We start from the raw sequence: 57703 nt of genomic DNA, 5'->3' as shown, positions 1-57703 counted from the left end.
TAATTTATTCATTAAAGAAACATTTGCATCTAAATAAACATTTGTTTTTACTTCTTAAAAAAATAAAGAATATTTCCATCTATAATTCACTATGATAATTTCAAAATTTACAATTATACTGTAGATATTTTAATGCTTATACAATGTGCATATTCACTTTTTTTTACTTAATAATCTATTATATATATTATAGAAACGTTTTAGTAGATTTTCTACAGTTCGTTTCTAAAAATGTGAGCTCTTTTTTATTATAAAGTAGAAAAATAATGTTCATAATTTATTGAAAACATAAATTTTGTCAATTTATTGCTGAATATTGAAATAAATCCTCAATAGAATTTTAGTTGTCTGGTAGAAAATATATTATAGAAAGTAATTAATACATAAAAATTTAACCAAAAAAAATAGGTAGTTATAATATACATATAGGTTTATATTTTATTATGTATTTTGGTCTTTAACTATTATAAAGAATATACGACTTAAACCAGACGTTATACAGTGTTCATTCGAAATGATTAAAATTTATGCGGCGTATACCGTCGTATACCCTATGCTTTAGCTCTGACTATTTCTCTCTTTGACTTTAAGTTCTAGATATTCTATTATACTTACTTGACGTATATAGGTTTTACACAAAATATCATCGTTATTCGAAAGACTGACTCGCATTTTTTTATAGTTATTATTGGTTTAGACGTTTATAGTTCTAAAAATCTCTACAAAATCAATCTACCAACTAAGAATTGAAAATAAAAAAATTAAATAAATAGCCAATTATGTGTATATGTCTATATATATATATATACACACACACCGTATAATACGATTATAACGATCTTTAAAGAACCTAAATAATTAAATCGTTTTATCCGAATGACAAATAAAAAACTTTAAAAAAAAATTGATTTATTAAACAAATATTTTGTATATATTAATTAATAATTATACAAACCAGATTATATATTTATGAATGAAAAAAATATGTATTATGCATATATTATTTTGTTAACCTAAATATATAAATTTACAATTTTTATAAAAAAAATTAATTATAATACCTTATCTATAACTGGAACAACACGAATTTTAGCAAATTGTTAAATGCCATAGATACTTGTAGCATATCGGCATCACTATTTAACGAAACAAAAGTACATATTTGATCAGTTGAAAGAACATATAATGTTACTATTATATTTAAATACGTATATTACAGATTAGATTACGAAGTATCATACAGGATGAAATCTAATTTCTTGCTATAGACGAATAAAAAAATGTATTTTCATTTCAAAATAACATCCTTATATTCGAATTAATGTTGTAACCAATATCGTAATAATCGACCAAAATTACTGCTCATGAAATATAAAATCGATCAAATACATGGCTAGAAATCGTAATCATAATCCAGAATATCATACTAAGTAGAATTAGGAACTTATAGGAGCCAAAAAAGCAAAATATGCACGAAAAAATTATAAAATATGCATGAAAAAATGTGAAATATGTAAAAAAAATATTTATTTAATTATTAAAAGTTAATTAGTAAATTCTAAAAACCTATTTTAAAATAATTTTACTATTGAAAACTAAAATATGGTACATAACCGGTTGGCATTTGAGATTTTATTGAACTGAAAAAATAGTTAAGCAAATATATTTTTATTATATGTGATATATAAAATAAATATATGTTGTGTAATACTTGTTAAGTTGTTACATTGATAATAATAATAGTTCGTTAAATTCATAGTAGACAATAAAAAATAACAATAAATAACCACGAAAAATAATATTGAGTTTTATATGATACACATTTTTCTCGTTATTAGCATTGTGTTATATAACATTATTTAAAATAAATTGGTTAAGAAAGAGAAAAGTTTTAGAAAATATTAAATATAAAAAAAATCAATGAAAATTGACGAAATATGCACTTTTTCTATAAAATTAACGAAGTATGCAAAATTTGCATTTTTAAACTCTACATTGTATAACTTGGATTTCTAGGTTATTCTGATATAAATCGAGAGCATACAGAACAGTAAGCAACTCCTATAACTTCCGAACCCTAGTAATAAGTGAATTCTACTATATATATTGCCATAAACCAGATGGTTTTCATAATTTTAAAATCGAAATGTACAAAATATGAAATAAAATAATATTTTAACTTTAACCTATACATTGCTTTATTACCTATACATACATATCAGCCATATTGTATACAAATTATGAGCGCATAAATGCAGATGCAGCACAGGGAAAGTTCTATATTCTATATTACAATTATTTTTGGCAGTATGTTATATTCCAGTGCGTTTTCGGCTATAACACAAGAGTTTAGTGCAGTATTTAATTATTTCATATAAAATAGGATTTGATATATTTTCAGAAAATTATGAAAAAAATTAGATCCATACAATTTGGAAAATCTTAGAAAAAAACAACTACTTTAAACGAGACAGAAAATTATAGATGACATATGAGCAGCCGAAATTAAAACATTAGATTATATTATAGAGTGGCTTATGGAGACAATGATAAATTAATTAATTTTCTGTATCAGTAAATTTTGCCTTACAAGGAGTTATAAGAACATAGGTACTAAGGATTCTTACATAACTACAGGTGGAAACGTTAAATTACATGTAGCGATAGATAATTAATATAACTTCCCGAGACGAGTAGTAGAACATTTTTTATCAGTACCGATACGTTATATGATTCTAAATAAGGAGCTATTTGCAAACTAGTCATCAAACCCATTAGTAGTTAAAACATTTTGTTGTTAAATAGTTTTTGGTTTTGTCTTTCTTTTATTTTGTATAATCCTGACTACGCCACTGTTTCCTCCAATATAATTCAATCTGATTTCCGTAAATTTCTATTAAAGGATTTGTTACATTGAATACCAAAAGGTGTAATGTACTGCTGAAATATTTTAAAACAAGCGAATGTTTATATTTATTTCAAATCAATTAAAATAGTTATAATGTAGTAAAGTTAAAATGTATCGAGAACAGCAAAAATAGACAAGATAAGTATAACAGTTATTATTATTAAATTATAAAGATGCATGCACGTCATATAATAGATAAATATGCTTGATGAAAAATAACTTTTATCTATTGATGTTTAATTAACTTTGAGACAAATGTATTTTAAAAAGCGTTTAAGGTTAGTTTTCCAACAGTTATTGAATACTCAGTGAAATACTTTTTAACGTATTGTTTTTTATTCCTTCTGAAATGTACTATATAACATACAATGTGGACGACTTATGAATGTCCTAGAACGAGAGAAAAATTATTAAAGTACGGTATACATTGTATGATTGTGGTGTGCATTGACCAACAAAGTAATGATTATAATGAATAATAATAGGTTATACAAATCATAAATAAATTACTTTCACGGGAATTGCTGAACAATTCATAATCATAGCAGAGATGGATTATTACAAGGTTAGTTTATAATTTTGATATGTTATAACAATTGAAAAAGATATTGTTAAAAAACTAAAAATTTTATGTGAAAATATAATGTTAATTTCAAAATAATTAGATATAAGTTGTGTTTAAAATTTTGAACAAATATTATTATGCATTTTATTATAATTAGTTTCTTCATAAATTTAATTAATTAAATTTAATTATTTGTTAGATATAAAAAAATTATACGAAATGTAATAAAAAATATCAATTTTTTTTTTGTTTGTAACTAATTAATAGTAATTATATTGAAAACTTATAGTTAATTAATTTTTTAATCGTTTACAGTTTAACTATAACATATTATAAACGACTGAACAATGACTGAGAGAATGTTTAGAAACATTTTGCAGACAACTTTTTAATAGATCTAGGGTTAACGAAAAATTATTTTTCGATTATTACAGAGCGTAAATCATTAACTATTATTTGTTTATATCAAAAGGCAAGTTATAAATCATAACGCGCATCAACGGAACATATACAACAAGGCATACGCATAGTTAAAAAATTTTAATCGTATACAGAAAAAACGTACATGCTCATACATTGACAGGGAAACTTGTCAAGACAAAATCACAGGATCCAAAAGAATATTCTGTTTTAAAAAAGTAAACGTTCAGAATATAATATTGAGAATATGCAAAAAATAATATTTCCTTCGAAGATAAGTTCCACCAAAACGCATTCAGCAGCTGATATTCTATAACCAAAGGGTTGGATGTAAAATGTATACACTTTCGGATTACAAAAAAAAAAAAAACAATATTGTTGAAATAATATACTCGATGTGAGATCCTAGAGTACAGATAAATATGATATTGTGTACAAAAATCAGCGATCGTAAACCGAAGGGTCAGAAATCATTTGTTTGCATCATGCACTGACGTGCGATGATATTCGAACGTGAACGCAATCCCACTGCGTGAGTTTCCGAATAACCGAACGGATTCGAATCCGAAAGGTTTAGGTCGGAAATCGATCATTCGCTCGTCGTTACGAGGATACGGACAACACGCGTGTAACATAAGTCGTGCGCCTCTCGTGCAAGGGCTGCGAAATCCGACTTGGATTGTACTATCGATCCGTGCCGGGTTCAAAGCTACGGCGGCAAGACGATTCGCGATCGTGTACGCCGTATTCACGAGGCGACAACAATGATTATTTCGAAGACAGCGCTTCCACGTTTCCCATCGTGTTCGTACGTTCGTCTCGTGCACGACCCGCCGCTGCGGAAAAGGTTCGGGGCGCGCGCGCGCAATGACGACCGTGCCGGCAGGGCATCGCGATGGGTAAGCGCGCTGCAACAAACGTTGTCACCCGCCGGCGCTGTTCCCGGGGCACGATGGGCGCGCGGGCGCGGAGCGTTGGGAAGAACGCGGACGGGAGAAATGCGTCGTAACGCGGCCACGCAGGAGGATCGGAATAAAGAAACGCGGGAAAAGCCACGGACCACGAGACGACGTCACGGGGGAGAGGGTGGGGTGGTGATCGTCGAGTGGCACCGGGGGTAAGCCCGTTTATTAGGCCACAGTGTCACGGAACCAGTTCCGAATCGAACGTCCGGCATGCTCACGTATTTGACCTAGATATTCGTGTCAAGAGAGTTATCGTGCGCGCACGTGCGTGCGGTAGGAATCTTCGGGGTACCGGGCACACACGCGCTCGTCCGAACGATTAGTCGCCAACCGTACGAGCTGTTGTCAACCGCGGCAAAACCAAGACCGAATCCGGTGCTAATGCGGCACATACGATCTTCCAGCTATTTTCGTACGTTTTAAAACGCGTGAAAATTCCGTATTATATTTTTTTATTTTTTTTTAACTATTCGATAATTCTATTACGTATTTACGCTTTACCGAGGCCGTTGGTCGACTGATCGTTTGAGGGAAAACAAAAACAAAAAAAAAAAAATAACAAAAACGATACAGACATTTTCTTTCGTTTCCACTTCGTGGACATACGTTTCGAATCAAACCGTTTTGATACCGCTTCCGTGAAATATTTTTAACGAAAACAATACAAATTAATTTTCCGTCGACGCTTCATTTGCATGCTCATAACTTCGTTACATTCATGTGATCTGGCGACACTTGAACTCGATTCACTGAGACGCCATCGCTTTGCACTTGCATCAAAATGATACGACTGTGAGTATATAATACACCATCAAGTAATCAGTGGCATATTTTTATGCAGGCACGTGTCTACAGCCGAAAATTTGAAGAATTTATTCTGTTATTATAACAACAAAAATAAAAATAATATCAATAATTTATTAATAACTATAGTTAATAAAAATGGTTTGGATCTTAAGAAATTACATTTTAGTATTTAAATATAATGTGTTATGTATATTTATCTAATTAATATTTATTTTATAGTGGGTAATTCAAATATAATTAAATCATTGCGGTATATTATTTTAGTTATTCAGAGCGGCAATTTTCTGCAGGCCTACACGCAGTAAACATATAAATACGTGCCTGTATTTAATAGGTAGTTATTTTCGCATAACTGGGTAAAATACAACTAATAAAATATGTACGGCTTACGGATACGGTTTTATTTTTTAATTTTTGGGTGGCTTGAGTATTGAAAACCGATTTTATTTTTAATTGCTATCAATAAGAAACTATCCGTTCGAAAATTAAAATTAAAGTCCGTGTATTTTGATAACCATCTTAATGCTATTGTAAAATATAAATGCGTCATAATTTTATAAAATCATCATGCAATATATTGTAAGTACCTACTAACTTCATAAAGCTTAAAGATAAATCAATGGTTTTATTTTAAAGAACAGTTATGAACAATCTTATATAAATTATTATACACAAAATGGACTTCTGTAATTGTAATTTGAGTAAGCTAATGTTAATGTAGACAGCATACTCGTAGTTAAACAAGTTTGAGTTTGATAATGAAAATATGAAAGCTTGCTTAAAGTTGAACTCAAAGAAAACATTATGTTAATATTATAAATAACGATATTTCTGAATTTTATATTATTTACGCAAATTCCCTATTTTTCTATAACAATTCAAATTATAATATTTATAGGAAGTACATTACAAAGAATATGCAATTTATTTTACTCTACACTAGAGACTTAAATGTACTTTTATAAAGTATATAAAATCCATCCTACTTCATCAACGCAATCTAAACTTAAACTTTTTATTTTAAATTTCATCATTTTAATGCGAGTTTAAAATTTAAATGTAGATTTAATTTTGTTATTCTCAATAACATTACATTAATATTCTTAACTAGGAAAGGAAAATATTTTTATAATGACTTTATTGAATACATGGGATAGACGTATTTTACCAAAATATTTTTGGTAGGTATGTATTTTATTGCCAAATTATTGGATGTTAAATGTACATAGACCATATTTGGCTTAATCCTCTGAATTGTATCTATAATATTATTATATTATCAAATAACTTTTTATATTTTGTTATATAAAAATTTAATCACGAACAAGCAAATGATTATTATTTTATTTCTATGTGTTTTTAGCTATAATGTTAAATTATAATTTTTAAAATTAATGAATCTAAAATATCTAATTAATAATTAATTTACTAGTTAACTTTTAAAAATATTATTCATGATACACGAATTATGAAGTAAAATATTTATTTACTATAATCGCTCACCAAATATTCAAAACCATTTCTACCAATATAAAATGGGATTTAAAAATACACGTATTATTCTAATTTCTTTTCACATTATCTATTTCTTGGCTTTTTATCATTATTATTGTTATATTACGTAAATGGACTGAACAAAGTAGTATATTTTCAGAAACGATATAAAACTGAAAAGATTGTCTTACTTTAAATAATTTTGTTGTCATTGTATTTCTTGTCAAATTATTTAAAAGTATTTTTACCATTTTTTTAAAATCAATTAGGTGAAATGCTAGTATTATAATATACATACGTGGTTTTTATTTATGCACCTATTGTTAATTTCCTTTTCATTGAAATTGGACGCATTTTTGACATTCGTAGATATAACTGAAATAATACTCTATTTGGAAGGAGATCAAGAATAAGAAGCCACAATGCCCTTTCCTTTTCTATAATATATGAGTGTACGAGTATATACTAACAGTTTTACTAACCATTGATATATATATATATATATATATATGATATATAAATGCTTATGAATATAATAAAAAAATTTTTTTTCTAATTCTAACATTAAACTTAAACCGATTTAAAATAAGAATATAACCATTTTTTTTATATAAATAACGTGTTTTGTAGGTAAAATAATAAATAAATAATTGTTTTTGATGTTTTATTAAATGAAATATATGTTATATTCAAAAAATGTTTTTGATAGAAATGTATGCTATGTATAAATAAATACATAGTACCTATATAATGCATTTGTACATAGGTAAATAAATTGATATAAATAAAGTTTTGTACATGAGTGTATTTACCGCCTTATTTAGTTAGATAATTAAGTTATAGTAAATAGAAAAAATAATGAGGTCTTATTGTCGTAGTTGATTAATTGCTTCTGAATATTAATATACATTTATAACTATTGTTTGTATTTGATTGTATTTATAACTATTATAACTATTTATTTTTAAAAATTTAAAACGATTCTAAATGAATAATATTTTATGTAGAACAAATTTCCACTAATATTTATCATAAAAAAATGAATACTTAGAATAAATTGTTTATTTAGATCTAAATGATAAACAAAGTTGATTTAAATATTAAATTATTTTATGCACATGCGTCGACGTATATACGTTGTAAATACGTATAGCGAATTTTAATCACGATGTATAATTAGGTACCTACATATCACAGTAGTCCGTATGTATTAGTCATCATTCACTGTTCAAATTTCGTAACCTGAACGTTTTTTTTTTTTTAGTGAGGTCATTACCATTTGCAAAATATTATAAACAGACCACAAAGTACAGGAAACACCAACGAATAAACATGTACGTTTAATAATCGACAGATTTCTACTCGGTTATAAATTTAAAAATTGTTTTGTCGCTTATACGAGTAAATGGTGTTATAATATTACTATTAGCTAGACGTAAATAAATGTTATTTGCTAACATTAATCCATATTAACAAATTAACAATTTTTGGCATGAAAAAAATGTTTTAAGTAGATAATGAATAAAAAAATTATAGATTTAATATATACTTGGTTTCTAGATACATGTTTAAATAAAACTTAATTGGATTAGGATTCATAACATACATTGAAAGCATATAACTACAAGTAAAAATTATAAAAAAATTTAAGTAGCAAAGCCAATAGGTTTTTCTTAAATTGCTATTTAAATAATATTCGTTTTCACACATTTTTATCATACCAACTTTAATGACAACAAAATGTAACTTTTTGTAGAATATTGAAAAAAGTTAAAAAGATTTTTTTTTAATTTTAATCAAGACTTTATACAATCTATACTAAAAAAAAAGTACAATAAGCATAATGTATGTTTTTTTAATTAAGTGCAATAGCTTGAATATCTTAAGGGAAGAAACCGTCCAGTAAAAGTACTTCGACATGAATTTACAATTATTTAGGTATTTAAGTATTTATATTATATTTATTTTATAAGGTCACGTGGCCATTGTCGTTTGAGTCTTTTGGGGGGATTTCCTGGGATCGAGATAGATAGTAGCCTTTTAATATGAGGATTAGGGTGATTTTGAAGGCGATTCCTAAATTTTGAGTAATATAGCTTGGCTGTATCAGTGACTTTAGAAATTTGAAAATCTGTATGAAGTGTGTGGTTTGAAATATACGGAAGATCATTGGTTATGAGTCGGTGCATTTTTGATTGGAACACTTTTATTTCTTGTGTATTTGACATTTTTACTGTATCCCAGAGTTAGATACCGTAGAGCCTAATAGGCTAAGAAAAAGATTATAGATGTGAATTTTGGTTTTGAGGAATAAATTTGTGAATTTACCAAGAATAGGTCTGAGTAAAATCGTTGGTTTAATTTTAATTTTGTTGTGTGAAAATATTTAGCCCATGTTAGACGTTTGTCAAAGGTTAGACCTAGATATTTGGGTGTGTCGGAGAGCAAAAATGGTGCATACAGATTTGTTTTCATTAATTTTGTAGCGCCAGAGGGAGTACCAGTGTGATGGGTCATTCAGATGGCTTTAGAGAGTAAATGAAACTATGTCAGGATCAGTGGGTTGATCTGCAGAATGTAGATTAAAAAGAGTTGAAGATACGACTGCGCCTTGAGGAACGCAGGCCAAGTGTACTTTTATACATTATTTTACTTTACAGTAAGTTTCAAAACTAAATACCTGCACTTTTTAAACAATTATAAAAAACAAAAAAATTTAGTATATTTTTATGTTTATAGTAATTTCAAGATTATTAATGTACTTAGATGAGTATTATAAATAAACTGAATATACTTTAACCAATAACAAATAAAAAATATCCTTTAATAACATCTTCAAGCCATTGATATACATCCAATTGCTAATAATAATAAATGTACTTTTTCTATATTAAGAACTTGAATAAAAAAACTTTTTAAATGAAATATAATTTTTATTTTGAATATAATTTTCTTACTATTTGTTTTCCTTTCTATTTGTGTTGAATTGATGCCAAGCCGAAAAAAATTGTTGGATTCGGAACGAGCACGAATAAAACGGGTTTCAACATGTGTTTCCTGTGCACGACATATTGCAATAAAAGATTTCACTTGCTATTTTAGCCTAATAATATTGCATATAAATACAAATCTAGTCAAATTTTAAAATTAATAGTAACAAAGTAGAAATAAAAATAAAGAATTTGAAAAACTATAATTTAAAAATCATCAGTTGTAGTTTAAATTATATGCATAACAATTATATTTTAGTATATATGTTATTGTTAGTAACATTTATGATTCTCATATCTATTAACACTTTATTTTCAAACATCTATCTTTATTCAATCAATAGTTATTTAATGCAGTCATTAACTGATTCAAATATTGAAAATAACCATTAAAATAAAATATGATGATTATTTGATTAAATAAAAAAATATGAGTTGTTTACTTATAATTGTATATTAAAATGTGATTGTACTTTGGAACTTTGACGGTAAAATTAATTAGATAATGCAATTAAAGAAAACTAATAAAATAAATTTGTAATGTCATAAGATTTTATAGATTTATCATTTGTCCATATACTTAATAATTACTATCCTTAAAATCTTTATGTATTCTATATATTTTATATATTTAATATCTATATCTTTATATACATATTATATTGTATATTGTATTATAGTCATTATATAATTTAGACACAAAATGAAAATAACATTTATTATTTTGACATTCAAATTATGATCAATGACGAGTCATTTAATTATTACAAAAGGATATCCCATATCACAAATTATACCAGTATATATACTCTTGTCATAAATATAAGTACATTTTATGAATTTTACGATTGATTACTGTGAAAACATTTACATATCAAACGACTATTAGTTTTTTTTTTTAATATTATAATGATATAGCCATATAGATTTGATTATTTTATTTCTATGTAATTTTAACATAATCATATAACCTACCTCTATTAAAATTAACCATATTAGATTTTAAAACATTATTAAAAGCAGGTTAAGCGATATTTTATACCTTTGTTGATTAAATTTCTCAAATGGAATGAATAAAATTCACTACACTTTAAACTCGGGTTAAAATTAATGTCATGTCGAGACGATTTTTATTACTTTTAAAACTACATCTACTCGTATCAATAAAACTCAAAAATATTCCACTTATGATTGCCATACGAAAAACATCATAGGTAAATAATTTGAAAGTAAATTTTAAACGAAGATTTATTGTATATCTTTAATTAAGTTTGTTTTATAGCACTTGTTATTTTTAATATTAATTTAGTACATAGATTTTCATTTCATAATTAAATATTAAATACTACGTCAATGAAATTTGATTGGTCATGTATTTTTTTTTCTTTGTATTATATTATACAAATAGGATATAATAGCTGTTATATAATGGATCTATGATTATCAGTCAATATATAAACTATTTATTTATTTATATATTAAATTACGAGTACTAACCAATTAATAATTTTTATTTTATTATAATCAGTAATTTCATATTTTAACAATATAATATTTGTTTTTTTTTTAATGTATTATAAAATATTATACATTGCGTGCAGCATATTTATCAGTTATGAAAAAATAATAAAATGGTTAGATATTACACTACATTTAAGTGCTCATATGAATAGTTTTTCGAATAATATAACTGTTCAAAAAACTTTAAATGATAAATACTCTAATCTGTGTTGATGCGATATCGATTTCCTATATCAGAAATCTACAATTGTTTATTATCTAATGATTAAAAAATAATAGACAGTTCTAAAGGATGTTGAACTTTTTCCGGAAATATTTTTAAATTTGCACTTGTACTCTATAAATAAATTTCAACTATTAATTTTCATTATTCGTGTTTGAAAACTTTTTGGAGATTGTTTCAATATTTTAAAGCCACCATACTTCATGAGTCTCAGCTTATTTATTATATTTTCAAAATATAAATTGCTCATTATTTGTTGTTAATGTTTTTTGTATTAAGAGTCTAATATACTAAGTTTTTGGCCCAAGATTACAAGAAAATATATTGAGTCCCCAATATTTTTCTCATCATTAGCAGTACCTACAATAATTGCCTGTTTTGCAATCAAAAAATCATTATCTTTTTAGTTTTTCATGTTTTACATATATTCAATTTTTATACAACTTGTATTAGATATGCTAAATCATTAGAAAGTAATTCAACTGATTCGAATATACAGGTTTTTTTGACCCTCAAAAAAAAAAAATAAATATATATAAGTTAATTTTAACATTTAAACTATCACCTTTATACACTTTTAGCTAAGTACATATGTTTACTTGTGACATTATAAAATATTAAATTATCAAAGAAATAGTCAACTTACACTTAAATAAAACGAAAACCACTTTTCAGTTCTAAGAAAATATTTCTAAAGGGTTTAGAGACGTTTTTATTTTTTTAATCTTAATTAATAGTAATCACTGGCACACTTTCCAACAACTGACTTTCTTATATTTTTTTTGATAATCATTTAACGATTTTTAGACTTAGATACTATGGTGGTTTTTATATATTTCTAGTAAATATATGACAAATACAATGTAGCATTAACTTTTACTTAAGTAGGTGGAAAAACAAGTTTAGATTTTATTTAAAATACTACCTGCGTCTTTTATAAGAAAATTTAGGTTATTAATACGCTAGTTCTATAAAATGCATTTTAACTCATGCAAGTTATAATCTATAAGTATTAACATTTAAAATTGACCAGTGTTTTGTCATATTCTTCGTCTTTCTTTACAGATTTAACTATACTATTTAATGGTTTCAGTGTACCTATTAAATTTACAAAGTTAAGTACAAATCGACTTAATAATATCTAAATAAATTTATTTTCATCGAAGGACACGTTCGATATCTGTGAATATTTCGTTTATAGTTTCTTGATTTAGTTTTATAATTTTTTATCTGATATAATTTACATAAGATACTTAACAGTTCACAATCTTTTTGAATCGTCTACTTTCAAAATCTATTATTTACCATAATTTTTGTGCTAAAAATAATGATGCAATGTCATTTTTAATCACGTTACTGCACAAAGTATTTTATGTTTGTTCATAAATATAATTTTGTATTTTATTGTACATCAAAAATAATTATATCCAGTGATTTGTCAATGCACGAAAATGTTGGCATTTTTGAGTTACTTTTACTATCAATATTTTGTTTAACAATAGTTTTATAGTTGTGACTATCTATTGTACATTTTACTAGATATTAATAAATCATTTTACGTAAATTTATATTGGTATATTATAAATTGTATTTTCATAACCATCGGTTTAATCAAAAATATCTATTTAATGTAACAATGTAAAATAATACAAATATGATATTTAATGATTTACTGAGTTTTAGAATTATCTATGTGTGACTTATTGTAAAAGAGAAAATAAATATTAATGTTATAATAAATATTTTTAGCGAATAATTTTAGAGAAAGAATTGTGTACTATATTTTATACCTGTTTGTGTTTACGGACGATGATTTTATAATGACACACAGCATAATTTAATATAAAACTGTATTAATATATTCTTATAAGTACTATAGTGTGGCTATATTCTATTATGCATAGAAAATTAAGTATAAGTACATACTTAAGTAATAATTAATGTATGAAAATTGCACTGCAGTATTGAGAGCAGAAGACTAGAAAGTGTATTATTGTTTATCAAATATGTAGTAAACAAAAGTAAATTTATAAATTAGCTGGAAGGTATCAATAATTTTAGAATACATTTTCAAATTATCAGCAATCGGGCGTTTTCATTTAGTATGACGACGACACTCGAATCATCGATTTGAAATGTACTCGAGGAAATTGGAAACTAAAATTATTTCAGTTAACAATACCAACAGAAATTCAATGACTACACGTCTATTATTTCCGATGAATCGTTCCTTGTATAAAGGAGAAATCACGCTACCTACTTGTTAGAAGAAGTAATGGGTATAATAACTAATCCAATCCGCCGTCTCTACATAGCTTCGCAAAACGATACACCATCGATTGAACTTTCAAAACTTCGATGGCGAATACACGTCACACTTATTGACTTTTGAGGATCAATTAGCATATAAATATTAGTTTATTTTCGTACGTAAGTAAAATAAAATACCTCACGCTTATACATGAAAAATAACACGAATATGGCATAGTTCTAGAATACTAATTGTATAACACACTGCTGTATAGTTAATATTTTCAATTAAATATTTTGTTATTCATGAAATATTTAAAAAAAACATTTAGAATCCCTTCGCAGTGAATACTTGTAATAAATAAAATTGATTCTAAAAATGCGTTCCCTGAGGTAGAATAATATTATTTATTATTATTAATAGTTTTATACCCAAGGTTTACCCTAGGTATATTTTGTGGCATAAGAAATTTCATAATATTATTTGTTGAATGTAAGTATAATGAAATTCCCCATTACACGATTGACTTGAAAATTACATTGACCTTTAAAATGACTGTGTTTTTAAGGATCAATGTAATTTTTAAGTCAATCGTGAATTGCTAATTTATAATCAAATTAATTTAGATATGAAATAACATTTTTCATTTAATATACATTTTTGAAAATATAATTATTAGTACCTAATAGTAAGAAATAAGAAATAGAAATAAAAATATTTTCAAGTTACCCCTGTAGTAATTATTAATGAATATATAATGGAATAAGATAATATAAATTATTTATAATGATATTTATATTTGTATGAAAAGTGATAATTTAACGTTAATTTTCGTAACGTTAATAAATTAACGTTACGAAAAAAAATTTTCTAATTTCGGTTTCAGATATCGGTATTTATTTTTTCCGATTTTGATTTTAGTTTTGAACATCGGTATTCTTTTTTTTAATTTTAGTTTTGATTTTAGATTTTAGTATTTATTTTTTTCAATTTGGGGTTTATTTTTGATTCATTTTTAGTAAAAGTTATATTGATGTAAAATTTATGACAAAACATACAATATTTGATAAAAATTACAAATCAATTAAATTTATTTTTAATTCCGAAATAATATTATTAGACATTTATAGATTATAAGAAGCGGCCGCTCCATCAATATTTGGGGGTGGGTGGTTAGTAATTAGATGGATATTCTTTTACTTATACGAAGAATAACATTTTTATTTTGTAATTGTCATACATCAATAGACTACATAATATCTAAATATTATAACATATAATATTATAATAATATATAGGTACTGTATAATATGTAATAGTGTAGTACGTATTACGCAAAACATATGTTATTTATATATTTATATATTACCTATAATATATAATTATCAGGTGTTTAAAAAATAAAGTTTTATTTAGCTAATAATTTGTTTTAATTGATGTTAAAAAATGATGGGACTTGAGCAAATTAAGTATGCATGTAGCTGTAGCATTACTAGCATTACAATGAAGCTTTTCATTATTATAAAGCGTATTAAATGTATTTACATATACCAATTACATCAGTAATATTGATCAAAACTATTAAATAAGTAACAATCATCATGAAAAATAATATTTTACGAGTATACTATATTTTTATAGGATTTAAATATTAATTTAGTTTAAAAAAGAGTATAATTATCCAAATTAGTTATTCAATATGTTTTTTATAGTGACAATGAGAATGAAAGGAGCGGTTATGGTATGTAGGGGTATTTAAAAAACAGTTGGGTGGGTGGTTTATAAAAATATTCGCTCCCTACGTAAAAGTAGTTCAACACACCACTGGGTGATTGTACGATCACCTAATGTTGAGTGAAATCTAACCGTCTATATATTTTATGATTGAATATTTGTATCATAAGATAACATGTTGGCAATATTGTATTTGAGCCGGAAACAAATCGTGTGAAATTAGCGCGATGCGTTTTATATTTTAGCACAGATTTATGTACCCGATAAACGAACGACCATCATGTCCCCAAATCGCGCGATATACCTACCTATATTTTAGTTGTCCCAGTGGGAGTTACCCATTTCCATAAAAAGTGTACCTTTCCCTTTTCTGTTAAATTAAAATAAGTTGGTCTAGAACTGTACTTATATTATTGGATGATTGTATGTATTACAATTATTAAATAGACTAAATATAAATTATTATTAAATAGACTAAATAATTAAATTAATTAAAAATCTAGAAATTGTTTTATTATATTTGTTTTTATCACAAGAAATATTAAAAATATCACTTTTTTATTATTGTATAAATTCAAACTTATATGAAATTCGTCAAACGTAAATTTATATAACATTGTGTTAGTCGAACTGTAATAGACATTAATTTTGTATTATCGAGCCGTCATAAGCTTACATTACTTTTTTACACATTTATTTAGCTATGCCATCATAAACTTAGATTATTTATAAATTATTAATTATAAATCGTTTTGTTTTATACGCATTTATTTTATTTATTTATATCCTTACCTATTTTTAATAAAAACCAAATAAAATAACAGGTGACCAAGTCGGCCCAATATAATTGCGGACATTTGACAATTTGTTATTAATTAATTAATTTGCTCATTAATAATTGTAATACTTATATATACATCCAATAATATTCGGATAATAGACTAATTGTTTTCATTTGACAGAAAAGGGAAAGATACATTTTTGGTGGAAACCGGCCATACCCGTCCCAGTTCCGAGAATATTTACTCTAGTCATTTTTGTTGTACAACACAAGCATAGGCGCAACCTGGGGGGGGGGCTAGAGGGGATTAGCCCCCCGGACCAAGATTTAGCCCCCCATAAATATTCCATGTTACACATGGAATACTGCATACAGTACTCATAATAGTGTCACGTACAAAAAAAGACACATTATAGTAAAATCAACTTGGCTCCAAATCTAAAATATTTTATCATAGTATATAAGAGTTGGGGTAATCTACAGGTTATCTTAAGTTTTGGTAAGAGGGCTATAGCCCCCCATATTTTTTTACCCTAGTTGCGCCTATCAACACAAGGAGCTGAATTTTTGCAGTTAAAATACATGTTATACTGTTAATTAGTTAACGGTAATATAGTAGTAATAATATACGTTTAAAATCAACAGCTTGTATTATACTAATTTAATGAATTACATTAGTTTTTTTTTTTTTTTATAGATGTAGTATAAGTGTCCGGATACTAAATATTGTGATATTAAATCTAATTGCGGTACAATTACTGCTGTGTTCTATTGCGATTAGCGACGGTGTAAAATCGGATAACACGCAATCGGGTGCTGAATTTTTGAAAAATGTCATGGGTAACTTACGCAAACCACATATCGTTAATCGCAAGAACCTTAACGATCGGATTGACGTCGAGGAATACATACCCGACGATACACCGTACTCGGACCAATCCAACGAAATAAAGATACTGTCGAAACAACCATTAAATTACAACGGACCGAATGTAAGTGATCGTTTATAATCGAATCATAGGTTGTCACGTCAAATGTATTTGACTTGTACTTATGTAGTAATCATTGTTTACACCAGGTGAACGCGAACAAAAATCAGGCTGAAACATTGTTTTCCCAATTTTTGAACCCTGAATTTGCTGAATCACAGAACAAGATACTTAATCAACAAGCTCCACAACAGTTTATTTCAATACCGAATAACCCACAAACGCAGAATCTAGTAAACTCTATTTCGTCAAGTAAGTTGAATCCAAAATATAATCATAAAGCACGCTGTTTTATGTTGGAAATTAGAAAATGTATGTAGGTACCTACTGAAAATAGATTTTGAAAATTTGTTTGTCTGCGGTTAAGATTTTAAAATTGAAAAATAATTATTATTAATTATTTATTTTAATGTAAGTATGTAAGTAATTTTATTGAAAAATGCTTTTCTTGGCCACTAAAATTATTACAAAATAATCCAATTTTTTTAATCGCTTATATCGATTAAAATATTAAAATAAACGTTGTAACACGTTTAAAAAAAAAAAAAATATATAAATTAAATTTGTAAAATATTTTAAAAACATAAAATATACCTAACAGATTATTAAAATTTGTATGTACATAGTAATTACAATAAAAAAATTTTTACTCCGATGTTTCAGGTCACATACGATTTTAACTCGGTAAAATCTTTTGTTTACACTGGATACATTTTTTAGTTAATAGTTTCGACTATTTTTATGCCATTAAAATACTTTAATAATTTATTAGTTAAACTTTATTAGTTAACTATTAACTTTATTAGTTACTATTAGTTAACAGTTTTTAAAACTCGTAAGAAACATATAAATATAGCATAATCGAAAAATAAATTTCATCTATCTTTTATTTTTTTTAAACAAAGATGATTTTAGAAATACTACATACATAAATATTTATTTAATTTTTTTCGTATTTTATTATTGATAAGCAACTACCTATATAATTAAAAAATAGTTATTTTTAAAAACGTAGATCTCATCAAAAACAATCAAAATCTTACAAATTTTACAAATCGTCTGGATTAAGATTAAATTAATATTTTATATTTGTATTTTGTATTTATAATATGAATATGTCAATTAAATACTATAAATAATTAGACTCTCTTCTCCCAACACATGTATAGCTTACAGGAAGTAGATATTAACATTATATATGTATATATATATAAACATATATTTACATATTTATATACAATTAATTAAGTTCTATTCAATCGTAATTGTAATATTATTAATGTTTTTGTGCTAAATAAATAACTATTGTTGTTGCACAGGTGATCCTATGAAGCCACCAGATGGAACGATTGGTGGTTACAACTATTTCTTTTATCCATTGGACAACAATGCTATTAAACAGTTGCAGAACGCCAACAATCAGCAGGACATAAGTAATCAGCAAAATAGTCAAAATTCAGCGACGGACATGATGGAAATAAATAAACCAGAAAATCAAGTTACCAAGTCAAAAGTTGAACCATTGTTCGTGGCTATGGCCGGTTTCGTAGGTGTTGCCGTGGTCTTCCTCAGCGCTATGATGTTTATACCAAGACTTCCCATATCCTCACTGAGTTCGAAAGCTGTCCTAAAACGAGCTCCCGAAGAGTTGGCCTCACTAACTAAACTCGTCACCGAATCGATCGATGGAAAAGACTGTAGTGAGAGAATAGCCTGCGAAGTTGGAAGAGCCATGCGATCCATGCAAGTTGGAAGCAAACCAATTAGGTACATATTTTAATTGGCTCTTATTGTTTTTAAATTCAATTTTAGAAGCGTTTTATAAACACAAAAGAAAAAAAGTTAAATGTAACCAACAAAATACAAAACAATGTATACGGTATGTGTTGTAGGTTAGGTTACCTATTCCACTACCACATACAACCTATTCATTAATCAACATATCTATATTATCAAAATAAATGCATAGAAACATAAAATAATTATAGTTATAAAACGTACACGTATTTTTTCCGCAGCAGCTTAGATAGAACTATTAAATTCTATTAAAAAACATGAAAACTTTGTTACAAAATTGTATTTGTGTTGTATAAATTACTCTGATGAAAACCAAAAATGCTTATTATAACCATTATCAGGGCGCAGATTTCAATGTAAAATGCATTTTTTTTCTAAATCCTTAGGCTAGTCGCTGACATGAAATTTTCAGTTGCGCAACAGTTTAATCGCATTAGTGAATTTCACAGCGTTAAATGACGATGAGCTCACGTGCAACTGATCAGTTTGACCAACTAATTAGTTTGTGTTTTGTCACAAATCGTTTGATTGCGCGATTACATCCTATGTATCCTATGTATCATAATGTGACACGAGAGTACAGTTACATTTGTGAGTGCGGTATGATGAAACTGTTGCGCAACTATCGCACAACTGAAAATTGCATGTCAGCGAATAGCCTTATGCTTTGCTCAGTTTGGCAAAATACCATATGTTTCAATTAGTGTAAATTCATATAATTCAATTTTTATTTTGTAATTTTTCGCATTTTTTGTCATATTTACTTCTTTAATGCATTTTTGGTGTTTTCACTACTTTTAAATATTTTTATATTTTTTGAAAATTTAACATTTTTGGAAAGAATTAAAAAAATGTCTAGTATTCAATACTTTCCTTTAATCAAATTATATACAACTTCTCTTTATCGTTTTATGTTATCGTTACGTCATTAAACTATGGTATAATAGTCGATGACAATGACAATAATACAGACTACGTGTATACAGCGACATAGTGGGCTTAGCCACATTATTAATAATCCCGCCTAGTAGCTGGTAACTGGAAAACATTGACATTTTAACACATCAATCAATATAATATATTGTATACATAATATATAACAATATTATTTATGTGCAATGCACACATACTATCACAAGGTAAAAATATTGAATTTTGTTAAAAAAAAAAAAAAAAATGTTTTTTTTTAAATTTTGACTGTTTATACCTAATACTATTTATTATTTACTGGATAAAAATTTTCAGTTCAACGTGACCATAAAAATACAAATAACATAGAATCAAGAAATATCTGGAAAGTATTGATAAAATAAATTAAAAATATTTTATTGCATTTTTCACATTTTTTACGTCATTAATTACATTTTTTAAGTCATAATTGGATTTTTTCTAAGGCATTTTAAATTATTTTTTATGGCAATAAAATCCGCGCTCTAGTTATTATCGATATAAATTAATTTGCGAAATTATCCGGATTCACCCGTGTGTATATTTTTTGTTTTTCTATATTTACAATATTATTTTAGAATATTAGAGGTAATAACTTTGTTAAATGTAAAATAGTTTTTATGTTTCGTCTTTTATGGGTTTTTTTTTTTATAATACCTAAAATACTTAAATCAAGTATTTAAAACAGTAAAATTTCGAAAAATGTAATCCCCTCTCTTGTGAAAATAGATCATTAGATTTTACATAAATAATACCACTCACTAATAAATATTTTTATAAGTAAACTCATTTAACAGTATAATAGTACATGTCAAATTATTTATTACTACCATCTACCATTTTATGAAATCAAATAAAATTAAAGTAAATCTCTAATGGTTTTAAAAAACTTTGAATCACTTTTGAAAACAAGTTCCGGTTCCATAAAACATAATAAAATTAAACCAAATGGTGGTATAAACTATAGTTAGTTATAATAAGTGAATTATAGCTAGATCATTGTGTAGGTAAGCCATATAATGTACATATATATTGTGCTTTGCCGCTAACAAAACTAATGCTTAGATATACAGACGATATTTTTTATAAATATTACTTTGTAACCTATTATTTTAATTAATTTCCATAGACCGATCATTTTTTCATTCACATGTTTTGATATAATACCCAATCTTAATAAAAGATATTATTCATTTATATTTAAATAGAGATATAAATACATCAACTTGAAGTGAATTTAATTAGTATTTCAAGTACTTTTGTTAATAAATATTTAAGAACAAAAATAAATAGTTGGAAAGTATTCAAATACAAATAATTTTATAAATATACTTTTTGTTACTTTTATAATAAATACCTATTCTTTTATATTAAAACTTTAAATTCGACCATTGAGATCACAGACTCATTCAAACTGTATATTACATACTATATACAATATATATATATATATATATATTAAACATACACCAGATAGTTACTACTAAAGCTTATAGATAAAACCTGCTGTAGCGCTAACCAATAACTTACGAGCTAGACATTATTGTATTTCATATATATTAAAGAATATAATATTTCATATTTTGTGTGCCATAATGAAAAATTAATATAACATGATTGTATTATATAAATCAAGTTTATTCAATAAATAATAATGTTATAAAAAAATTATTAATAGTTAAAGATATTTAGGTATACCAAACATGTTCATTTGATTTATCTATATGACATGCACACAATAGTGTAAATAAAATTCGTTTCCGTAATAATTTATATGAAGTTTTCAATAATCTACGTCAGAATATACTAAAATAGGCCTCAACGAAAATAATAAGTCATAGTTCGATTTCGCATTTATTTTAGGAGGCTATGTAAAATATTAGATTACAATGATTTTACTTTTGAATACTGATTAAAATATATACTATTACATAATTTAATGAGACAAAATCGATAAAATATTTAAACAAAAATATTTTATTTTCAAATACAAATAGGTACGTCAAAATACATAAATCTTAAATCAAAAATTATTTAAAAAGTGTTCTAAATACTATAAAAATATTTGAATATTTTTATTCAAATATTTTACAAGACTCATAATATCAAAAACGGTTTACAACATTTTAAATCATATAACTCGATCAAATCAAAAACAAATGAAAAACGGACGTTAAAATGTCATATTCTTACTGCACAGTGAATAATTGATTTTCTATTTTGATTACAGAATGATGGAAATAATTTTACCTCCAACCGTCGCAAAAAAACTGGCTCAGATACGAAGAGCTGCGACAAGGAAAGAACAGTGCCATTTCATCTCGTGTAAAAATACTGACGATTCAATTAAACTGGTGGCGAAATTGAGGAGACCGAATAATAAAACCGTTACCAGCGTCAAAGAAATTTTCGACATGGATTAGATTGTATGCTTACTGATAATTATTTATTTATTTATAATTTATTTTACAAAATTACCTATGTAATTACACTCATCTCTATAGAATGCACATACAAATATAATATTTATACTCCCTGCGTGGTATAATATTATTAAATGTTATTATTAGACACCTATTAATGATATTTATTGAGATATCATCGTCGTAATACAAAAACTGACCAAGTGCATTTTCATAGTTTTCAGTAATATCAATTTTAGTTTTAAATACTTTTAAAAACTTATAAACACTTTGAAAATTACAATTTATATTCATTTCTACTAAACTTGTTATCGTTTAAATTGTGATAATATGTTTTAGTAATATATTCTGTAATTTTTTTCAATTTATTTTGTTTGAAGCTTCATTTAAAAAAATGCACATTGTCACTTTTTGTATAACGATAACGATATGCTTAGATTATCGATTAATGATTATACTACAGTAGTTTAGTGGATAGTTTAGTTATTATATTATATTATATTTATTAAGATGCTCAATACAACTTTAGCAGAACTGATAGATATTATAAACATGTACATGAATATGTGAAGAAATAAAAATATTTTATTTGACAATTTTGAATTAATTTGATAAATCATCACAATATTATATAACATTATTGACAATGTTTGATTTTTATTGAGATTGGTGTACTAACTTTTTACCAACATAAATTACAAATGCAATGTTGAATTTATATCTAATTTCTTCAATTTACAACTAGTTTTGTATTTGATTTTCAGAAAATTATTCTACGTTAAAATGTGTGGTTATCAAAAATATAAAAAACTACCAACAATTATTTTTTTTATGTAAATATTGTGATATTCCCTTAAAATTATTCAAAATAAACTCTTTAAAAACTCGTAAATTTATCGAAAATAGGTCAAGTTATCAACTCGTAGTAAAGTGTTGATTATACAAATACATTATACAAATATATGGCACATTTATGTATTATTTAACATTACATTATTAGTTTATTTTATCTTTTGTTTATATATGACCATAATAATACATGAAAATCGAAGTAACATTATTACAATCTTAACAAAATCAACTTTTCAATGACTTCCTAATAAATTATATTTTCTCTTTAAATAGTAAACAGGATTTATTCATTTTGAAATACAGATAATCAGTAAGTTTGACAAAATTATGATTTTTAACTTTATATATTGAAAAACTTGTTAATAATTTTTAAATGTTATAAGCATTGTACAATTATATAGGAAAATTAATATGAACAACATATTTTATATTACTCTATTTATTCTTAATTGACCTCATATAATATAATTGATATTTATATGTATTTGATCGTAGTTTTTTTATTTTAATTTTTTTTTTATAGTCTAAAATTTAATAAAGACAACATGACTATTCTCTAGTATTTTTCTAATAGTTCCCTGCTACAAATTTATCTAAATATTATCTAAACCACAAAATTATTTATATATTTTATAATGACATGTATTAATTATATTGTATTAAGCTAGTAGGTTTTTAAAATTATATAGAGCAAAATTATTCTATTTAAATATTCACAAAAATAATTATATTTTTGAATGGAAGTACTAAAAATTATTTATGAACATAAATAAGCATTCATAAGTAAAAAATGTCATTTGGTTACAAAAAGTTAAAGTGTATTTTTTTGATTACTCAAAAAATTATTCAAATTGCATTTATATTAATTAAAATGGGCAGGACCCGTTTTGCCCAGACTAGTATATAGATAAATTTAAAATTAAGTAGACAATGATTATTTTAAATTATATAATATTGTAATATACTTTTATTTTAAATTATATGGTATTGTAATATTTGAGTATTGTTTAGCGTTATCCGGAGAACACTACAAGGAGGTGATACTATTTATTCTCCAAAAAAATTGCTTTTGAGTTCACAAAAATGGTAAAATTTAAAATTTAGTCTACAATAATTATAAAAATATATTATTAAAAATCAAATTTACTTAAATTCTTCACAATATTTATAAAAGTATATTATTAAAAAATCAAATTTATACAATATTTATAAAAAATTGCCAACTTTATTTTAAATTTATTTTAACTAGTTTGAGCAAAACGAAAATCTTATAATAACAAAATTTGGGCTGCAACATTTGTTATAGGACTACACTCATTAAAATAAATATAAATTAATATTTTAGAGTTAAAAGCAAACAAATTTGATAATTTTAATTGTATGGTTTAGTTTTAGATTTAATGTGATATTAAGAAAACTATATAATACTATAAACTCATTTTTTTTTGTTTATTTTAGTTTCCATTTGATTTTTTTATAATTATAAAACACAAACAGCTTAAGAATTTAACATCCTAGTATGAATACAAACATAAAATTGAGTAAAAGTAGTAATTTTTTAACTTATTAGAAATTCAATCAGGTGCAAAATGTCAACATTTTAAGATAAAAAAAAAGTAGTTGGATAGTTTAAGTAATTACTCGTATAATGCATTAATAAAATAAAAACAAAAATATGTTAAAAAAAATAAATATAAATACTGGTAAAAATTCAAAGTTTCCAAATATTATAAAAATTAATTAAATTGGAAAAATTAACAACGGCTGTAGGTTGTTTGTCGGTATTTTTTATCCATTTCTCTGTTTTTCACATATGTATACGCAGCACTTCCTCCCAGAACAATAACATTGGAGAACCACCACGTAGTAGATTTCCACTGATTGTACCAAAATGAAGCTAATATTGTTTGAAAACATGATTTGGCTGTACCAGAAATATTGTGAGTTAAAGGAGATGTAACCTGCAATAAAAATAAAAATTTAACAATGGTGTTAATAAAACTGTTATGAATAACATACATTTAATATATTAATAATTATATAATTATAAAATTAAACATATTTTTTATTACAATATATTTAGGGTTATATTAACTAAATTTTGTAGTCAGTTTTACATGTTTTGTTTAAAAATGTACTTAACTAAAATTTCTAATCATGAATGTATATAAATTTTAATATCATTGAAAATATCAATGTAAAAGGTTTATTTGTATTATATAAAAATATTACAAACAATAGCTGTTCGTGACTTTACTAATAAGTTTTAATTCATATTTTAAATTGATACTCGTAACAAAATAGGTTATATATATTTTTTTATTTTTTAAACAAGTTAAAACATCTTAAAATAATAATTAAAAAATTAAATACAATTTATGGTCTTTTAAATACTACAATAATAATAATAAACCAATAAAATAATTTTTATTATATTACTTAATTATTAAAATATCTACATTTATCATAAAGGATCATCTTACTGTCAAAAAGCTATTAAAATCTAAAAAACAATAGCATTTTAATACAAATACCTTGATAAGATTTAAATGCATTTATTAGCTCTTATTTATAATTATGATGATTATATGTATATATATATACATATTAATAATTCAATAATATAGTATAGATGATAATTGTAAGAAAACTTTGCCTTAAATTTATTGGTTCATACATTACAAAGTATACTTGTATATTTCTTTTTTATAATTAAAATTATACGAAATAACAAAGTTTAAAAAAAAAAATTTAATTATTTAATAACATAAAACTTTGTTGATTTTAAGCTGAGTATATAAATTTTTACTTTTTTATCTAATTTTACTTATTAACTGAGGGTAAGATTATAAAGATATTTTATTTAAAATATTATATTTATTAGTGCCAAATAATTAATGTTTTTTTTAAAAAAAAACAAGTATTTTCTAGCTAATTAAATTTTTATACATTCAACCTACTTGCACTTGAAGAACTGTTACATAACCAATTGATAATCCACAGATACCACCAAGTATCATAAGTAATATAAATTTATATTCAAGCAGTTTATTATAATTGCTTAATTCTTTGGCCTCAAGTGTTAAAAGGGGTATAAATAAAATTGTAGCATATACATTATTGAAGTATGAAAGTAACCAAATTTGATTATTTACTTCAGGCAAAACTTTTTTTATTTGTATTGAATAATAAGCTAAAGAAAATGAACTGAAGACGCCAAATAATGTTCCAATCAAAGAAAATGAACCTGTAAAAAATAAAAAGTATAATATATATTAATATATAAATTAATAAACATTTTATTAAATGTTTAATTTTGTTTCATGTTAGTATTAAAATAAATATACTCATCTAGCTATCAATAAATATAAGTGATAATTGTAGTACAAATATGTCCACTCGAAAATAGTAAATGTTTTAACAGCTTAAATAAAACAAAGATTATAACTTACTCTTCGTGGGTAATAAATATAATCTACTATTTCTTGTATTACAAAAATAAAGTAAACTCACAAAATTGAATAATCCGAAAATATTAAATTTATCATTAGAGGAAGTATATTTTTTACATATAGTTTATATAAACTTATATATATATTTATTTATTTATATTGAAATAATATGTTAATAATTAACATTAATTTACCAAAATAAAATAGTTAGTTTAAAAAATATTTGATTTATGAGTTAGTACTCTAATATTAGTACTCAATCATTCATATTTTAACTTAACATTTAATAGCATATCAATAAGCTAAATAGTTTAATCAAATTTTAAAACTATCAGTTAAAATTATAATGAGGTATATTGTATGTTAGATCAGTTTAATAATAATTTTATAATACCTAATATATTTTCTTGATCTACACCCAAAAAAAATCCACAAACTACAGCCATGCAACAAAGAAGACAGCTAGTTGAAGTAGTTTGCCCTAAAAATTAAAAAAAAAAAAACATTTTTTATTTTTATTTTTTGTTATAAATTTTAGAATACTATAAAATCGACTGAATTACATCCTTTTTAAATACAAATATAAAAACATTATATTAATTATAACAAATTAACTCTTTATTTTAAATATACTCATACAGAACACACTAAAATTATGTATTCCACTGTTTCCAAACATTTATAACAACTATACTCTTGGAAAATAGTATGCATTTATGAAACCCAGGTGCTAAAACTAATCCAATTTCAGGGTACCTGCACACATTTTTTAATTCGGTGCCAGTGAAGCGTACAATCTACCAGCTCATTTCTGGTGTAGCGTGTGATCTACCAGCCTGTTTTTGGTTAACGCGATTTGTGAACCTCTTGGCATTACCCAAAATACACCATGAGAAGGTGAGCTCACACACATTTCAAAAATCACAATTTCAGAATCACATCCACATAAAATAATAATAATAATAATATAAAAATAAAAGTTAGTCGCTATTTATGAATGTAGCACATGTAAATTACGATTATAGACTGCAATTATAATGATGGACACGGACTACGTCAACTTATGCGTCGTCAAAATTGGAAAGTATACTAAATTGTTATCAGCTATCGGAGACGAAATATATCGTTTGCGTCGTTAATGATAAATTACCGATAAAGAACTGGATAGTAATGGTTAGATCACAGGTAGAACACATGTAAACGGTAGATTGCACGTTACACTGGTACCTTTAATTCACTATTGTTAGTATCGACAGATTTCTATAGCTCAAAATAACATGGCATTTTATTCTGCATACTTTCCTATCATTGTATAGTGACGGCATGTAAACATAGCATAGGCATTTTTTTTTTTTTTTTTTTTATGAAATAATATAGACAATATTTCTAAATATTTTCATATTTTTTATGGGATTGTTGAACTGTTTCACAGGACCCTTAGATTCCATGGAATACACTTTGGGAACCGCTGCTGTTCTATACTATACAGAGGCTAATTAGTTTGAATTGTTGTAGAAATTGTGATTAATATTAAATATTTACCTAATATTATGTAAGAAAGTATAACATTGAATACTGTAGTGAGTGATCGTCCAACATAATAAAATGTAACATCAACAAATTTTAAACAATAGTTATTTGTAGATATCATTAATATATATAATACTGATAACGGCAACACCTAAAATAAAAATAATTCACATTAGTTTCATGATTCACGTGACATTAAACCTGGAAGAAAATTAAAGAAAATTTTGTTTATAGAAATATTAATATAATTTTGAAGTAGGTTCATAAAATAATTATAATAAATATTTTTAAATTAAATATAATTTAATTGGTTATAAGAGTAGAAAAAAAGTAGAAATATTATGTACCTAAATAGTTCTCAAGATTAACATTAATTATTATTGCTAAATTATAAAAATAAGTTGAATAAGTTACTTGGTTACTTGGTCTAATAACATTATCAAACCTGTTAATAATAAAATTGAAATTTCTTATATTAAAAAGTATAGGTAACTGTTTAGGAACTTTTTCATTCAAAATTGTCAAAATTACTTACTTTTTTAATAGTAAATGTGTGGAAAGGATTTCCACTAGGAAACTGTATAGCATTTGGAAACATCTTGGACAAACGACTCAAGGAAAAACAGATTATGGCTGAAACTAAACATTGAAACCATACAATAAATATAGGAGCATCCACATCCAACTGGTCAACACTCAATAAAGTCTTGTTCACAAATACTGTTAAAATGGAAATTATCCTATAACAAATAAAAATCATAAATGTAAATTCAATGAAAAAAAAAAATACTTTATAATTTTTCAGTAAATTAATAATTTAATAAAAAAATCAATAATTGTGTATCATGAATTAAACATTGATGTGTACACTAAACTATTGTTTCTCATAATATTATATTTTGGATAAAATGTTTTTTTTTTCAATTAATATTTATAAATAATAATGAAATTGATCGTGTTTCACTTACCAATAAATAATGACAACGAAAAATATCTGAATGTATTTTAATGACAAAGCGTCGAGCGTCATTTTGAGAACAATGTATCAAATATGGACTGAATAAAATGCAAATCAAATGCGGGAGACCTCTCAGCGATTGTTATTATTTGCTGGGCGGTTAATTATCCTACAATATTAATACTTTCCAGTCTATATCTAATATTACTAATAAAGATTATGAATAAAGGAACATCGAGGGTCACATGCTTAAAATTTCATTCGAAAACATATAACGCGCACGCATTAGGCAAAAAAAAAAATGTATACGCGATATTTCGGTATACGTGTACCGAGGCCGACACAAAACATTTTTGGTAAATTAATTGACTGCGGAGTGCGCGGTACAATTTGAGTTAATTTATCGCGGCAGAGATAGATTTATTACTTAATACCGAACGCCAGCAGTTGCGGTAGAAATATTGTAGCGCGAGTCTGATAAATTTATATTTATCCGGGGTGTGAAAATGCCGATGGCAAATTGATAACAACAGCAGTAACATTATTATCAAATCTAATCGAATGAGATTCGCCGGCCGACCATTTGATAGTGCTATCACGGGTATGCTATCACAGGCTTCGGAACTGTTGATAGGTGCCGGTGCACGGACGGAAAGCTTCGTCAATAGCGAAACAGTAATATGTACGATAAGTTCGATATTTTTCTATACTTTTTTCCCTTCCACATTGTCTTAAAGTGAGCAGAAACCGATCTCCATATGCATTATATTACAGTAAAATGTTGTCGCTGAAAATCGCTCAGAGTTTCTCCCGCCATTTAGCGGCCAACCGAATCTCCAAACGAGTGTTACGTTCACCCCCGATTTGCTCGACCACGAACACAATAGTCCAAAGGCGCTACAGCAACGACGATGACAAATTCGTAAAACCCAACAACTATAAGGTTTTCAAAGATGATGATTCTTCTGTGATTCTGGACGTGGAAGAGGAACGGGCTCTCCTGGATTCCCAGGTTGTTGATGAAGATTTCGACGAAGTCGATCAGTTTGCCGGTTTGGATACATCACGTATGTGTAACCATAGATTATTGGTACTATAATATATTAAATATTATACTGATTACATTTTAATCAATAGTATAATTTCACTTGCATTTGTTAGGCTCGCAACGTTTACTTATGAGTTAGCAATGGAGTGTAAAAACAATGTTTAAAGTCTTTAAAACCTATTCAATTTTTACTGCTCAATGTGATTGATCAAAATTAATTTATGTATTGATTCTAAATTAAATTGTAATATTTAGTATAGAATATGTAATATAATCAAGGATGATCAATTTTTATTTTCCTATGTTATATTGAAATTGCTTGACAATTTTAAAGTAAAATTTGTATAACTTCAAGTTTTGTATAATATTTAATTTTATTTGTATAAATATAAGGTTACCAATAATAGACCAAATAGAATTTACCAATATTTTCGTTAAATCCGTATAACAATTATATTAGTTGATATAATTGTAAGATGAATCAAAAAAAATTATTTGATCAAAAGAGCTAATAAATAAATGAGCCTGCATAATTATAGTAACCTATAAAATATTATATTTGGATTGAAAATGAAGATATTTCTATTAATAAAATTATAATTAACTTAACAAACATAAAATTGATTCTTGAATTGAATTTAGTAATAAATAAGTATATAGTATAGAGTTTATGAAATTATATATATGATCTTTAATGACAGTAAAATATGTAATTTTAACAAGTCTAATATATATACTAAGAAAAGATTAAAAAGTTAGGTACCAATTATGTAGGCACCTATTACATCCCTGTATAATTGTAATTACTAACTGTCCATCATTATTGTTTGCACTCGTTTTAATCTTTTTATAATATTTAAAAGTGAATATTATGTTGGTTGTGATTATATCACTGTGGAACAAAATTAAATATTAAATAATGTTAGTAGTTAAAAATAAATTATTTATTTATGATTTTTTAACCTGAAGATTGATTTACAACTTCATTCCGACTAACTGCTAACCTTTTTCTAAGTTACTTTAAGGTTTTGACTCTTACATCACATTTAATTGTCTATTTAAAAGTTTTTCTAAGCTAATAATAAAAACTATTATCTAGTACAATACATTTTATGTTAAACCTTAATTACTAATCAATCCTAAGTTCAATTTATGAAATGTAAAAAATACACTTTTAAATTTATTGAAGTCTAAAATTTAGACTTTTACCAAATAGCATATAATTTATAATATTATCCTAAGAAGTTTATTTATATTGTATAGGAGGCATAACCTTAATAATTAATTAAATTTAAGAATAGAATGATTCTAGTATTACGTTCTATGTACGTTTTAAATGATTAAACTTTTTTTTGTTGACTTTAGTATTGATTGACAATTTAATCTTGACTATGATATATGTGTAACAAATGTTGTCAGCTACCAAACTAGTCAGCACATTTCGAAAGATTGACTAAAATAGCACTGAACATAGAATTTTACTTGTGAATATTGAAATTTACTTATTGATGTGTATTTCAAATTTCAAAGGTTTTTTCAGCGTTCATTATTTTGCTCATATTTCAAATAATATAAAAATATTTTAATTAATATATTAAAATTAATAGATAAATCAATCTGGTAAATGTAGATTCATAGTTATTTATTAAATGTTTAACTAAAATATGTTGAACTGTTTTTTAAAGAGTTTTTACTTGTTTAAAAGTGTACTAAATACTATTTTTCCCCTAAAATTTACTCGGTCTCTACATATTTATAGCATTATAATAAATATTAGTAAGCAATTTGAGACTTATTTAATTTAGAAATAATTATATATAGTTTTTGGTTATTCCTAATTAAGTACCTAATATGTTATATTTTAAATTCATATAATTATTAATTTCCTCTTAGAAAAATATATTTTATTACAATAAGCTTATTTTTATTTATGAAATTCAAAATTGGATAGTTATAATTACTTATAAATGTTCTGGATTCATTTTTATTTATTTTTATCAATATTTTTGCAGTTAAAAATTTAAATTTAAACACAGTTCTTTTAAAACAGTGTTTGAGATATCCTGATATTTGGTTATAACTGGTAGTATTATCTGAAAATGCAACTAAAATATGTGGCAATTCTAATAAATTATCAGAAATTGATGATTTTACCTCACAATATCAATATAAATTTTTAAATATCGCCATCAATCATATAATATAGCGGTTAACTTTTTTGGGTCACCCATCCCAGAAACGAAAAAAAATTAATTACGCCACCCAATAAAATATTTTTTTATTATTTTAATATAAGCAAATTATTGTTGATCAAATAATAAATATATATTAGCGTAATTTACAATATAAATATTTGCCTTGCACTTCCTTTAATAATTGCTTGCGCTTTCCAAAAGATCATGCCTCACAGTTTGGGAACCGCTAATATAATATATATTTTTTTATAATAAATTGTAATATAAATTGTTTATTATGCTTATATTGTATAAATATATTAATATCTTGATTTCTTTTAAAAGAAAATGTGTTTTCTATATCATTAAATAGTTTCTGCTTTCCTTAGTTGTGTACTATTATTCAATCTAGGACAAATGGACGTAGCCGTTTGGACGTGGGGACAAATGGACGTAAAAAAAAATATATATATAAATATATAAATCAGTGAATAAAATAAATAAGTTATTTATATTTATTATAATATGTAAATTTTAATGTCAAAAATATTCATTCAAAAATTTCATCATGGCGATTTGAATTAACTAATGACATCTTACATGTACACTTGAATGCAATTTGTACACGACTAGAGATGTGTCGTTCATGAATGAACTAGTTAAATTTAACTATTCACCCAAGTGACCGGTTTTGTACTAGTTCACTTTTGATGAACGACTCGTTCACCGTTCACCGTTCACTTTGTACTTTTTATACTAGTACCTTAATCGTTCATGAACAATTCTTTGATACGGAGTACGTATTCTTACGAACGAATCGTCAAGTATATGAACGATGAACAAGTTCAATTTAGTGAACGATGAGCGACTGAATTAGTTCACCTTAATGAACGATAAGTTCCATCTCTATACACGACTAACACGGTTATAGATGTGTACTGTAATGTCTAGTGTATCACGATGTTTCGATGAAGTGTGATAATTATTACAAGTTGTAAAAACTAATAAGTTATATATATATATATATATATATATATTGATATAAAAGGTACCTATTGTCAAAACGATAAAATTCGATAAGGTTTGATATTATGATATGATGCAATTAGTTATATTATGAACATAAAATATCAATGGTTTTATAACTTATAAATATATATACCTATATATTTCCATTTGTCCCCACGTCCAAACGGTTACGTCCATTTGTTCCTATTCGACTATTATTATAATAGTGATCATTGTTAGAGTTCTAAACATGTTTAATATAAGTACCTATTTAGTTTATAATACTTTCTTCTAGAAGTAGTTATTTTAGTTTAATACAAAAAAAATCTGATTGATCATATTAACAGACATTTGAACCATTTAAACCAAGTTATAACATGTTTTTATTATGTAACATTTATAACTTTTACCATGTATTATATTCTAATAATATTTTTAAAACTAACAATTTTAGTCTATCATTCAAATAGTCCAATTAAGTCAGTTCACTTGGAACTTAATTATAATGTAAAAAGAAAATAATATATAGAAGTATATTTAAGAATTATATTATAATTTAAGTTGAAAAGTGTTTCTATTCACCCTGTTTTACAGTATTTAAAATGCTTGTGTTTGTACTATTCATGTATAATACTTATATTTTAGTAAATTTTATAATAATTTTATTAAAACCTCTAAAGTTCTTTTGTAGTATTTTTTATTTCCTTGACAAATGTGATGAATTTATAACAAATAAGAAATTTATAGGCTCAACCTTTCTATGCTTGGCTTATTAAATTTAATAATTAAAATTCCCCTGTGTGTATTATAAGTTTTTAGTTCAACTTAAAAAATATTGTGTTTCTTACAATTTATAATAGTTTATAAAGATCTATAACTAACTTTCAGATGAAATATCAACTAAAAATTATTGAAATTAGAGTATATTTTTAATATTTTTATTAGTTTCTGTTATTGCACTTTTACACAAACTAAAAAGTTCAATCTAATAACAATAACTAATAGAACTAAATTATAATAATACCTATATTATATGAAATTAATTGGTAATATTTGTGTATACATTGTTTGTATATGGTTCCAATGAAACTAATAGCTCCAAATTTATAGATGTATATAACCACTATACATGCACAATACAAATATATTAAATGAAAATGTTCATTAAAAGTATTGCGTTTATTTCATGTGATATATAATGAACACACCTAATAAAAATGTAAACCTTATCAAAATAAGAAGATTAAGAAATATCTCGAATTGCATTTTAATAAAAAAAATTTTAATTTTATTTGTAATATTAATTTTTTACATAGGCCAAGAGTTAATTACAATTATAAATATAGTATAAATACATTATATAAAATATGGTTAAATGGCTCATCTCAATACTGTGAAAAACCTCTTATATATGATGATGCAGTACTAATAAAATCGATATAAATATATGTAAAACATTATTTTTCAATTTGTTAATCTGAGATACAATAAAAATAAAAATAAAGTATAAATAGGTACAAAGACAGTTTAAAGATTAAAATAAAATTAACAGAAATTAATATGATAAAAAAATAAAAATTGTGATGTATGCTTTTTACGTACAATCACACGATTTGCATTATTACGCATGTATTCCGTTAGCTCAATATAATAATTTATAATAATCAATTAATCAGATGCATTTTCAATAATATCCAATTTATGGAATAAAATAATGATGTATTAGCATTTTTAAAATGACAAGGAAAAATTACAATAATGAATAAATTGATAGAATTAAAATCATATTTTTAATATTTAAGCCAAATTTAAGTGTCAAACTATACTTCTTAAAAAATATATGATTATTATTATTGTTAAGAATGTGACGAATTTCTTAGGTGGTGTGTCAGGCGTATACGAAGTTGAAGATCTAGTCGAAGTACTTCAAAAGAACAATGCTTCAAATATTTTCGTTGTGAGCATCCCAGCCAATATAAGATATGTTGATTATATTGTTATTGCATCTGGCAAATCACAAAAACATTTAATGTCGATTGTTGAATTTGTACATAAACTATTTAAGAAAAAACGTAAGCCTACGGATAGCATACCTCGAATATTAAACAAAAAGCCTTTAGACTGGATTGCTTTAGATATCGGTGAGTTTTCTATTATTAAATAATTATTACAGTTTGTTTTATCCAAAAATAAAATAAAATGTACGAGCCGATTTAGAAGTATGCTTATTTGAGTAAATAATCTTTAAAAATTAAAAATAATATAACTCATAACGTGCATGATATTTAGGTTTTTTTTTTTATCAAATTTATTAAGCTTATAATATAAAATTATTTTATTTATGATGTTTGTTAATACGATCTGTTTATTATGCAATAACTAAATTTAGAAACTTTTAATCTGAGTTATAAAAATGGAAGAAAAATTAAATAATTTTGACATATTTTATAATGTACACTAGTATGTTATGTATTTATGTATTATAATTTTAATTTCTATGTATAATAATATCTTCGGTTATTTGTAGATCATTGCTTTAGATATATTTTACATTTATGATCGGCTACATTGTTTATGATGCAGGTAACATATTCTTCTATTGTTAAGAGGAAAAAATAAATGAAGAAATTAACAGACGCAGCTGCGGCTTAAAAAAACGTATTCAATGGATCATTATGATAAAAATAAAATATAGTGCATTTCTTAAAATAACTGTAAAAACATAAATAAATATATAATTTATAAATAAATAACATAACATGGTAATGTTGGTATGCTTATATATACCATCATATAATTATTTAGCCAAATACTATCTGAGATAATATCTATACTCGACGACAATGACTATGTCAAAATTTTGAACTCAACTATCTCATAATAAACTCTTTTTAATAGAAGCCATCGTGTTTTATATTTTATACTTTATCAATATTTTTATGTGTATAAAAATATTAATATATTGAATTACATTTTTTTTTTCAGGTAACATAGCTCTACATTTGTTAACGAAAGAAACTCGGAAAAGTTATGATTTGGAAACAATTTGGAGTGTTGGAGAAAAGTTTGACTCTCATCTAAATTTGCCTGCAGATTCATTGGTCACATTATTGAATGAACATTCATTTAGTTTACAAAATTTAGAACCAGTAGATATTGATAATGTTAAAAATCTCTAACACTTACACTATTTATTTAAATCTAAATATTTTTCAAACATATTTTTATGGTTGTATACATTTTAAATTTTAATTAAAACCCAAAAAATAATTGATTTGTGTGATTCATTTTATGGTAACCATAAAATCAATGATTTTTATGAACACTTTAATTTTTTTGTATACTTAATTAAATTGTTTATTTGTTATTTGACATTAAAAATGGTAGTATTCTAATTATATTTAAAAATTAAGTTTTATAATAGGGTTGTTAAATTACCAATGAAATAAAATGGTGTGACATACTATACTTAATTAAAGGTCATATGCTTGGTATGATAAATGTTAAAAGTCATTTTATCAAAATGCCGTGTTTAAATATTATTACTCAAATATTTTTTTATTGTTCAGACTGTTATTCCATTACAAATGTGGTATAGTTTGGCCCAAAACTGTTTGGGCTATATTTAAAACCTGTTTCTTACCTAAATATTAGAGCTATAATGAACATCAAATAAATATGTTTACTTATGAATTTGTTGTGTATGCATACTTTTTAGCTTACATTTTGCAATATAAATTGATTATATTTGGATTCAAACTCTGAGTATGCATTGTAGAAATGTATTCAATCTGAACAATCTGAAAATATTTATTTATATAGTATAGAGAACTCAAGCATTGTTAATAAATCATTTATATCTATATATCGGTTACATAATGTAATAACAAATACATTCAATTTATTGAATTGATCCTATATTATAATCATCATTATCAAAATCTATTCTATGTACATATTGATAGCTGCCCATAAACAAAATTCAACATAAAACTAACGTTTCCATTAAAATTATCAAAGGTTACAATAATCCATAGAAAAATAAAATATTTTATAAGCAAAAACATCCCTTTTTAAATAACTAGGTAAACTATTTAAAAGATATTGGCATGGATTCAGAGTAATTAATAGGGAGGGGCCATTTAAACAGTTGGAGAGGACATAATATAATATATAAAATTCAATAATTCTATAATATTATAAATATTACCATTTACCATAAATATTTCTCAACACTAAAGGAATAAACTTTCAACTAAAAGTTTTAAAAAAAAATATGTAGGTGAATTGAAAAGAAAACTTTTTATTTTAGAACAATATAAAAAATTATTAAATATGAAATTAAATTAAAAATTATAGAGCGAAATTTAATTTTCTTTTAGTTCTTGAAAACATGTCAATACATAGTTGCTATAGAAAAATATATTTTTTATCATTGCTTGACATATAATATTATAATTTTTTTTTCGTTTTGTTTCGTGACATTTGGGGGGGCATCACTCCCAGGCCCCCCCCTTTGTATCCGCACCTGAAAAGACATATAAAATATAAATTATAATAGTTTAAAAAAAACGATTTCATAACAGTGTGTTAAAATAATTATTAATTGGTTTTTACTAATATGACATTTTTAACACTTCTTATTCAAACACAGACTTTCAGACTTTTAACTCAGACATGAAATTTAAATATGATGTCCTATAAATTTTACATTGGGAAAATATTCATTATAGCGATAACGGGTTAAAAAAGATAAAGTTAAAATTGATATTCACTCAAGAAGTTTGATTGTACTTATTAAGATATTTATAAATGGTCTCTTGTCACTAATCAATATCAATTTTTATTGTATTATGAATACAAAGTGTGTTAAAATAACTTAATTACAAATGTCCAATGTTTATATAATAAATTTTTTTTCGCCAAATTAATTCCAAAGAACTTGTACTCAAAATTAGCTTATTTTTTCCTATTTAATGAATATAATATATAAAAGTAATCATTTAATTTACTAACTATGATATTTTATTAGTATTTTTTTACGAATCATTAATAAAAAAAATACAAAACCTGATTTAATGTCGAATGATTATGCTACTATTATTATTCATAGTTTTACATTTAATTAGATTATGGTTCATTTAGTTAAACTATGGTATAACCTAAAAGTTCTCTACATCTAATATTATTAATGAGATTACAAGTTCTTAATTTAATTAATTTTTATTTCTCAAACTACATTTTATTAATTATATAAATTATAGATACCTATTGGTAATGCTCGCCTAATCATAATATAATTGCTGCTTTGAAACATTGAATAATTTCAAAATATATGTACCTACTATTATTATAAGTATTAAATTCCATTAAATTGCTATTTATTTATTTTAAATTTTAGTTGATGACTTAAATTTAATTAAAATCGAAAAACAATAATTTACGCTAGTCATTTAAATTAATAAAATGTTTAGTACTAACATTATTTAACTTCTAAATTATTGAAATTCAATTGTAGCAATAATAGGTCCAATAAATATATGTATTCTACAAGTTACAATGAATCGCGATTACTACACACAAGTATAATAATTATACGAGTATATACCTATTAATTATTAATATACATTTTATTTTTTATTCTGTAATAAATGTAAAATTCTAATAACCATTGTTTTTAATCGCATGTCTACCGCTTTTTCATAAATTATCTGTGAAAAAAATAATACGTATAGCTATTTACTGTATTATAGGCTCCTAATCCATTGCTCTAAACATATTAAAACACTATTAATATTTCTCTATTCGCTTTTCTATTAAATAACAATCAAACAACCGTGAATAGCAAATCGGACAAATAAACTTTCGCCAGCTCCCCCTCCATAAATCGCATTTATCCATCTACTATAAGATCATTAAGTACACCTATGAAAATCACGCACGAAGTGAATGCGTCCTTTTAGTCCTTATCTCCGCGTTGCGTATGTCAAGACAGTATCTACGTTTATAGAAATACCGTACTCATTCCCCTGTGTACGGGGGCGGAACAGTTAAAGCGGAACATTATTTACAACTTGTTAGGAAGTAGGTAGGTCCTTATTAAAGAACTAATTGTTAAATCACGTCATCGTGATTGTTAGATATTCCAGTAATTATTTGTATGTTAAAAACATAAAAACATACATAATATAATCGTCATACTCAGAACACGTCATTCCTTGATTTTTCTTTTTCTTATTTTCCGAAATTCAACCTTTGCTAAACGAATTAATTTTACCAAGAAATTAGTTAAACGTTTTATATACATAATTAACCATTTTTCATTATAAAATATTATTTACAGTCATAAATTATCCGATGTATTTTAAATCTAATTATTAAAAAAATATTCTAAATTTTAATTATTTTATTTGACATGATGGTAAAAATGATGAACTTATAATTTATTTTAGGAAGTTTAGTTGTATAAAACTGTATAGGTACCTATTTTTCAATCTTTGTTATCAAGATAGGTTAGATACATGGCACATAAGATTAGGTATATGGCATACTCGTATAGTATACCTACACAAATATTAGATACATCTAGTAAAAATCTTTGATCTTACAAGCGAAATCTTGAAATTACTTTAAATTTAGAATTGTACTTTTAGGGCTGTATTCATTTTGAAATTGTAATACGTTGAACTTCGCAACTGAAAAAAAATCATAACGTTGCAGTAGTTTTTAGAGTGAAATTATTAAACGTCTCGCAAATTATTTGGTTATATTTAAGTTTATGCAGTAGCGTAGATACAATTCTTTTCTGGGGGGGGGGGGGGGGGGTGTTTAAGAGTAAGTTTTTAAGTGTTCGTAGTATATCTTAAAACGAGATCATATATAATAATATTACATTTAAAATAGTGTTATTATGTCCCGTATTAATGAAAATTATTTTGTTATTCAATTTTTAATATATACCTAATCATAGTAAAATCAAAATATTTTACTATAATATATAAATATTAATAAATAATAATCAAATATCATTAAAAAAAAAAATCTGTGGGGGGGGGGGGTGGAAACCCCTTACACCCTCCCCGTAACTACGCCACTGAGTTTATGAATGGACTTTTAATTTGACTACGGGTTTATAAGCCCATACTCAATTAATCTACAATGTTCGCATTACCATATTATGTTTGCACCGTGTACACTGTATAATAATTAGGATAAAAGGAGATTGGGTTCCTATGTACCAAGAACTAAAATAATCGGCGAACAATATCAAAAAAATAAAATGTCACAGACCATCCAATTTCTCAATGAATGTTTATATTTTAGTATTTTTTATGGCTTATGAAACGAGAAATTATAAGGAATAGATTGCCTGTATTGCCTATGTCGTTGACGGGGTACAGATTAAACAGTGTGAAGCATACAGCCAGGGACATCGCGAGGGGGTGGGCAATAGGGGCAGTTGCCCAGGGCCCCACGCCTTAAATTATAATTAAGACCCCGCGGTTCTGATTTAACTGAACTTAAAATATTTTATTAATATAAATTATAAGACCCAACATTTATATTGCCCAGAGCCTCGCAAACTCTAATACCGTCACTGTATACAGCAGTGCGGTGTTAGAAGAATATTAGCCTTACGGAAACACCGCAGTCATCTACGCTCTATTTGTTTTTGTTGTGGTAGACCGTCGACAAACTACTTAGGAGGTGTCACGTTTCTCACGTTGGAATTACTGTAATTTTGTGACACGCTACCTACTTAAAAATAAAAAAAAAATTGTACCTATTATATATAGATGAAATAATTATCATCATTGAAATATTGTTTTCTATTAAAACTAAATTATAATTATCACACAAATTACTATTATGTTATCAGAGCTTAATTGAATGGTGTAGGTAGGTACCTATTATTAAGCAAAATTAAGCTACAAATATTACAAATATTAAGTATATTTTATTTAATTAATTAGTTATACATTTTCGTTATCATTAGCTCATTATTTCATCCATATGTACTACAATATAGGTACTTACATAATAATATTAAAAATATACAACTACACAATTATAAGTAGGATACGTTGGTGTAGCTGGTAGGCTCAAGTATTAACTGGTATTGCCTAATTTTTTAATATTTGAAAAGTTTACTTGTGCTAATTTTAAAGATACTTAGCTGAAAAGTAAAACAATATATTATTATAACTATAACATTATAGGTAGGTATGATATTACGAGTATATCAGACGAAAATTGTATTAATCAATTTAAAAATATATATTGTTACCTACTTGATCAAAATAGTGTAAACCGAATAAATTGTAATAAATAGTCGGGGTTTTCTGTTTAAAATTATTCAGCCCTTTTCAATTTTTTTAGTTATTAGAGTTATTTCAGGGATAGTTATTTTTTTATTAATATTTATTGTTTAAAAATCTCTAATAAATTATTACTGTTATGCTTTCTATTTGGCCAATCTAGGTACTTAATGATATTTTTTATCGAATACGTTAACAAACCACGCAACACTTTGACCACTTTTTATAAATATGTACAAATCAGTGTTACATTTAATATCTAAGAATTTGTCCAACGCTATAAAGTTTGACATGAGTGGTTTTGGCAACATGTGCGTTTTCATTTAATGTCATTAGTAAATTTGTTAATTTCTTCTACATAATTACATGTAATTATCCATATATTACATCTTGTATTTGATTCGATTTCAATATTATTTAGGTACTAGGCCGATATTTTTTATTTGGACAAAAAAAAAATTCTACTACCTCGACATATTAATACGATAAAATTATAATGAGTAACCTAAAATTTCCTGGCGTAAGAAAAGTGGCACTCCCATTGCCTATTATACTTATATATGTGCACTGCAGTAGCCCTACCCTGACCTTAATTGGTTAGAGTGGTCTGGTCCTCCAGGTTGGGGGTTTAACGACGGGCTAACAACACGTCCAAGTAAAACAACTTTGTTCAAGATTCAAAATCCAAGCCTCGGACTAGATTAAATGGAAAAACGGACGGAAATAGGAAATCGGATATGTTTTGGGGCAGTATACGGACACTATATAAGACGAGATCAGCTTTAAGTTTAACAAAAGAAATAGAAAAATACAGAATAAAACTTTTAGCACTGTAAGAAGTTAGATGGGAGGAGGCAGGAAATGTGAAAATCTCACAAACAACTATGTTCAATGGGAAGAGTGAAAAAGGCCATAAATTAGGAACGGGTTTTGCTGTAAATGAGTCGATAATACATACAGTCAAAAACTTCGAAGACGTCAATCCAAGAATATCGACTATAACTATAAAAACGAATGGCTTGGATATGGTAATAATTAATGTACATGCGCCTACGGAAGAAAAGGGAGATGATGAAAAGGAAGAATTCTACACTACTATGGAAGATGTCTACAACGGGTCAGCGGGAAACATTAAAATAATTGTAGAATATTTAAATGCAAAGGTAGAAAGAGAATTGGAGTACATAACAACAACAGGGGGACACAGTTTATATGAAAGAACCAACAGTAATGGGAATATGTTAAAACAATTTTTAAACTTATGATTAATTAGGACATGGTCAATTTGATTTCTGTGTTTTCCATCTAGGGATGGATCTAACGACATCCGACTGTGGTATTTTTTTATAATTATACACAGATTAAAATATATAATAATATATGTTAATAAAATACAAATCTTAGTAGGTACTTACAACGTTTCTTATAATTTCAATTTTTATAAAATTAGGTCTATAAGCAAACGTAAATTTACGGTTTTATTGATGTTTAATGATACATGCTCCACAATATTATTTAGTATTAATCATAAAATCACATGATGCACATTATTAACAATAACAATATAACCACAAATAATCATGTGTCACTATTTGTTTGTATAAAAGTAGATGATCATTAATAAATATGATCACATCGTTTGCGTTCTACTAATAAAAAGCATTTATGTGAATTTTTTACTTAATTATAGAAATTGTGTTGTAAAATAATACATTTTAGATCGATTAATATATGAAACCACTATCAGTTAGTTAATCATTTTTAATTTCAAAACAAAATATATAAAAAACTATAAGAATGAATACATATTTCATATTAATAATTAATACCATTAAGTGTGAATAGATCTCAATTTCTTCGATGAAATAAACTAAGACAAAATAATACAAATTAGAATGAACCATAAGACCTGTAAGGCTTAAATAATTAATACAAATATCTAAGATAGAATCTTTTCAAGAAGTAATTAATGCAAATAACAATTATTTTTCTATTTGTATCTTTGAAACTCGTTTATTCTTTTGTATGTTGGTTTTTTTTTCTTGATAGCAACGAAGAAGTACTAATGGTGACAATTCTCTTCAGTCCCAATATTATATTTTTTTTTTGTTGCAATTTTACATGCTATATTAAATGTATAATAAGTAAGAAATTGCAATAACAATGATTGCAGCGCATTCGAATCGCGTCTATAAATGGTATTTTGTTCAAGTTGTGCCTATGATTTTCTCACGGCACATCCGAGTTACGTCCATGGTTTTTGCTCAACACTTCTGAGTTGCATCTTAAATTTTCTTACGTAAATTTCGTTTTTGTTAATTTTTTATCTCACGGAAATTAGTTATCGTCAAATGCAATTCTTTCAAATTGTTTACCTATTTTATTCACTTGACACCATTTATTTCAAAATTTATCAAAATTATAATATTGTTGCAAAGTTGAAATGAAAAATATTATCATTGATTATAAATACTATAATATTATAATAGTATTTATAATCAATAGTATTATGTTTGATTTTACGTAAAATAATTGAAGTGAATGTCGCGGTGAAACTGATGTTAACACGTACAAAATTAATTTTCAACAATAAATAGGTAAGATTTACGGGTAAGGTGTCGATAATCGAGGTAATCTAAGAACTCATCACCTAACATATAGACTTTATTATGTATATTATTCTTGCGGACACAACGTTATTCGGACGCGATTCGTATGCAGCCGTGATTGATACAATTTATATTGTCTTATATTATTATAAGAAAAATTAGCGTACTAATATATGGGAAGACTTATAAGACACTAACACGCTACTCAACTCCATTATGTTTACTACTCAACTACTTAACATTTTATTCTTATAAGACTATAAAGAGACGAATATTTTTCTTTGCTGTTATTATGAACACATCGATAAATTAGTTAAAGCCTAGATCTTGTTGAAAACATTTATTTATTACTTACATTTTTTTTTTTTTTTTTATTCATCGCGAATACACATTGTTCCTTTTTATACCGTTATATGATTTATACTAAGATATTCTATTATTTTATAGTTATATTTTTACTGGTTGCCAATTTATATGCATTTGTGTTTACATGCAAATTTATTTGCCATCCAGTCTATTAGATCACATATATTTTTTATAGTGGAAAATCTAACCATCTAGCTATCCAATCTGTTTCAAAATAATATTTATAACATATTCATATTTTCTTAAATTAGACAATAATATCATAATATTTCTTCTGTAAATCTAGAATTCACCTGTCGAATAATAATTGAATTTAAGTCACATGATTTATTTTGAATGAACACAAATTTTAGTGTTACACAAAGTATGGGAAAAATTATAGTTTCATACATTATTTTTCTTTTTTTGAACTCGCAATGTCAATAGTTACGTATGTTAGATAATTTATTTATATTTATGTAAGTAGTTACTGTAATTTTCAATAAAGGTACTCCTCAACTATAAAATAATAATTAAATTGCTAAAATATGTCATTAAATATTTATATATGTATGTAATTGAAATTATGAAACAATTAATATACTGAAACATAATTGGTAAACATAACTATATCTATATTTATAAATATAACATAATAATATATATTATGCTATTAATGTTATTTATAAATCGCAATTTCTCACTCACTCGATATCATTAAACAAAATAAAATAACTAAATCCATCATACTCAGTGACTCTCTAAGCACCTTAACCAACATTCAAAACTATCTTCAATCTAACGACATTAGCAGAAAGATTCAAAACCAAAAATCGTCTTTAGAACTCCAATCTCAATCAATCACTATGATTTGGATCCCAAACCACGTTGGAATCCAAGGAAATAAATTAGCAGACACATACGCCAAACAAGCCATTACTTCTCCTGATGCACATCAAATTAATATCCAAACCCTAAAATACAGCAAAAACATAATTAACAAATTTATAACAAATCAATGGCAATATATATGGCAAATAATGCACACCAAACTTAATGAGATAACACCCTCAATATATCCATGGCCAGCTACATCTTTACCTCGTAGGCGGGAAGTAATCCTCAACAGATTAAGAATTGGCCACACATGGTTGACCCACGGACATCTCATGAACAGAACGGATCCTGCCCTATGCCCCAACTGTGGAGTAACTATCACAGTCAAACATGTAATTTGCAACTTCCTAAAATATAGAGATATCAAGGACAGTCTAGAAATATCCGACAACCTCCAGCAAGCACTAAGTCCAGACCCAGAAAATGTTTACAAAATTTTTAAATTTTTAAAATTAACAAAAATGTACAATTTAATTTAATATAACTCTTTATGTATTCAGTTGTACCTCCCTTCAATATGTAAATATAACTTTAGATTAAAAATCCAATAACCATTGTAATTGTGGCTTCATCAATAAAAAAAAAAAAAAAAAAAAAAAATCATAATAACATTAATAGCATTATAATATTGTAAACTTGTTTAATTCCTTATTTATGCTAAATTACTGTAGCATATTCAACGATAGCGGCCACCTGCGGTATTTGGTTATCATTGTATAATTCCTCAGTTTGATAGCATGAGATGACATATTTGAATGATGTTTTTTACACATACTCGTATAATTACACAAGCTAAATTAATCTCATACAAAAATATTTTACAAAATTTGAAACCAAGATCACTTTTTGATTTTATTATCATATTATTATATTAATAATCCAGTGTGTAGAGTGATAGACAAATCGGTGCGAAAAATAACTGTTTACTTAGTGACCTTGGCAAATAATTATAATAAATTATGTTCGGTGAACATAAATGTGTCATATTATCGTTTAATTAATTTTGTACCCACTTTTCATTTTAACGTCGAAAAAATTACTAATACTAAAGCCCATCATTACTTTTTTAGATTTTTTTTACAATTATATCACTATTAAAATTTATAATTCATTAATCTAGTATCTTTATATCAAAGAAAATACATAATTATTATCACATAGTAGATTAATTTTTATATAATTTTATTATAAAAAAAAAAAATGGATAAAAGTTTCTATTAAACCGAAAGGTTATTCGGCATGATACATTTGTGCCAATAGAAAAAATGAAAAAGTATCATTCATAACGTTGCGTTATAACTTATATTGTACCGTATTCTAAAAATGTACCATTTGGAGATACATTAATGCTGTGATAAATATCATGATAATTATCATCGAAAAAAAGGTAATTACCTATTGATTTATTAATATGTGTACAACATATAAATGTATGATCCAACACAAACACTACAGCTTTTTACAATACAAATAAAATGTAATTGTTCGGTATAAATGTATATAAATATAACTGTGAAAGTAATACGTCTATACGTAATAGTAATTATTGTAGGTAGTATCATCGATTTGCAATAGTTGACACCAGGAGACTCACGATCTTTAATAATTAGTCTGTGAATTCTTCCAGTGCCAAGGTTCACAGATCGTTATTTCAATGTTTTCTTCTTTGCCGCCAAAGTATGTTCCGATGAAAGAATATAATAATTATTATTATTACATTATAACTACCAACTGCCATTCGTTTCTGTTTCCGATTTCGTTAAACAACAAAAAATTATTCTACCGAGCACAAATAATTATATCACACACGCGCTGGTCACATTACATAATATTATTAACATGCACAATTTGTAACACAAGTCACTGAATGAGAACTATTTAGAATTTAACAATGACTAAAATTGAATTATTGTTTTTCATTGTTTATACAAAATAAAATAATAAATTACAATATATATAGCGCAATAAAACTGTGTGCATGTTTTAATTTTGGGTCGTTGACATAAGTTAAGCAAAGTCATCTGTGAATTACGATATATAGCAGTCGGTATATACATGCATTTATTTATAGTTTAATATAGAAGCAAGAATGTTAACTTAATTTGCATGAATATTTATTGTATAAAGCAGTTATTTTACTATTGAATTTTATTTTCCACAATTTACTGAATATAATTTTAATAAATCTGTACATTGTCTGTTATATAAAGTGTTTAGTGATTTGCATACAGTATATAAAAGATCAGAACAAAAACACTCATTATAAAACTGATAATTTATTCAAAGAAGTATTAAATTTGATACAATGTGAATATATGAATAGAAATATTAATCACAGTTACAAAAATATATCAGTAAATGATAAAAACTTAAATAAAGACAATTCTCTAACTATGGTTATCCATTTGAGAATATATTGTAGACATGTATACAAGTAGAGCATTAAAACTTGAGTTCCAATTATTACGTACTAAGAGCACCTATTGTACAAATATTCATTTTCAAAATCATCAATTTTTTGTTTGACAGATGGATACATCATAATATGACACTTAAATTAATTACTTAATAAGTTATTAGTATTTGAAAATGATCTAAAAAAGTGTGTAGCATTTTTATTTATTTAAATTTTTATTTTATTTAAAAATTGGTGCAATAGCAAAAAATGTGGTAGCAAAAACTGAAATTTTACGTGTTTTAATTTTTGGTTTTCTTTCTAATCAAAATAATTTTATACAATTAAATATAAACTGATTATTAATTGAAAGATATTCTTTTGATTATATTAAAGCGAGAACGTCGTTATCCTATGAATTTTACCATTGTAAAAGTTCAATTGTTTTTTCCTTTCTGATAATGTAAATATTAAGATCTTAATTTTTTCAAAAGTGAAACCATGTATTCTTCTTTTTTCCTTAAATGGACCGTGTAATTATGTCTGTAGTTTGTTTGTGTGGTGTAATCTTTAAAAAACACTATAGTTAATATTCATGTCAAGTAATAAACGTATTCATACAGTAGCAGTGATGTAAACTTTAAGTATGGCGTTTGAACTAAAATTAATGTGCGAGTAGATTATTGAGTAAACTTGCTACGTTAGTTTTTTACCTTGTAAAAATTAAGTTCAATACGGTAAAATAAAACTTGATAACCTTATATGGTTTTCAATATTATATAAGAAGATTAAATATGCGATTGGTGCGTGTTTTTGGTTTATATTATAAGTTCTATTTTTTGTTAAAATATTCATGATATTATAAATATATTAAAATGTACATCAATAGATTAATATTTACATGTTAATGGATATAACAAGTCTGTGTTTTTGAAAAACTGTGTGTATAAATTAGCTTGTTAAAACCATTATTTAGAAGTCTAGGAAACTCGGGCAAATTAAATGTCCACTATAGTGTATCTACATCAGTATTATCAACAAAGCAAATTTATGATCCCAGGATTTAAAGAAATAAAATTAAGTTGTGAAATGTATGGTTACTCAGAAAGCACCTCTTCTCATAACTTCCTATTTTAAGCTTGGTTATTATTTCAAATATACTAATTTAACACAATTAAACAAAAGTGCAAAAGAAAAAAATCCAAAAACTGAAAATTAGATATTATTCTTTTTTTTCTGTTTATTATTATTATTTTTTTTTACGAACAATAAATTATTATATTTATTTAAATATAAATACATAACCTAATGGAACATATTATCTATTATGAGGTGTAATACGATTGATACAAAAATAAATATTTGATATTCCTGATTTATCAGCAATACTATTGTTTGTTGTACTAATACAATAATAATACTTCAATAAACTTTAATAGGTTATTTTAAAAGGATCATTTTTCTATACATTTTTCATTTAACTATCGATGATTGTTTTATTTGAATACCATAGATTTACTTGATATCAATCACAATGTTGGAATATTGTGATTAAATATTTCAGCTATCATCAAAATGAAAAGATATTCAATACAGTTGTAACATTGTATGAATTCATAAATCGTTAAGTAAATAAAACATTTTAATTACACCATTTATAAAAAAAAGAAAAAATATTATATTCTACAGCTTATCATTGTTTGACATCATATCAAAACGAAATTCAAATCATTTAATATTTAAAATACAACTAATTTTTATTAGGTACATATATTAATAAATCTGATACGTGAATTATCAATATTTTCTGTAGATAGTATTTATACTTATATTTATGTTCTTATATTATGACGTTATGTTAAGTTTGGTATACTTAGTTTTATGTGTATATTATTATAGTTTTGTAAAATGTATAAAACATACAGTTATGCTTCAGAATTCTGCATTATTATAACAATAACTTGGTTCATAGGTTGTCATTACATAATCGATGAAAACGACAACACAATAGTATTTTTCTTGGTAAAATGTGTTGGCAAAATGATAATAAATTGTATTGTATTTCTGTAAATTATTACACCAAAAGCGCAGATTTCTATGTTTTATAATCTGTGTTATAGATATCACATATAAATATAAATTAATTAATAAATTACAAGTATGTAGGCAAAATTTAAATTTATTCTTATATTAGAATAATTTGTTTGTGTTTATTAATATAATATGAGTATTTTATAATTTATAAAAAACAAAAGCATAATGGCTTGAATTTACATTAGTAAGCCATCTAGGTTTCTTTCTTAATATAATTTTATTCAGTAGTCTTGAAAAATACATGTAGTCTATTGTATAAACATTTAATTTTATTAACTAAAAATCGAGGCTCTCGATAATTGGTTCGGTTTGAAATTGTGAATAATACAGTTGTTTCGATGTTTCGAATGAAATAACAAGTAGGACATCATTTACGAATAAGTAAAAAAAGAAGCTAAATTATTTTATAATGAACATCTTCCAAGATCAATAATGATTTTTTTAATTTCTATTTTTCACGGACATTTTTTCAAACTATAACTAATTTGTATAATTTATACTAAAATTAGAAACCACTATAGCGTAAGAACTTTCTACTATATATTGTCGAATTCAATTATTGCTATATATTTTTTTAAATTATATTAAATAATTACAAACAATCTTGTAATAATAAATAATTATTTAGTTTCTGTAACTTTATGTCGCTGTTAAATTAATATTTATTATTTTATCGGTATATATACTTTGTTTCTTTAAATAAAACTAATTTGCCAGATATCAATTAAAATAGAATCAAGATAGAATAGTAACATATTTATACGTATTATGTTGTTTTTTTGTCAAATACTCATATTTCAAGAAATTGTTTTAAATTTTGTTCATTATCTTAAAGATAAAATAATAATGTTAAAACATCAATAAAAAATAACTGATAACTAAATATTTTTTTTTAATAATTTAGTATATTTTAATTGTGTTATTAAAAAATACAAAAGTAATCCTGTCAGTTGATTAATAATCGTTCGAATATTGTTATTCAATAATTACCGGATAAATGATTGAGTTTAAAATATCTATCGTTAGAGATGCAAGGTAATAAATTGAAAACGCCATTAAAAATAATAAGTAATCTATACGAATCGTTAGAGTTTGAGATATTACTTTCATATATGGACTACGAAAGAAAAGTTGAATTTAATAATCAATATAAATAAGTAGATACAACGGATATACATTATATATTATTTAATATTAAAATGAATAACTGTAAATAAAAGTCATCTTACTTTTAATTAACTGGAGTAAAATCGTTACACCAGTACCTGAGTTTGTCTTGGTTTTATTCTCGTTATATTGAACGCTTCATATGAAAATAATATTAACAACAAAAAACGACATACACAAAAGACGCGCTAAAACCTAATCTAACTGTATTTATCGACAGAATGAACCGGTGTACGACGAAACCACCGGGTGGGCGGTACCATAATAGAAGGGGTATAATAATGTAAAATTATATGGTTTACGTTGGGTTTGTTTGGCACCCTTACAGTAGTTGCGAGGGTGGAAAGCGTATTGAGTTCAAAACAACGCTTGTAGTGAAAAATAAAAAATAATAAAAGGCAACAAAAACACAATAGAAATTAATGCTACCCGTGAAGAATGTGAAACTAATGTTCCAAGAAACGATTTTTTACCAGTTTAAAATATATTATGTGCTATTGTATCTTATAGGTAAATATTTATAGACCCAGAAAATTATTTTGAAACCGATGACCAATAATATAATTCATTTAACATAACATTTTTATTGAAAATAATATCTAATTTAAAAGATTATAAATCAATCGTGTTTTTCATGCATTCTGATAGTAATTAGTAGTTTTTAAAATCATCGTGTTAATAAAAATACTAAAAAACTTTCATATTTATTCGTTTAATAATCAAATATTGTAATCAATATAATATGCTGATTTTTCAAAGAATTCTACTTTTCTATTTCAATACCGAAGTACAGATTTATTACATTTTGTTACATTGAACATATTTCGTTATGTTTGTTACATTTTTCGTAACTTAAAAATAATTAGTGTTATAAAAATTGTGATACTTATGAATTCGTTGCTTATTATTTTTTTAAAAATTAAAATAAGTTATGAATTTTCATTGCTACTCATTATTTATCAATAATTAGTGATGGTAAAACAGGGCAGAATTTGGATGTATTTAACTCATTCTTACTTTGTTATCAGTTTCCTATTCTTACTTTAATGAAACAACTATCCCATATTTATTAATAAATAAAAATACACTAAAACGACTTTTGAATAAAAACTACACAATTTAGATTTGTAAATATTATAGCTGACATAAAATGAACCGATTTCAACACATATTTTCTACTATATTTATTTATGTATTTTGAATATATGTTAAAAATGAAAACAAAGAAAAAACCTAAAGCATGATTCCTAGTTTTTATATTTTTGTTACAACTGTTAATTAACCGGATATACGCCTGTTCATTATTTTATTGTTCAATCTCAAGTCTGAACGTTGAATTGTAGAAGCAATATATTTTTTTATATTTAATTTGATCGATACCTACTGCAGACTACTCGATTTATTTGTATAAAAATATTTATAAAACTTTTTTACCATAACCTAAAATATATTTCAGACTATTTTCATATAAACATCATATAACATTTATTTCGTTTTATAAATAATATTAAAAAATATATTCGCATTGTATTTAAAAATGTATACCATTAAAATTGTAGTACCTACTGATTTTTGTTTTGATTACATTCAAATTGATTCAAGTACCTACCTAAGTTTAAATTTTAATTAAAACATAGTCTATACACGTGTATCTATATTTAATACTTCTCCGATCTTTCCAAAACTAGAATAATGATCATAGTCCTTTAATATATTACACTTTACTTTTGTATATTTTTATTTATTAAGTAATTCTGTACCATTTTTTATAAGTATTTGATTAATTTAAAGAATTTTATCAACATAATTCTACTACATAAATATGTAATAAACAAAATAGTGTAATAATTGAAATTATTTTGAATTATAAGTATTTATATAATTTATAGATTTAGGATTTTACTAAACGCGTTAGTAATTTATATAATTTAGAAATTTGCCTATTTATTTCTTACCATAATATGTAACAAATATATACATATATGATATATAATTGTATAACTGTGTCGTAGCAGTAGCTAATAATACGGAAGTTATACCTATTATTGATATTGGTTAGAAAAAAAAATATACGATATAACAAATTAACGAAACGCCACAATTCTAGTAATAACAAAGTTTGTCATTTTTGACACACGACTTTTGCTCAAGTTTATCCATGTTATCTGTTTTACCGGGTTCAATACATTATCAAGCCATAGCGCATAAACTTATATACGAATGCATGTCTCGTAAAAACGTCTAGTCAACGAAGCAAATAAACGCGTGATCCAAGACCGGCTGTTTATATACTACTGAATAAATATGAATTAATTACGCAATTGGTGCAATTCGATGAACTTACACGCTGCTGTCTGTTTTACCTGCTAATTATCGAAGCGCGGTTGGAATTAAAAAGCCACGCGCGTTCAGCTGATCGATATTTGTAGCAGACGCGACGCAGACATATTAAAATGTATACGTATACCTACGTTGATAACCGCAAAGAACTAGGTGAAACGCTAAGCTCAGAAATTACGTGCTGTTGTATCTAATAGAAAATACTCGAGGTTTTGGGGCCAGTGTGTCACTGACGTGAAAAAAAAATAATAAAAAAGAGTAGGGCCAAGTGACTAGTGTTCACGGGCGTGTATATTTGCATTTACTTCTACAATATCATGAACGGAACCGTTCTCTAAAAAATAATAAACACACGCGGAATGAACATAATGCATTTTATACGTACAACATCATGATTGTCGACCGTGTTGTAAGCCGGTCGATTTTTCCAAACCATCCACTAAACGTGCCGCAGCGTGTAAACAAATGTCCACGAGCACACTATTTTATCAACACTGCACACTTACCCGACAATTAGTACATGAATATCGATCCTCGTGGAAGTCTTACAAGTCTTCGAAGAGGGTGTCCCATAAAACCTTTAACGTTCGACAAAACAGTAGGTTATTATTATGTTGTAATTTCCTGCACATGCAGTTAATATAAAACATTATATATGGTTGTTTTGTTTAAATTTTCAGTAAAACATAATACCATATTCGATATCGAAACCATCTCAGAATAAATATTAGAACCCGCCACGTTGTGATTAAGTGGATAAACGTGTACATAAAACAAAATTTGAAAAAAATAAAAATACAACCATCTTTAGCAAAGATGTACTTTTATTTAGTATAATTATTATTTAACACACAAATGTCAAAAGGTAGAATACAGTAGTTCGATTGTTCGTTACACTTGTATTATATTACCATTTATATTTAATTTGAACGTTAACAAAAAAAAAAAAAAATTATTACAATATTAAGCACCACGTTACACGAGCAGTAGGTATAAGCGTATTATTATATTAGACGTGTAATTAAAATAGGTATTATAATGATAATTTTTTAATTTCATTAAAAAAATGAAAAAATTCATTTAATTCACGCAGTTCAACGCGTACAGTATTATACAGGTACACCTAACCGACTGAAATATAATAAAATAACCTACCTACGTACATTACTAAAGAGTGTTACACTACCGTGGGTTCGCCCGCATAATTATCTACTCATTTGTTCTGCTACTTATTTCGAAATTCTATCAAAGATAATAATAAAATAAAACCGTACTATACCCGTTGGTACGGTTAGAGACTACTGCAGCTAGGTGTCGTAGTAAAGTTGAAAAAACTGTAAGCAACAATAAAAATGTAGCCCGCAGGTATTAATTATACCGTTCCGAATGCAATGATTTCAGCCAAAACCATACTGAACGCAAAAGTTCTTTGCAATATGTCCGTAAATCGTGTACATTATGTATACCCCATTCAATAACGGAAACACACACACACACACACACACACACACACACACACACACACACAGCGCGCACACGCACTTGGATATATATATATGTAATGTTTGTGCGTGTGTACCTATTCGCCACCGTATAGCTCAAGGTTAGTAGGAGAACCATTAGCAAAAAACACAATTTATAAAAAACTACGATACGTCATGAAACGAATGAAACGAAAATACTAATATATAAACATTGGAAATTTTTTTTTTTTTTTAGAAAATATGAGACAATTTTATTTATAATTTATTTACTTCAGCATTAAACGCATAACGTTATGTGTTATGATGAAATAAAATAAAATGTAAAGCAATAATATATGAACCAAGCGTTCTTTTACATAATATTTCACATACGCTTGTACAAACACACATTTTAAATTATAGCCAGTGAAAAAATAATTATTTGAAAATATAAGTACGTATGTATATAAACATGTGTACGTACGACTTGTTAACAACATAGTTGTACAAGAAAAATACTCAAGTAAAACTAGTATAATTACGACGAATTCTTATTCGTTTTTAAGCGTTATCAAACGTATAATTTATGCGAAGATAAAACGTAAATATTTATAAAGTCCAGCTTACCTAAACATAGAACGTATACACATTGAATATACCTACGTATTTATGATATGTACGTGTAAGTAACATAGGTACACACACACACACAGATTGTATGTATAACTAATAAGATATAGATCATGATGGGGGCTTGTGCCGTTTCGTTTATTATTATACTTAAAGCTCGAGCATGTAAAATGTAATACGTTAAATTCAAACAAAAAAAAAAAATAATAATAATAAAAAATAAAAACAAAAAAATTGACGCGAAACATAACAAAAAATAAAACTAAAAAACTAAAATTAAAAAACAAACAAAATTGATCCAGCGACGGAATGCCAGTACGATGATGTATCGCATTATACGTTTAAATATGTACACACACACACACACACACACAAACTAACACACACTAACACGCACGCACACACATATATATATATAAAATGATTAAAATGGACACCGAACACGGCACAGAAGAACTACGGGAAGTGTGTAAAATACCCCGTGAATTCTTTCAGTGCCATTTTCGGTGACACCACCATACATTTGTATAATATATATTTTACGCGTGTCTTCGGTCGCAGAGGAGTGATGTGTGACGCGCGCGTAAAAGTGGTCGCAATCGAGTGGTGCCGGACGACGCGTGCAGTTGTTGTGTACAAAAAGTAAAATAAAATAGAAAAAAAAAGTAAAAAAAATTAAAATAATAAAAACAATGAAGTAAAAAAAAAAAAATAAAAAAAAAAAATGATTTTTCATTACGTTCTGCGGATGGGACACGGCACACAAGTGGTAAACGAGACAGCGGTCGTTGTGCGTTGACTTTATATGATACGTATGCGATGTTATAGGTGCGTGTAATAAATAATAATGATGGACGCGGAAAGAGAACAACGATAAATTACTAAATAACAATATTATCGCGTTACATCGTTCTACGAATATACAACAACAATCTAATGACAATAAATATCGATAACAATAGCGTAAATGGCGTACGTTGAGAGACGGATGAGAGGTATAATAATAATAATAATAATAATAATTGTAATAATAATAATAATAATAATAATAATAGTAACAATAATAATGATAATAATAAAAAAAAAAAAATAATAATAATAATAATAATAATACAGTAATAATAATATTATATTGACGGATGGAAAGAGTAACCAAGAGAGAGATTGAAAGACGACAGGCGTGTTTGCGAGACGAACGACGACATAGATCTGAACGAGTGTATGATGATGATGATATTATTATGCGATATTGTTTTACGGATACGCGGCGAGAGTGAAAGAGTGGATTGATAGAGAGAGGGAAAGAGAAGGTGGGAGGAAGGGAGGGAGAAAAAAGACGGTGAACGGAAACACAGGGAGGGAGGGAATCGAGCGTGCGAGCGAAAAGAGAGGGAGCGAGAGGCCCGATGATGGACGTGACACGACGGAGACACGAACGCGGGCGCACAAGAAGAACAATATAATAAGTATGAGCGAAAGACGGGGCGCCGTAGAACGTCTTCTTCGTGCAGCCGAGAGCAAACGAATACTGACTCGAACGACTAGACGTCCGCGACTTGGTCGTGTCGGCTGTTACGCGCGAGAGAACCCGGCGGCGGCAACAGACT

The 57703-nt window shown here is 25.8% G+C and overlaps 3 protein-coding genes across 4 annotated transcripts; 2 read left to right on the top strand and 1 right to left on the bottom strand.

The window, feature by feature from the left end:
• Positions 1-5081: 5081 nt before the first annotated feature.
• Positions 5082-23412, top strand: LOC112692497. The gene is made up of 5 exons (XM_025567170.1): positions 5082-5650; positions 17357-17651; positions 17738-17900; positions 18968-19415; positions 22624-23412. Exons 1-5 carry the CDS (start codon positions 5640-5642, stop codon positions 22814-22816), a joined length of 1110 nt encoding a protein of 369 aa, XP_025422955.1. The 5' UTR covers positions 5082-5639; the 3' UTR covers positions 22817-23412.
• Positions 23413-25293: 1881 nt separating this feature from the next.
• LOC112692506 (GDP-fucose transporter 1) lies at positions 25294-30136 on the bottom strand. Its single transcript, XM_025567179.1, has 6 exons — positions 29619-30136; positions 29186-29390; positions 28663-28801; positions 27515-27601; positions 26629-26915; positions 25294-25629 (listed from the first exon to the last, which is right to left on the bottom strand). The coding sequence occupies exons 1-6, from the start codon at positions 29678-29680 to the stop codon at positions 25423-25425; spliced, it is 987 nt and encodes a 328-aa protein (XP_025422964.1). The 5' UTR covers positions 29681-30136; the 3' UTR covers positions 25294-25422.
• Positions 30137-30218: 82 nt separating this feature from the next.
• LOC112692513 (mitochondrial assembly of ribosomal large subunit protein 1) lies at positions 30219-37078 on the top strand. 2 transcript variants are annotated; one of them, XM_025567201.1, is made up of 4 exons: positions 30219-30290; positions 30383-30675; positions 35719-35979; positions 36824-37078. In XM_025567201.1, exons 2-4 carry the CDS (start codon positions 30387-30389, stop codon positions 37015-37017), a joined length of 744 nt encoding a protein of 247 aa, XP_025422986.1. In that variant the 5' UTR covers positions 30219-30290; positions 30383-30386; the 3' UTR covers positions 37018-37078. The 2 variants fall into 2 exon arrangements, with proteins under 2 accessions (XP_025422986.1, XP_025422978.1); XM_025567193.1 differs by having other exon boundaries at positions 30221-30675; positions 36824-37074.
• The last annotated feature ends 20625 nt before the right edge of the window (positions 37079-57703 follow it).

The sequence above is a fragment of the Sipha flava genome, unplaced genomic scaffold, assembly GCF_003268045.1.
Source record: "Sipha flava isolate LNK unplaced genomic scaffold, YSA_version1 116_pilon_pilon, whole genome shotgun sequence".
NCBI lineage: Eukaryota > Metazoa > Arthropoda > Insecta > Hemiptera > Aphididae > Sipha > Sipha flava.
This window is presented reverse-complemented; position numbering and strand designations above follow the sequence as displayed.

What these genes read in the sequence shown, in the direction of transcription:
- LOC112692497 (XM_025567170.1), top strand. An exon ending in TAAATTACAACGGACCGAAT is followed by an intron (nt 17,652 to 17,737) that starts GTAAGTGATCGT and finishes TGTTTACACCAG; the next exon opens with GTGAACGCGAACAAAAATCA. An exon ending in GTTGGAAGCAAACCAATTAG is followed by an intron (nt 19,416 to 22,623) that starts GTACATATTTTA and finishes TTTTGATTACAG; the next exon opens with AATGATGGAAATAATTTTAC.
- LOC112692506 (XM_025567179.1), bottom strand. Translation starts at nt 29,680, where the DNA reads ATGACGCTCGACGCTTTGTCATTAAAATACATTCAGATATTTTTCGTT. An exon ending in TTCGTTGTCATTATTTATTG is followed by an intron (nt 29,391 to 29,618) that starts GTAAGTGAAACA and finishes TATTTGTTATAG; the next exon opens with GATAATTTCCATTTTAACAG. An exon ending in ACTTTCTTACATAATATTAG is followed by an intron (nt 27,602 to 28,662) that starts GTAAATATTTAA and finishes TTTAATTTTTAG; the next exon opens with GGCAAACTACTTCAACTAGC.
- LOC112692513 (XM_025567201.1), top strand. Translation starts at nt 30,387, where the DNA reads ATGTTGTCGCTGAAAATCGCTCAGAGTTTCTCCCGCCATTTAGCGGCC. An exon ending in TGCCGGTTTGGATACATCAC is followed by an intron (nt 30,676 to 35,718) that starts GTATGTGTAACC and finishes CGAATTTCTTAG; the next exon opens with GTGGTGTGTCAGGCGTATAC. An exon ending in CTGGATTGCTTTAGATATCG is followed by an intron (nt 35,980 to 36,823) that starts GTGAGTTTTCTA and finishes TTTTTTTTTCAG; the next exon opens with GTAACATAGCTCTACATTTG.